At 38.2% G+C, this 72,089-nt stretch overlaps 4 protein-coding genes across 4 annotated transcripts in view; 3 read left to right on the top strand and 1 right to left on the bottom strand.

Annotated features, from left to right (window-relative positions):
• The window catches only part of pamr1a (peptidase domain containing associated with muscle regeneration 1a), a 21,280-nt gene extending 20,718 nt beyond the window's left edge, over positions 1 to 562 (top strand). The window contains exon 11 of the mRNA XM_085460317.1: positions 1 to 562. This exon is cut by the window's left edge and continues 1,197 nt beyond it. The gene's annotated coding sequence lies outside the window, so the exon portion shown is untranslated.
• A 10,772-nt stretch (positions 563 to 11,334) lies between these two features.
• slc1a2a (solute carrier family 1 member 2a) lies at positions 11,335 to 24,608 on the top strand. The gene is made up of 11 exons (XM_085453145.1): positions 11,335 to 11,351; positions 13,333 to 13,472; positions 15,214 to 15,366; positions 17,148 to 17,398; positions 17,494 to 17,602; positions 18,206 to 18,332; positions 19,233 to 19,466; positions 20,185 to 20,379; positions 20,817 to 20,951; positions 23,395 to 23,605; positions 24,513 to 24,608. The coding sequence occupies exons 2-11, from the start codon at positions 13,343 to 13,345 to the stop codon at positions 24,582 to 24,584; spliced, it is 1,617 nt and encodes a 538-aa protein (XP_085309271.1). The 5' UTR covers positions 11,335 to 11,351; positions 13,333 to 13,342; the 3' UTR covers positions 24,585 to 24,608.
• A 1,814-nt stretch (positions 24,609 to 26,422) lies between these two features.
• Positions 26,423 to 30,509, bottom strand: cd44a (CD44 molecule (IN blood group) a). Its single transcript, XM_085460305.1, has 5 exons — positions 30,316 to 30,509; positions 28,233 to 29,024; positions 28,077 to 28,139; positions 27,909 to 27,987; positions 26,423 to 27,819 (listed from the first exon to the last, which is right to left on the bottom strand). The coding sequence occupies exons 1-5, from the start codon at positions 30,386 to 30,388 to the stop codon at positions 27,642 to 27,644; spliced, it is 1,185 nt and encodes a 394-aa protein (XP_085316431.1). The 5' UTR covers positions 30,389 to 30,509; the 3' UTR covers positions 26,423 to 27,641.
• A 10,873-nt stretch (positions 30,510 to 41,382) lies between these two features.
• Positions 41,383 to 53,924, top strand: apip (APAF1 interacting protein). The gene is made up of 8 exons (XM_085460295.1): positions 41,383 to 41,466; positions 43,932 to 44,000; positions 45,239 to 45,339; positions 47,704 to 47,752; positions 47,846 to 47,963; positions 48,720 to 48,855; positions 50,907 to 51,074; positions 53,264 to 53,924. Exons 2-8 carry the CDS (start codon positions 43,935 to 43,937, stop codon positions 53,361 to 53,363), a joined length of 738 nt encoding a protein of 245 aa, XP_085316421.1. The 5' UTR covers positions 41,383 to 41,466; positions 43,932 to 43,934; the 3' UTR covers positions 53,364 to 53,924.
• Positions 53,925 to 72,089: the final 18,165 nt, after the last annotated feature.

Here is a 72,089-nt window from a genome sequence, read left to right as displayed (position 1 = left end):
TATCTCAAAGCTCATCCAGTGCTTTCTTGACTACTTTCACTTACTTTTCACATTTGGCAGTCCTCCCATCTTCATCTGGTCCAGAACATACCAAGTAGGCTGCTAACAAAAACTAACATCACTGTCTTCCAGTGAAATTCAAAATTCATTTTTATTTTTCATTAATTACAAACAAATATACAGTAATCCTGCTGAGACCCAATTCCACCTATCAGCCTCTCTGAATATGGGTCTTTTAACTGTTCCATGCTCTTATTTTATAACCATTGGCCACCACATTTTTAAGGTTGTAGCTGCATCTGCACACAGATTGAGCCTTCCTACCCTATCAAGGTGGCTGAATCTGTGTTTTGTTTGCTGATAACTCTTTTTTTTCTAGGTTTTTCTTAATCTTTCACCCAATATTCTTGGCTGTTTTTCACATCTAATGTGTGGAAGTGTGTGACAGGAAGGAGTGTATGATATATGCTCGTGTTTTTATACGTTTTGACACGTATGAGCACTTTTTCAAACACACTGCTCCAAAAATAAAGTTATTGTTATTGTTATTATCATTATTTTATTATTATTATTTTTATTGCACATTGTTTCAGTCATTATAAAGTACTTTAGAATTATTTCAATTGCAAATGAAATAGTTAGCCTATATTAACTTATCAGGAACAAACTGACTGGCAGCTAGGACTGGGCCATATCATACCGTTCACGGTAATACCAGTATAATGTTGGGCAACAATAAGAAAATAAAATATCACGATAGAATATGGGTAAAATGCGCAGGGCCTTTGTTTTCATATGCACATGGCAGAAAAAGCATGGTGATGACGGAGAACAAGAAGGGAGAAAGCGAATCGTTGAATGAAACAGATGAACCACAATTGGTTTGTAAAACTTCAGTGGTGTGGCACTGGTTTGGCTTTCGTCTGTCAGATAAACAACAAAGCACTATTTTTGGTAGAGCATGCTAGCGGGCCGTCGTTATTATTGTGTTTTTTGGAAAATACGGCACACTTAAAATCAATCCTTTGATTTTTCTGAAAATCGACAGTGCCCCCTATAATCCTGTGTGCCTTATGTATGAATTCTGGTTGTGTTTACTGACCTCGAAATAATTTTATGTCGTACACGGCGCACGAAAATCTGTCAAATGTTTTAGTACGACTTTGCTAAGCTAGGAACCCGCACCGCTTGATGGATTGTCGGAGCATTACGGCTATCGTAGGCAGGAGCCTCTGCGGAGTGATACGTACTGTGCTTCAACATAGTATTACCGTATTACGTGTGTATAACCTCTTTTTAAGTTTTGTGGATATTATACGTGGTTATGCTGAGGATATGTCGGCCAATTTCCACTGGAAATGCCTTTTGGTTAAACTGTCAGCAAGGAATTTGCATTTGCACTGTAAACTTTTTATATAACTTTAATGCACTTAAAAAACAGCTGCTTGTTTAAGTGAAAATACATTGATGGGTTTTTTTTGCACTAATAAAGTTGTGGAGTTGTAAAGTGTTTTGTCTAATTATATCGTCAGTTATATCGTTATTGCAAATTTTCAAATGTATATCGTGATAAATATTTTTGGTCATATCGCCCAGCTCCACTGGCAGGCATAAAAAATTGAATAATAGAATGATGTACTTGGGAGAAATGACAAAAGGCATACCTTCAGGCTGTGTTGATACCAGAGGCAGAGAGGGTTAAGATACTTTCTGATGTTTAAATAGTATTATTTGACTGTCACAGGTAAGAATATTGGCGCCTTTGGTTATAGTGTAGCGTATAATCATGCTATTGGCATTATCACTGACAAAAAAGAAATTGCTATTATTATTATTTTTTGTAATTCACAGATCATTTTAAGAAAATGTTTCTCTCGATCAAACTCTAGAGTCTGTCTCAAAACTCAAATGGACTTGACCGTCACAAATCAGGAGTTTGAAATAAGAGCTACTTCAATATGTCTCTCAAAGCAAAAGAGCCCAGTTACAATCTCCACCCTGTTGTTCGCTCTCTTCACCCAAGTAAAGTTTGACAAGTTACTGAATCTCTGCCAACTTAAGGCTCAATACCTCTGACCATCTTAAAGATGAGTGTAGCTGTGCAAATAGGCGTTTGTTTGCTTTTTTTTCGTAGCTGAAATTTAGTAACGTCATCATTATCAGTACTTGAAAATACACTGAGAAACAATTCCCTGAATTTGCACTTATTTACAATCTGTGCATGTGTCCAGATGCATGGAAGCACACTGTGTGCGCATGTATCTGTCACAGCACATACGCTATGAGCAGTGCCTGTGTGTCTGCAGCATGTTGGCATGTAAGGTTATGCATTCGTGAGTTTCTCTGCAAGACCGTCCAACATGTGCTGTCATTGAGAAACACACTGAGAGGATTTGCTAAACTTAGCTCTTACTCCTGAGACACAGACATCCGCTGTGCTCTCTACAGCTTTGTGCAGGACACCTTTCAGGCTGGCCAATTAAACAGTGAGCAGCACAGTAGTTGGTCTCTGCAACTTACAGGGAGAACTGCAAGAATTAAAGCAACTGCTGGCCGTCTTATTTATGGTTGCAGTTCTGATCTTGAGATACCAGAGAAAATGCAATATTCTTATTTATAATGCCTTAGACAGTAACGCATAAAAGAATCTACTGCTCATTCAGAAATTGTCAAGAAACCCACCCTACTCAACAACAAATATTGCAAATGCACTCATAGCCCCTTCTCTTATTATTTACATTTAACTGGAAACCTTGAGTTTTGCAATGTCACAGGTCTCCCAAGGTTTCCATTTTACTGTATGATGTCATGAGGCTAAAAATGGGTGGAAAGTCTGCTCTTCTGTTACTCTTTAAAAGAGAGAACACCACAGCCACACCTGAGAGGAGGTACTGACCTCTAATCTCAAATCCACAGCCCTCTGTGCGTGCATCAGTGCGCTCACTGTGCATGTGCAGGGTGTTTGTTTAGCTTGCTTGGATTTCCATACCTTAGAGTAGGTGGATCCCGCTGAAGCAGCTACCTTTTCTCCAAAGAATCTTGATGCTGCTTCAGTTTTAAAGAAATTTACAAGGAAGCTGAGCAGGAAAGGCGATAAATGTATCAAGGAGAAGACTTCCACAGGTGAGCACTTTACATCTAAGGATGAGGAGAGGTGAATAACAACACCCTCCTTTGTTTTACAGGAAATTTTCATAGGCATATAACTGGAAAGCAGGTTTGTGTACAAGTCACTACATATGGAGTCCACTCAAGGTCAGGAAAAGTTCTTTTTTGGTCACAGTGAGGTAAGCTGTCTGTAACTATTTGGCAAGAAAAATCTGCAAAATGTTTTTTTTTTTTAGTGCTGTGACAGAGTCCTAGGTATACTTTAAATGTAATGTTTGGTGCTTGGTTGTATTCCCACATCTGCTCTTAGGGCAATTGTTTGTTGTAGGTCAGCAGTGGATACTGACAAAGTGCCTAGCCAGTGAAAATCATCCATCCACAAAGACTTGAATTAAGCCACAAACAAATATCCTTTTAAAAGACAAAATGAATCACTTACATCTCACATCTGAAGAGAGGAACAAATCATAATGCATTTTATGTAGCTGACAGTTTCTTAGAGGAATGCAAAACTGCTTGCTTTTGGCCAACTGTGCATTATTAAAGATTTGTTGCTCTGTGCGATTGACTCCCACCACATTCTTCAACTGGAGACAGGGCTGCAAGGGGATGACGTTCAGAAGGATATCCCAAAGGGCTACACTGCAAATCCCACTTCTATTTTTAGTTTAATTTTTAAAAAGTGTTTTTTTAAATTCTTCTGTCAGGGAGTGTAAGCTAATAAGGGTGACGAAGCAGTAGTGGGCCCTGGTCAAAAGTGCTGTAGAATAGTCTGGTTTAAAATATTTATCAACTTTTTTTTTTTAGTATATTACCATTGGAGGGAGGGAAATGTGGCTGCTGCTGTTACAGCTTTAACTAAACTGTTCTTCATTCAGGTTAAGTTTAAGAAGTAGTGGTTTAGGTTTAAATGTGCCCTTTTTCTTCTGCACTCAAGGCCACAAAGTGTGTTTAAACATGATGCCAGGGGTTGCTCAACAAGCATCCAAATGTGATGAGTTTGGAGTCAGACCCATCTCACTATTGCCAAGACCTGGTTTACTGCACCAACGCCTACGCAGAATATGCTGAAATATCTTGGGCACATCTCTGAGATGCCAGTGCCTTTAACAAAGTGGCAGTATTTGATTAAATATGAAAATACGCTGAAATACATAAAAATCCTCCAACTGGTGCAACAGAAGACTTGGACGCAGTCATGCAAATACCTTAAATTCTGCACACAGTGCCCATTTATGTTGGGTCCTGGCAGACTGGAGCCTTCATATATGCAGCTTAAAATGTCCCCCTGTCCTGGGTTTGGTTTTATCCAGTTTCTTCTAGTTTTCTGGCATAGTTAAAAGACATGGAAGTCTGGCTGGCAGCTTTAAATTGTAAAGGTAGGTCTAAATGTGAGCATGAATGGCTGTCTGTCTCTATAAATCAGCCCTGTGACTGACTGCCAAACCTGTCCAGGGTGGCTTCAGTAGTTTCGATGGCTGTTATACATTAGTTTCTATTAGTTTTTAATATTCATTTGTTTTAGTATTATTAAAGGACTCTCTATTGGCTGGCAGCCCTTGTAAATGCCATGACATTTACAGGTAAAAGATCAAGCTGAAGATACAACTGTCAGGGATTTCCTGTCTGGGACTACATGTCCAAGCACATTCGAGCTGAAGCAGATTGCAAAACACTCTACATTATTAAAACCATTCAGAGTAGCGACTTCCTGTTTCTTAACGCTGTGTGTGAAATTTTCAAGAAAGATTTAAGTAGCCTTTGATACCAAGTAGTATTATTATAATCACTGAGAACTTCATCATCTTTTTCCTATAGGTGACGCTCAGCTACTGTATATTTAAACCTAACTAAAGTTCCACAGATGCAAAAGGATCAGAGCTTCATCTCTCATTTCTTTGCTACGATATGGGGATGCTTCGGATGAGCATCTGCAGAAGTTACTGACTTACTAAAAAACAATAGCAAAGAAAAGCGAGCTGGTTATGAAACAATAATCAGTTTTTAATCATTTCATAAATGGGTAGAATTACCTTCTCTACTCTACAATTAAATCAATACCTCCTCTAAGTCTTTCGCCTAGTTAAAATCTTTTTGGTGGCTTAAAATTCCAACTCTTCCATTTGTCTATTCAGGACCCCAGGCATAAGGGAAACTGTTAACCTTTAAAAGTGCAATTACTCTCAGTAGGCACAGAGAGTACAGGAAGGCTGAAAAGCACCAAGAGGAACTTTGACATGTGCCATACTATAATTTACAGATGCAAACACTCATTTTAGATTTTTTTCCCCAGTTTTCTATAAGTGAGCTTCAGTTGTGCAGTTGGTAGCAGATGTTGAAATGATTTTAAAAGACCAGATGCGATACTGAAAATGTCATCACTGTCTATAAAACACGTCACACCGGTGCAGCGTGGGAAGAGGTGTAAGTCATTTTCATCAGCTCCTAAATTCATGATGCCTCCTTATTAAAAAAAAAGCACAAAACAAAACCTGACACATGGTATGCTTATGATTTTGGAGCTAATGAATGGGTTGTTTATTATCAGTGCCAGTTGCATCTAGTGCCAGACTACACACTTTCAGCATCTGAATGCAAAGTGACAAAAAAAAAAAATATCAGTCTTCTTGTCCAACGCCTGGTAGAACAGGAAAGAAGCGCATGTGCATAATTTAGCTTTATTTTGCCTGAGTTTGTGCGATGAGGGAAAAGTGGACTTTGTGAAACGAGTCTGAGTAGAAACAGCATTTCCTCCTCTGCTTCTCATTCTGAAGTGGAGAGCATGATGGCAGAGCCAGTCAAGAGCCCCTTATCCGATCTGAAATGTTTTAATTGTACATCTCCTGCATAAGTAAGAGCAATTAACTCTCATAATCAGGAGCTGGAGTAAAGCCCTGGCTCGGATCCAACTGAAATCCTGCTCTTACGAGACACGTGTCATTAAAATCATCACTGAAATATGATCATCAGTCGTAGTGGTAAATCATGATTGCAATCCATACTTATGCAAAGCATGATGGGCTGCTGTTAGCCAGTGACAACACTCACTCTATATGACATTTAGCTTGTTGCAGTTTGAAGGCATATACATGTCTTTGTTAAAAAAAACAACAAATTATAAATAAATCATCAAGTCCATCAGTCATGACTTACAATTGAGGATGTTACAGTAGTAAACTATCATGAACTGATTTAAGTTATTATTTTTATTTATTTATTTATTTACAACACTTATTTTAAACAAGATGGATTTCTCAGATGTCATGTTTTGCGATATTAAGTGAACATTTTGCATAGACTATCTCTGGTTTGCTCTCTACACAGAATCTCTTGATAAAAGTATTTGCAGGATGTGAGCAGACGTGACTGATTGGCGGTGTCTATACACTAAAGTCTCGTGCTGCTGTTATATCTTTGAAGTGTCAAAGCTATTTTTCAGAACACCGTGGTGACTGTTTTGTGTGTGTTATTAGTTTGAAAATGCTCAGAATACAAATGAGTGGTCAAGGCAAAACCATACACAATAGTAAAGGAAAATTCAAAGGACAAATAAAAAACATAACTTACTTCATTACTTCTTCTTGGTGCATAAAAGAAATAAAGTGCTTTGATTTAGTATTCCTCTGACTCTCTGAATAGAACAGATTCTGCATATCTATCTCGGACATTGCAATGTGATTCAGTAAAAATGCCATCTGTCTCGATGAGACATTTAGTCTTTTGCTATTTGTACAGGACTTTATTTTCTTCCAAGAAGAAAAAAGAAAAAAAATCCTACTGAAATTACTCATTTTCACTTAATGTGTGTTTTGTAGAAATAAGCACTACAGTAAAGTTGTATTCCTTTGACCTTGTAGCATTTACAAAGAAAAAAAGAGGCAATTATTCCTCCTTTCTTAATTTGCTTAAAATATGTCCCGTAAATATGAGAACATACTAGCAGGGGTCCTATTATAAGTTGTGTAGCAATGACTTTGGTTTTAGTTAAAAGCATACTTTATTCGCATCCACCCATCCTCATCAGAGTCGCAGGGAGGCAGGAGCCTATCCCAGTTACTATAGGGTGAGAGGTGGGGTACACCCTGGACAGGTCACCAAGCTGACGCAGGGCTAACCCAGAAAGATAGACAGCCATTCACACCTATGGGCATGTTTAGAATCCTCGATTAAGCTAATGCCACTAACTGCATGTCTTTGGACTGTGGGAGTTAATTACTCAGAGAGGACCACGCAAACATGGGGAGAACATGCAAGCTCTACACAAAAACACCCTGGCCAGGTGGTGGAGTTGACCTCAGGACCTTCTTGCTTTGAGGCAACAGTGCTAATCGCTGCAACCACCAGCCACCGTGCTGCCACCATGCTTTATCCATAATACCCATTCAACCAAACTTTAAAAGTGATTGGGGTGAAAAATAAATAAATACAGACTGTTTGCTGATGTAATTGTCTACTTTTTGATCAGATCTGCTACTGTTAGCCTGACTGAACAGTGAAATTGGGATCCATGACAAAGTATATACCCATGATCTCACACTTCATCACTTGATGATGAACCAACTTGGTGTTCTGCTCGGACCTTAAACTTCAATTCACCACCTAAGCCTGCATGTTCCATGCAGACTCCAGAAAAAAACATAAAAAGAGCATTCATGCATCTTGTGTTACACATTTGCAACTGAATATAAATACTCCAAAGCTCATTGTGCCATTCGTTCTCTGGCCCATTAGCGACAACAACAATTACTGTTAAACCCTAACCCACAGTTCCTGGGCTTTGATTTATCCTCTTCAGTTATATGCACAATAGCTACCTGATTAACTAATGAACATTAAACCAATAAGGAAACCATTTGATAGTAATTCTCTTACAAGCTGTGCACACCATTCTATTGCTTTATTTTCATCAGATTAAAAGAAACAGCTGTTCTAAATTTTACGCACTTGATGTTATTGCTCATCAAACAATAAGTTGTTCAGTTAAACATTTATTCAATTATAAAATGGCCATTTGGTTTACTGAATTTGTCTTTAGATAGCTGAGGTCAGCACAAATATAGTTTGCACATCTGAATGCAAATAGTAGACACTTGGAATTGCTTGAATTTTAACGTGCATGTCATTAAATTGCAAAACCAAATATTACAATTAAAAATAAAATCAGACTTGTGGTTATTTGCGGTGAAATTCAGCGTCTGCACTGCAAACTGCAGTCAGGAGTGATTGCAAATGTAAGAATGGCTGGTATTTGTGTAGATTGGAAGGGGCAGTAGTAGTTGTGATAAGGGTGGGGCTTGGTGTTCTTAGCTTGCTCTTTTTTATAATTAGTGAGTGTTACTATTATTATTTTTCCTAAATCTGATAATATTACCATCTAGCTGTGGAATTCAAAGAAGATATCTTAATGATTTTATGAAATTTATTCTATGACAGCTTAAGACTTGCTCTCCAAGTGTGCCTGATCCATTTCGGTGTGTATGTGCACTGGATTAGGGCGGCTCAGGACAGATTAGTTAATTATAGACACCTGCAGTCTAAGCGTGGCTTGTGTTGTCAGGTGTTGCGGCATGAGGCGGGCTTGTTGCTGAGAGGAGAAAAAGGCGGGGCTAGGTCCGGAGTTGCACGAACAAATGCTTTGCCATGTGCTCTGACTCCATCTCTTCTCCTAGCTCATGCTCTGAGAGCAGCTCCGTAATTGGAATCCTCACTCTGTCTTATAACCAGCAACTCTGCAAACTGCGCGGAAAATAGGCCAACTTCTTAGAACAGCTATGTAGCCTTTGAATAAAAATCTCCTTTGATTCTCGCCAGTGTGACGACTATCAAAGTTGTTAAAATGCTCCTCTGATATCATGCACATCTCTGTAATCATCTTTTCCACCTAAAGTCAATCACTCCAACACTTTTGTTCTATCTTTCTTTTTAATTTGTTAAAATAAAGGCTGGAGTCCTGCTACCAATGAGTGCATGTAACATGTTCATGTCACCCTGTTAGACCAAAAGAACTTTCAGCAAGAGAACAATCAGACTGGGGCCAATCAATGTCGAAGCTGTGTTAAACACACGAGCTTCTGCAGATACCTCAAATAAACGCATAACCTGCTGCTGCTGTTGCTATGCTAAGTTTGCTTGATTTAAGCACGGTAGAATTAGAGAAACATTCAGTGTTATGTTATTGGATTATAACAGACATATATAGGGTTTAATTTACTTTGATTTACTTTTTCCTTCAACAAAGTCATACAATCATCTCAGTCTTGTTGTTTTTAAGCTGTGACTCCGACAGACGCTCCCTGCATGCTAAAACTGCCTTTAAAATTGACGAGAGACACAAAATCTTACTCAAACACGAGTGTTAATTTGTGTCTGATTAAATATTCCAAAATGAAAATAACACGAAAGCTGCAATCAGTTTTTCCGTTATGCTCTAATAAACCAGCGTTATTCTGCTAAATGACTTCTCCTTCAAGCTTTTTTGCTGACTAATTTGGAAGTTTTTGTTTACTCTAAACTTCTTGCTTAATATTAATTGAGAATTTGACATAAACCCTTCAATTAATTGAACAAATGTACTAATGAAGCATGCGATTAACATTCAAGCGAAATCATGTTACAAATAAATCAGTTTGCAACAAGCCATAAGGCAGTACTAATAAGCGGGCCACATTTGATTAGCCATTATTAAATGCAGCACCTGATATAAATACATAGCAGCATGAGCCATATGAAGCTGAAAATTTCAAGGGGAAAAGACGGTAGCAGCACTGCTTATGTAAAACGGCCATGCTTATGATTTTACCTAATCTCCACCAAAATGTACATTTACATTTAAAAAACTGGTTAATAGAGCTTGTGAAGTACTCCTATTATGAAAGGTGTCAGCCATGAAAAGCAGGCTTTGAATGATGAAATCTACAGTACTGTCATTATGAGTAAAATGGGTTGTACAGAATGGTATTTGTGCAGCCCCTGAATTTGAAAGTATTAATTATATACTCTCGAATAGACTTTGCATATTTGCATTGCCCCAAGGACTTATACATGCAACCTTTCTGTCTCAAATACAAAGTAAACAAAAACAAAAAAAACACGCAAAAATAGAAGGGACAAAATAAAGATGGCGACGAGGATTTCCACTCTCTGGCTAATCTTAGCAAGGTGACTCCACCCCTCCTGTCTGGGAGGCTTCTGTCAGACCTCCAGGTTAGTCACCTTTATGCACCTTCCTGCAGCTGAATGAACGGGCATCTGTGATTGTGGATGTACATCAATTGCTAAAGAGGAAGTCATTTGCAGAATTTTAAGCACTGAAGGTGCTTTTGTGTAAAGGGAGAAAAACATACTTTTGGGGGGCTTTGATTGGAGGATTTACCAATGCATGAGCCATGATTTTGTTAATTTTTTCACTGAAGTCAGTAGTTGTGTAGTGCCTCTCTACAAGTACAATTCCAACTTCAAGCAGCATACAAACCAACTGGTAAGCACAATTCGCAGGATGTAGTGATGTGGTGGTAGTTCATGAGATGAGTAACGGCAGTGAACGGTGTGTCTTCAAAATACTTTTTCATATGTTTTTTAGCAATTTTTGTGAAACTTTCCAAAGGATCATGCAACTTTATGCACAGGCTTGATGCATTATACAGTAAGTGCATTTAAGAAACAAAAGCTATAAGGACAATCTTTTGTCTGTTGTACAGCTACAGTAGACCTGCTGTCCTTGGTGATGTTTTAGTAGATAACGTTGTTTTTCATTGTTGCTGTTCTATTCTTCAGTTCGCTCTGAATCAACCTCACATTGAAGGGGTGTGTTTCTTTTAATGGTAAAAGCATAAAATTATTACCTAGCCTGCACTTTCCAGAAGACCTTTCACTTGTGAGGTCACTGTCCAACCCTGCTTACTCATTTTTCACATCCAATTATTTGTCCAGTGCTTTTGATTTTCTCCTTCTGCAGAAAAGAAGAAATTCGCTTTGAATACCAAACTATAAATTAAGTTAGCATTCACATGCATGCATAACAGTTTTAGGTAGGTAGTGGTGACACTTTGACTTTTCCTGGGAAGCCCTTGTCTGTTGCATAACTCAATCACTTGAATGCCTGAAGTGCTAAATTTATCCTCTTTAAAAGGCTTACATGTCATTAATGCCAGAGCACAGTGTATCAGACAGGCATGATTGACTTGGCAGTTGTTCTGTCCTTACCTTGCATGTTCCCTGCCCACTTACATGTCTTAGACAGAAGGGTTTTTTTTAAATAATGAATCATCAAATATGCTATTGATTTAGCAGATATACATATATGACACATTACTGAAGCTTTGTCTTTCCTGTTACCCGTGAATTTTCATCTGCAGGATATTTAAAATACTTTAACTAGTAGGTGAAAAGGGATTTTTCTAGAGTTTATTGTTTTAAAACATCATTCCAGTTGTTCGTGTCATCAAGGTCATGGTTGCCCAAATGACACAGGCACGCGCTGTTGCATAACTGTGTACGTCTGTGCTCTACAGGATTTAAAGGCTGTACAGCTGAGAGTTGATCTTTAAGTCAAAGAGGCTTTACTCCAGACCACAGCAAACCTGAGATACTTGTTGCTTCAGAGGCATCAAAAGGTAGTAAAATAAAGAAGTACATAGTCAGATGGATGAGCTCATTATCTGAAATTAACACAAAGCACCATGTCCAAGAAAATATCCTCAAAACTAAAAATGAATCAGTGAAGCAAATATATACATTTTGTATTTTTATACAATAGCTGCAGAAAACTCCAGCACTTAGCTAGCCACTTGCTCTTTTCTAGACTTGCTGACCACTCAAACACCTTTAAACCTCAAGTCAAAGTTACTCATATATTTAAACAGAGCATTGCTCTCTGTTTAAATTAAATATAGAGGTAGTATTTTACCCAGAATAGCATCACCATTTAACTCAGTATGTATGTCTTCCAACTGTGAAAGGAAACTAGAATATTCCCACACAGCCACAGGGAGCACATTCATACTCCACATAGAAAAGCTCCCGGAGACAAGAGACTGATCAGCAGAGGCGAACCAAGAAACATGTCAGAAGCATAGAAGCATCAATCCATCCAGCCATCTGTTCTCTTAACAGCTAGTATTTCAGCATACTCTCTATGGACAAAAATACTGGGTCACCCTTGGGCTTAGTCCTTGAATTCAGGTGTTTTGAGTCTTCTTGCTACCATGTGATGAAACCAACCCTCTTGCCATGTTGTCTGCCCTTACAAATTTTATAAAAGCATGAGTCATTTTAAAGAGCTCACTGAATTTGAGTGAGTTACCATAAGAGGATGCTACCATTGCAAACAGTCAGTTTGTGAAATTTCTTCCCTGCCAGATACTCTCTGTTAACTGTGAGTGGTCTTACTGCAAAGCAGGAGAACACACAGAGTGCGGAGTTACATAGTGGACAGTGAAGTCGCCACAGCTCTGGTGACTCATTGAATGCAGACTAATAAAACCTCCTGTGGTTTTAGCATCAGCACAAAAACCGTGCATCAGGTGCTTTCTGGTATGCGTTTCCATGACTGAGCAACTCCTGTGGGTGTAGTGTGTCGGTGACCCAGTGCTTTTGTCCAGAAGTGTAATATCAATTACAAGCACAATTTCTTCCTTATTTTGCCAGCTTTTCCTCGCAGATTTTGAACCTGCAACACACTGGGTTGTATTCATGTTACTTCTTCTAACTGCAACTTCCTTTGGCTGTTGAAACTTGAGTGTATACAGTAGATGGGCATGAGCCCCCTCTACGGTGTCAATCAGTTGCAATGAGGAGCAACTGGATATGGGGGGACAGTGAGATTCATAGAGCCCATCATCATCTGTGCTGACCGTTACTGCATTAGCAGTAGTTGCTAGTACAGTGACAACAGCATTATCTTTAAGTGGCTTTCAACTAACCTGCCCAAGGACATTTCGTGCCTTCTCATCTATTCACACACTACTGTTTTTATATATTTTCAGTATGTGAGATTGCATTAACACGTGCGGACATCGCACTTGAGTGTTCCTGCATTTCAGCTATAATTACAATTTATCTGAGTGCAATCTAAACATTGATTATGTGTTCTCTTAGCTACAAATCAATGCAGTTTTGTTTACTAAGCATTTGTTCTGCTTTACACTAAAAACATAGTAGTGTGGCGGAGATGTCATGATGGGTCTCAATTATTATTATAACATCTTCCTTCTTTACCTGTTCCAGTGCCAACAAAATGCAGAAGCAAGTTGAGGTCAGGATGGATGAGAGCCATCTGAGACCAGGGGTAGACCCACCTGAGAATCCATGTGGAACCCTCTGTGATAAGATTATGAAGAACATGGTTCTCACTCTCACCATCCTTGGTAAGTTATTTATTTACATTCATTCCTCCACGATATGCTTTTATTCATGGTTACATTTACACTGTGCAGTTTTAGGCTGTCCAAGACCTTTAGCTTACAGATGTGAAAAAACACTGTAACTGTCCCTATTGGATACATGCTTCATGGGTGATTTTAAAACAGAGTGAGAGAAATTGTGTTCTAGATGAACGGCAGGTTTCCAAGTGCAGATGGAAAAGTGCAGGTGTTGTCAGCAGGAGGGCAACGATAGAAATCTGCAATGAGGATTGAGTTTCCAGCAGTTGTTATAGCCTGTGAAGTGACCCTATAAATAAATAAATAAATAAATAAATAAATAAAAGCAAATAAAGCCTCACATCCTGTAAGGTATGATGCCAGGTTAATAAAATGTTATCAGATCTTTTTTTTTCCAGTCTGTTTTATTGGGCTCTTCTATGACAGGGAACTTATTAAAATACATATAGGTAGTGTAATCATCATGATGGTATTTACACAAACTTAGATTCATCTGGATCATCATGCAAGGTATGTCGACATACCAATCCATCACTGTGTGTCAACTGCCAAACGCTGCCCAGAGAGTACAGAAGGAACTTCTTCCTTCCATTTTTCTTATGAGACCAATGTTTTGGTGCGTGATGGAAGAATATTAAAAAAAAAAAAGCTATAGGATATTTCGACTGTCATAGCCATCACTGTTCTCCTCATGCTGCAAAAGCTTTGTGTTGTGTAAATGGAACTATCGTAAACTGTACTGTGCACTTTTTGAGAACAATCTGTAAAGGAAATTTTAGGCAAAAAGAAAATATTGAAAAACAACTAAACAAACAAGAGACGCCGCAAGCACGGTGCCATGTTAACGTCATTCACAGATATTTTCTGATTAGAAGTCCCCATTAAAGTACACAGAGTCTATTGACCTTCTTAGTACAAAATCCAACTAAACAAATCAATACCTTTCCTATTAAATAAATAAATACAATTCTATTCAATGGAACCTCCTGTTGTTGATCCCACATCTGATCAGCTGTTAGAGCAGATAAGAGGCAGGTGTTTCTCATCGTGTGCCCCGAGGTTACGCAGTCAGGGGAGAATGGCAACACCTGGCTCCGACCAGTGAAGCAGCTGCAGTTGACCTTTACTGCATTTCTAGAAGAAAATCACCTTTGGGGAAAAAGAGGGAAAAAAATCCCCTCCACTCAATGTAAAAAAAGCAGCCAATATTTTTTTCCCTTTTTAATTCTTGCTCTATCAGTGCTCTCACTGTGTGCTCCTGAGTGCCATTTAAATGCATAAATGTTCACAGCTTCTTTCTTGATGTTAAACTAGCAGGCAGCCATGACAGCCTAGGTTGTATTGCATTTAGACTGCCGTGCAAAACGCTAAAGTAGGAACTAACTTTGAAACGTAATTTCAGTGTATAAGAAGAATAGTTTACAAGCTTCAGTAACTTTTATGTCATCCTTTGGAGCTTTTTCCCCACAAACTTTTTACAGATGTACGGTAATTGGAAAAATATTTAGACTGAAGTCAAGGTGATAACATTTTTGGTGTCATTACTTTATTAGCTGCTGTAAGGTGAAAAATAAGCAACCTTATTAAGTCTGATTTTTCACACTTTGTCACACTTTATCACCTTTCTACAAGTAATACTATGACACAGTGACTGTGGGAGGACAGGTGATGTTAAACAAATGACTGGCTCTGTGTTTGATTTTTTCTTTTTTATTTGTTGTCTCAGGTGTGTTTCTGGGTTCCATCTCCGGAATGCTTCTGCGGCACATATCACCTCTCCCTCCTGATGTTATAATGATCATTGCTTTTCCTGGAGAGATCCTAATGAGGATGCTGAAGATGCTTATTTTGCCTCTTGTTGTTTCCAGTCTGGTCACAGGTGGGTGAGGCACAGTAACTCGAACATACGATGTTCTGCTGAATTTGCTGACAACTGTCGTGAAATGAGGTCAACGGTGCTACTTGTTACCTTGGAGTTGAGTCGCAACAGCAGAGATGTGAGAGTGGGTGTATTTTTTTTCCTGGTAAACTGGGGAAAAAATGATCTTAAAATTGCTTTTTTTACATTTTGGCAAAAGAAAAAAAAGAAGAAGAAGAAGAAAAAGGGGGGGGGGGGGGGGGGGGGAGCAGTGGGAGGAAAAAGAGCCACAGAACAGATTTTGTTGATTTCATACTGCACAAGTACACAGGTGTTACTGTTTTTCTACACTGGGATCTATTTTTAGTGAATGCATGAGCCACAGTCTGTTACTGTGCAAAGAAAAAAATAGAGCTGAAAGTCGCATTGGTGTGAAGCATAGAGACACAGTTACAGTAAGTTCCCTGTGAGCCAGGTGTTTTTTTAACAAGCTGAGCAGAATGACTGTAATATAGGATTGTGTTTGACCTTTTTATGGCTTATAGTTGTGTTATAGCTTTATATTTATTCATTTCAAAAATATCCGAGGTTACAACATGAGATATCAAATTACTTTTAAGAAAACTAAATATTGCTGACCAATATATTAGCAAATAATACTAGCAAACTGATACTGTATCAGTCTCTAGTTAAAAGATTCAGTTCTGTGGCACAATGTCTTTTTTTGTACACCCCATCATTATTTACAGCAGTTATGTTTCCCTAAGTTTTAGTTTTAGTTGCAAAATGTGTTCTCTCAGACTGATACGGTGCTTTTATTATGGCCACAGCTGCTTTAAACTAGCAATACCAATAAATCAAATGAGTTTTTATGTTTCTATAATGGTTAATCCATCAGTGTGTGCATGCTCTTAAATCCAAATTATATTTTTAATTATATAATCTAATAATTTGTTTGTTGATGTTAGTGTTTTAGTAAACATACAGAAAATAGTAAAGCACATGATTATTATCATTATTTTTTTTATATCAAGATGCATTTATTTACTTCCATTCCTAAAAAGCAAACTTTAGTTTTATTGGTTGAATGTTATGCTTGATAATGTCAGACTTCTCAGAGAAGTTTGGCTCAAATTCAGGTAGAAAAACACGAATTCAGTTTGTTGTTTGCCTAACAAATAGCAATATAATTATTACGTTTTAAATGTGTTTTTTTACAGATGTCTGAAATATTTGTGATTTCTTAGTTTTATGATACTTGGTTTAATAAATTTGTTAAGCACTGTAAGTTTGCTCATACTTAAATGGCAGTTTTACAGTAAGAACATTAACCCTTTATTCCTACACACCTCCTGATTTTGCCACCGCAGTCGCATCCATCAGTAAAAGGTTACTTAGTCCTCACCTTTATCTTATGATGAAAACATGTCATGCTAGATGGCACTCTTTACTGCACTCATTTAAACATCAATCATTGGCAAGTTCAGAGTTTGAGACTGTCACAGCGCAGCTGAGCTGTTCTAATGGCATTCTGTGACCTAACTCCTTGCTGGACTTCATACTTAATATTTCTAAATCACTTGATTTATTTCCCATCTGTATGTTATCCTAATGTATCTGAAAGTGGACTTTAGAGCTCACATGCCACATGCTGCTCTTATTGGAAGGACTTTAGCAATTTGGTTACAGTAGCCGATTAATTTAAACAGATTAATTTAATGACATCTTAGTGCCTATTTTGATTCATTATTGTCATTCTGAGTAAATATTATTATATCCTGTAAAACATACTTTGCCAACAGGACTAGCTGGTTTGGATGCCAAATCCAGTGGGCGACTAGGCACCAGGGCCATGGTGTACTATATGTCGACAACGGTGATTGCGGCTGTCCTAGGAGTGGTCCTGGTGCTGGTCATCCATCCCGGGAACCCCAAGCTTAGGGCCAATCTTGGACAGGGAAAGAAGAACGACGATGTGTCCAGTGTGGATGCTTTATTTGATCTCATCCGAAATCTTTTCCCAGAGAACTTAGTGCAGGCCTGTTTCCAGCAGGTAGGAGTTTCACAGATGGTCTTCGTCCACCGCAAAAATGTGATTCACATGTCAGTTCCTCCAACTGATTCTTGTTTTCTTTGCTTGCTGTCCAGATCCAGACAGTAACCACCAAAGTACCAGTACCCACTAACAGGACCAGAGCACCTCCGCAGTTCACAGTCAAAAGGTCACTTCAGTTCAAGAGTGGGATGAATGTCCTGGGTAGGTTTGAAAGCACGCCCAGTGCATAAATGGAATCACTTAGCAGGGTTACTGATGTAAAACAAAAGTTCTGTTTTAAAAAAAAGTTCCATCATCAAAGGGAAACATTCAGATAACACAAAGGCATCGATTGGCATCTGTGTCTGCAAACACAGATTTTTGAGCTCCTCACCAGGGGCGCCTAATGTAGGGTGTCTCCCTCTCCATTGTGCTCATGTTTATTAACATTATTACCAACTTAGGAAAGACTTATAACTTTACATTGGCTGAATTTTCTTTACACACTTTAATTTGTATTTAGTTTGCATTTCATTTCATTAATGCTATAACTAAATGCTCTAGTTGGTATTTTGAACATTCCCAACACCTAGGACAGCCTTTCATTCTGTACAGTACTTAAAATGAATGATTGGTTGCCTGTCACTTTAGATTTAGTCTACAATACATACAAATGTACTTTATATATTCTAAAATTAGGTATTGTACATAGCAGAATGTTGCTTTGCTGTCTAGTAATATGTCTGAATAATTCTTCCTCCGAGCAAGTAAAATGATTAACTTTCTATTAATTTATACTAAATTATCATATTCCGTGTCTTACAGGTTTAATTGGATTCTTTGTTGCTTTTGGAGTTATTATGGGGAAAATGGGCGAAAAGGCCAAGCTAATGTTGGAGTTTTTCAACGTACTCAATGAGATTGTTATGAAGCTCGTTGGTGCAATTATGTGGTAAGTTCAGTTCATCACAAGCACTGTTCCACACAAGGTTAAAACAGCTGCAGGCCCCAATTTTTAAAAGGTAGAAAAAAGCTATCAGAACTTAAAAGTACATGCCCCCCACCTGCAGTTCACCCCACTCCATTTTAAGCCCCTAACACTAAAACGCCACTCCCTGAAGGGATATTCCTAATGCATTTCAACAGGTTGCGTTGGTTTCCATAATAAGTATTTTTGCTCTTTAATACTTTCATTATCTGGATTGAAAAGCCCAGTGATTGGCCTAAAGCTTCTATTGTGGGGAACATTAAAGCTTGAAAAGAGACTCTCGAGTAAATACAGGAGCCTTGTACACTATCAAACCACTTGAATAACAACATGCTGCTAAATCAAAGCAAAACTGTGTTGCCTATTCCTAACAATTTATTCTCTTTTATATATATATATATATATATATATATATATATATATATATATATATATATATATATATATATATATATATATATATATATATATGTGTGTGTACAGCATGAAGCAACTTGTTGTAGGATCTAAGCTGAATGCTATATAGTCAAAGGAGCTTGCAAAGAAAAGCGTCTGGACTTCTTTAAGTTGCTTGAAGACGTTTCACCTCTCATCCGAGAAGCTTCTTCAGTTCTAAGGTCAAATGGTGGAGAGTCCCAGATATCTCACCAGACTCTCCACCATTTGACCTTAGAACTGAAGAAGCTTCTCGGATGAGAGGTGAAACGTCTTCAAGCAACTTAAAGAAGTCCAGACGCTTTTCTTTGCAAGCTCATTTGACTACAATGACCTGGATGACTGAGAACCTTCACAGACATGAATGCTATATATTATATTTTCCTGTGCCTGACATATTTGTAACCAAAATACACACTCTGTCTTCAGGTATTCCCCTGTTGGTATTGCTTGCCTCATCTGTGGAAAAATCATCTCTATTGCTGACTTGGAGGTGGTTGCAAGACAACTGGGAATGTACATGGTTACTGTGATAGTGGGCCTTATCATACATGGAGGAATTTTTCTTCCACTGATATATTTTATAATAGTAAAAGAAGACCCCTACAAGTTCTTCATGGGAATATTCCAGGCTTGGGTCACGGCACTGGGAACAGCGTCCAGGTATGGGGAATTTTGCATCTGTTTGTGTTGAACATTGTAGAATTCAGACTCCTTGACCCTCAGAGGACCACAGTATCCCTGTCTAGAAATCAGGCTTTGTTTTTCAATGTGATATATGCTTTTATAAATACTTTTATAAATACTCCATCACAGATGCTAAATAATCAGGGCAACCGTTTTTTTGGAGTGATAACTATGGAATTAGCTTGCTAGCAACACTTTCTCACTTTGCCTCCACATGGAATATCTCCATGTTTTATTAATGGCACCAGATACACGCTTCCCTCTACAGCGGTGAGCTCAGCTTTTTCCCAGTTCCTTCCAGCTCACCATTCCACAACCTTAGAAGAAAGAAGCCATGCAAGTTTGGAGTCACAGCTGTGGTTATTTCTATGATATTCTGTCTTAAATTCAAACAAGTTAAAGTTTTTGATTGTTTTCAAAAGTAAAACGCCTGAAAGACCTTATATGAATCAAATTACCATAGTTTGGAGTAAATTATTTTCATTTTGAATGGAAGAATGGTGCAATTAAATTTAAAAATCAATGGAATATAAAGAGTGATTCAGGCAAATTAATTCTCAACAGACAGTCTATTATTTGTTGCAGAGTTCTTTATTCCTACACGTTTATAGTGTCAAATTGGGTGCACAATTTCCAAGATGAATCTCATTCTCATGTCATATTAACAAGCTTCGTCTTGTTTTATTTGCCACAGTGCTGGTACCTTGCCTGTTACGTTCAGATGCTTAGAGGAAAACCTGGGCATTGACAAGAGAGTGACACGCTTTGTCCTCCCGGTGGGAGCTACAATCAATATGGATGGCACAGCACTTTATGAGGCTGTTGCTGCCATCTTCATCGCTCAGATGAATGGCATCAGCCTCGACTGGGGCCAGATTGTTACCGTAAGGTAAGCCTACAGTCCTCCTATCCATAGGACACAAGGAGTCCCTCTGTTCTTTGATTAGTATAAAAGCATTGTCAGTCATGCTGTAGCCTACACAGTCACCATTTCTCAACCCAAACTGGGGAGACAGGGGAGAACGTCCACACTCTTGTAAAAGCTTGTCCTATGGACATGGTGTCCAAATTACTAAAACACATTATTTCTTTTATTGCATTATCCCTCTTCACTTTACAGGAAAAGTCATTGTGTAGAATAAGGTTGTGGTTTAAATTTACTTAGACAGTGTACACTCTTACAGTTCCCAGTTTCAATACTTAGTTATCAAAATACTTTTGTCATCATAAAACCTTTTGTAGAGATAGTATAGGGTGTTAGCTGTGTACAGATAGTAAGGATGTGTGTGTATTAAAACCTTACACTTGAAAATTTCTCCTATTTAGCATGACAGCTACCTTGGCCAGTGTTGGAGCAGCTAGTATCCCGAGTGCTGGACTTGTGACCATGCTTCTGATCCTAACAGCAGTAGGGCTGCCCACTCAGGACATCAGCCTCCTGGTTGCTGTCGACTGGCTTCTGTGAGCGCCACATCAACACTGCTATCATGACAAAAGCATGCAGACATATTCTAACACCATTCAATGTTCTTACTTTTTAAATTTTATGTAAGCAGTTTTAGATGTTACAATAATAAGGACAAATCCTTCCCGCTATATATTATCACGTGTAGTCAAATAAGTAATCTTTTTTTTTTGTAAATTTCCCAAGCATATGTGCTAAAGTAATCATTTTATTTGTATGTACACATTTTTGCTAATATTAAAAGAGTAGAGTGCCTGTTTTACTGGCCTCTAACATGTGTAATCACTGTTATAACTGTGGTTGTTATGGTTTTAAGTTCTTTAATGAAAAACCATTTAATTGAGTCACACAGTGAAATATTTGTATTGTTTCAGAAAACACATAACCACAGTAAATGTCTAAAGTTCTAGCACCTACACATTTGCTCCATGAAAAAGTATTTTCCCCTTTCCTTAGATCTTTTTTGTTTGTTTGTTTGTTTGTTTGTTTGTTTGTTTGTTTGTTTGTTTGTTTGTTTGTTTGTTTGTTTGTTTGTTTGTTTGTTTGTTTTGGGGGGATTTGTCACACTTCAGCATTTCAAATCTTTAACAAATTTAAACAAAGATAACTGGAGTAAAAGTTTAGTTTTAAAATGATCTTTCATTTATTAAGAAGAAAAAAGCTATCCAAATCTACCTACCTACCTACCTAAACCTAATAACTGGCTTTGCCACCCTTGACAGCAAGAGTCTTTCACATTGCCTTGGAGGAATTTTGGCCCTCTCTTCCCTGTAGAATTATTTTAATTCAGCTATAGTGGATGGTTTTTGAGCATAAACCGCCTGTTTAAGATCATTTCAAAGCATCTAAATGCATCTAAAGAGTCCAGACTTTGACTAGGCCACTCCAGAGCCTTCATTTTGCATTCAGAGGTTGTTTTCTTTCTTTTTTTTTAGCTATTCAGAGGTGCTGCTCAAGGTAGCTTGAGCTTCAGGGCATGAACTGATGGACCATACGTTCTCCTCCTGTTTTTTCTGGTAGAGAGCAGAATTCATGGTTCAGTTATGACATGTTGTCCAGGTCCTGAAGCAACAAAGCTGCCCCAGGCCATCAAACTACCACCTCCACCACCATGTTTAACTGTTGGTATGATGCTCTCGTTATGAAATGCTGTGTTAGTTTTATATCAGATGCAATGGGATTCAAAGCTTCCAAAGACTTTCATCTCATCAGTCCACAGAATATTTTCTCTTAAGTCTCCATCAAGATGATTTTTATGTTGTCTTTGGTCAGCAGGCGTTTTTCGCCTTGGAACTCTCCCATGTATGGCATTTTTGCCTTTTTTTCACTGTTGCAACTTGAACTATGTCCTTAACTGAGGCATATGAAGACTGTAGTCCTTTAGCTGTTGCTCTGGGTTCTTTTATGACCTCCTGAGAGAGTGGTTGATGCACTCTTGGGGTAATTATGGTCAGCCCGCCACTCCTGGGAAGCTTCAGCACTGTTCCAAGTCTTCTCCATTTGTGGATAATGACTCTGACTGTGGTTTACTGAAGTCCCAAAGCCTTAGAGATGGCTTTGGAACTCTTGATAGGTGTCAGTGACTTTGTTTCTAAGTTGCTTCTTTATATCATGGCTTTTATTTATGAGCTTTCTTGATTTATCAGGAGTGGCAGGAATGAGGCCTCGGTTTGACTAGTGAAACTGAACCCTGCTTTACCAAAAATGTGGTTAATCACATTTAATTCATGATTTAGCAAGGGGAATTGTTATGTTTTCATAGAGGCCAAATTAGGTTTAGGTTTAGCTTTTTTCCCTTGATAAAATGAATCATCATTTAAAACTCCCTAAAAACAAAATAAAGTGATTTTATGTAAGGAATGGAGTATTTTAAGAATCTTGGAGTATTGTTCACAAGTGGTGGGAGAGAGGAGCAGAAATTTGACAAACTAATTGGTGCTGCTGTAACAGTCCATTGTTGTGAAGCGAGAGCTGAGCATAAAAGCAAAACTATAGATTTATCATTTGCTCTACGTCCCAACTTTCACCTGTGGTCACAAGCTCTGGATTGTCACAAACACTGAGATCACAAATACAAGTAAGGAAATGAGCTTTCTATGAAGGCTGGCTGGTTCAGTCATTCAGGAGGGGCTCGGAGTAGAGCTGCTACTCCTCGAGAATGAGCCAGCTGAGGTGATTTGAGCTGACAAGGATACCTCCTGGGCATCTCCTGGGTGAGGACCGAGGGAGGCACCAGGGTAGACCCAGGCCTGTATATGCCTCGGTGTTCCCCCAGAACTGAAGGAGGTAGCTGGGGAGAGGGAGATATGAGTGTCACTGCTTAGATTGCTGTCCCCACAACCTGGCCCCAAATAAGCAGTAGACAATTGATGGATGCATGCATGGATGGTGTTTTTATTCATCTAGTGCTTTTTTCTTTTTGTTTTTTTTAACATGTAGGGATCGTTTCCGTACCTCTGTTAATGTGGTTGGGGACTCCTATGGAGCAGGCATCGTGTACCACCTTTCCAAAGACGAGCTTGACTCCTTTGACGCCCAGCAGGTCCGGATGGACGACTTTGAGATGGCAAAGACACAATCGTTCTTTGAAAATAACACCAACCAGAATATGTACGCTCACCACAACTCAGTGTTGATAGACGACTGCAAGGTACATTTCACGTTAACGGACATAGAGACCTGTATGTAGCGCATCCTTCCCAGCTGTGTGTTTGTCTTTCTTTTTGTGTCTGTTACTCTTTTCTCTGTGGCTTCCTATGTTGGCATATTGGTGTCTGTGTGAATAGTAAAAGTCATTCTTGACTGAAAAATGTCATCTTTAAAGTGGTGAAAAGCTAAATAAATATTTTTTTTATATTTATTTATTCACCTGTTGATCATATGAAAAAGCAGTTTTTGTGATACCAGGTTTATCAAAATTTGTTCACTTCTACATCATACATTGTTCTTATTGTTTATAAAAACTGAATCAGTTTATTTTAAAGGCTCAACACTAATCTAATTCATTGTCTCGTACATGTGGCATATTTTTCTGTTTTATTTCATTTGCTTACTTAATTGGACATGTATTTATGGTAGCCCTGACCAAATTATTAGTTCTTACATTTTTAACCATATTTTCAAAGTGATTTTAGCCAGTGGTATACATAAAGACTGCTGTTTTTTCCATATCATCATCAATCATCCAAAGTGATGCATTCATTTAAGAAATGCCTGTTTCATGCCTCCTGTCTATACTGTAGCTAGATTTCTAAACAAACAACAGAAAAAAAAATTATTCACGTTCATTGCCTGTATAGTGATGAATATCATTATTGTAATTTGGTTGGGGAGAGAATCCATTAAATACATGGCCAACTCTGGAAAAATGACTTAATGTACTTGTCTATCACTGCATGACAACGTGTTTTTGTCTGTCGGGGACTAACTAAACTCAGCCCCAAGGTCAATGGCCAACATGTAATGAAGCAATGGTTTCTCTGCTCCCAACCACTGACAGTCTGTCAGTAACAGTGCCTTGGTCACAACAGTTAGTTGTTCTTGATAATTGCTTACAGGTCACCATGGGCAAAAATGGCAACACTGCAGAATTCTCTCTTGTTGAGGAAGACCCATGGAAATGCGGGTAAAGCAGATTCAGATGCCGCTGCACCTTACATGAGTATTACTTTTACCTTCTGCCGACACAACTGCAAAAATACAAGCGACGACAAAAAGCAATCATATTAAGAAGAAGACATAAAAGAAAAGAAAAGAAAAGAAAAGAAAAGAAAAGAAAAGAAAGCATTAAGGGGAGGTTAACAGGAGTCGGACAGATTTTGAAAATACCTTTATCCATCTGGGTAACTGAATGGATCAAATCTTCACCCTAGATCAGATCTTGTGTTTGTATAACTTCTGCACAAACTGTAATAAACTTCCATGCACTTGTAGAGACAACATTCAGTTGACAACACTCAGGGCCTTACTTGGTGCTGCTGCAAGCTACCTGTCCTGTCAACGCAAACAAATTCTTCTACTCTGTGCAACATGTCATGTTTCTTTTGTACCAAACCATTTTCTTTGTAGCTTAAAGGAGGGTGTGTGACTGATGGCCTTGCTGCTTAACTTATATACGAGGAGCATGTGATATAAAAGGCATCAGAATCTGACAGATTTTATTGCTGAATTGTTGATACCATCAGCAGTTTCACAATTTGTAAGCTTATGGCAAAGAAAAGAAAAGAAACCAAAGCAAAGAGTGTCTTGTTGTTGAATTGCAGAGAAAGGTCATGGCAGTTAAACCTTGAATCACCTTTGACTGTTCAGCTCATGGGATTATTCCCTGATGTCACACACAAGGTCAGAGCTGATAAGTGAAGATTAGGATTTAAAAGCAGAGAGCGTGGCCTCTAAATGTAGCAACACAAAGTACAGAATGTGTTGCTGAGAGTAAAGCTCAAATAGATTACATAAAGGGTGTCCTCCCAGTTATTTATCCATATGTTTGTTTCTTTGTTTTTTGTATGTATGTCCTTAATGTATGGATAACTGAGTTTCTGTTAATAATCAAAAGTCTGCTGTGTCCTAGAAATCATGTGTGTACGAGTGTGTTTCTGACAGAGAGTGGGGGAGATTAACGAAAAGAAAAGGAACAAAAAACTGGAGGTTTAATGAGAAGAAGTGGGGATGTCTCTCAAACTCTCAACAGACCAGTGCATTGTCCAGTGTTTTATTTCAAACCGTTTATTTCTTTACTATATGACAACCTTGCCTTGATGATGTCACCTGCAGAGTGCAGTTAGTATGATCATGATCACTGAAGCATTTCTGGATGAAAGCTAGTATGGATTGTCGCGCTAGAATAGAAAAGAGTAACAGAAGTTTTGTGAGTGAGGATGGCTGGGCCTTCTTCACAAGGTTTTGTAGCATCTACAAAACAGATTTAGATAGAAATAACAAGCTTGTAATTACACCTACAGTTAATTAGCTATGGTCACGTCTGTTTAGCAAGTGCACACTAAATTCTGCCTCCAGCACTCGCATAAATCTGACGCTGTAACAACAAGGTCATTGGATGTTGGCTCAGTATGTACATGTTTGTGAGTTTCACTCTGGTGTTCAAAACTAGATGAAACTGGGTTATTCATTTCTTTTTCATATAAGCAGAAGCTTATATAAATATATATATATAAATAAAAGTGCCTGCTTGCACTTTGTGTATATACTCTCTTTAGGTAAAAAGTGTACAAATCAAATGTATAGACTTGATATTTTTGTCATCATAATGGTTTTTGCTATTTAAAAAATTTATATAATGACCATAATGATATACAACTTTGCAGTTATGCTAGAACAATGCTAATTTATTTATTTAACGGGCCATTAGTTATCTCAATAGGTTGTGACCTTAGGGTTATTCATTAACAAAGAATCCATTACATGTGTTTGTTTTTAAGAAAGATTGCAAATTGTTTTCTGGGGAAAAAGTCCACTATTTGTCAGTGTGGGTACAAATTGTTATTGACCCACTGCATATTTGGTTGCTTAAGGGTTCTGAGCAAGCTTATGGGGGTTTTTCAGTATGTGAGAATATGGGTATCTCTAAAGGGAAAGACTGCAGTAAGCCAGTCATTTGTCACTGATTTTCTTTATGCTTCTCCATTTCTTTAATTTATTATTGGTCATTGTTTTAGTTGATGATATGTTATTAGTCAACTGGCCTACCATAGCAAGTGTTTTCTATAAAGATGTAAGACTTGTACCATCTTTAGATGATTAAACTCCTATTTTGTATCTTTGTTTGGGATTCTGTACACATGTCTGTCTGAGAATGCATTAAATATTTTCTTGTGTCTGACATTCATCATCATGCTAAGCTCTGACTGGCTAAATGGAAGTAAGAGTGAAGGGATTTGTGCTTCACCATCACATCACAAGAGCAAAAATATTCGTCTGAAAAATGGACCGAAAGTGTATAAATGTTTCAATGCATGTGTGTAAAGATTATTGTAAGCAAATAAATGTTTATTGATGAGCTACCATTGTGATTATTCCTCATAGGAGGCAGGATGCAGTACAGTATATGAATGTTCAGTAAGTGCATGTTACCACTGCTGAAGTGCTGTGCAGGCTCTCAAGAGGAACTAGACTCAGTGACCTGAGTACCATTCAGTACTCCAAGATTCCACAAAAAAAACAACAGAGCAGCTTAATATAAGTTACAGTCCACAACACAGTCTTCAATAAGATTATTACAGAAAATAGCTTTGTAACAAATGACACTTTTAACAAAAAAAAAAAAAAAAGGCCAGCTGGAAAAAAGGAAACCACGTGAATTACAAAGAAAAACTGGGAAAAAAACACTGTAGAGAGTTTAGCTCCATTTGAAATAAATGACATTACCACACTTTACCTGACCAACACATAATTTAAAAATTTAAAAAGAAAGAAAAAAAACGTAATAATGCAATAAATAGACTAATCAAAATTTACTGCAGCTATAAAGGTGTCATCAAAGTTTTTCAAAGTCAGTGGGGGAAAAAAGAAAAGACATATTGTTGTCATTCAGACAGGAATCAGAGGTGTGAGAGTCCAAAAAAATCCCCTTTTGCTCCGCAGTTTGGACAATTTTGTTCCTCTTTTAAATTATTGTGCTTGAAACACAGTCTCACGGTTCTGTTTTTCAGAGGGTTTGTTTCTGGATCTCAGTATGAGGGACCATTTTCTGGAACATCTTCCAGGGGAATGACAGTGTACTCCCCTGAATGTCCATTCTCCTTGGGTTTCTCATTAGGCAGGAAAGTCTCCATCTCTCGCTCCCTCTTCTGGTTCGAGAGGTTATTTGAAGCCACTGTCAGATTTGCCTGGTTTGGTCCATTCCACCTGCAACATAAAAAACATTAATTAAAATTCTGTGCTTTGAGAAGATCTACTCAGATATGTTGTTCGTTTCTCTGACATATGAGTCTTACTTGTGTCTGGTTGCGATGGCAACACAGAGTATTACAAGTGCTGCAACACCAACGATAAAGCCAAGGATGATGATCCAATCTGGTCATATGGGAGAGGTGTGTTATAAAGGTGGAATGAGTGTTATTCATGTATTAATTGTGCAGAAGTGTGGTTTTTGTCTGACTCACCAGGTGTAACGTGTCCTTTGTGTGTCGTTTCAGTGTTTGTCGTCTGCGTCTGTGTCTGTGGTGCTAATTGCACATAAAAATAGAATTGTAAACCCCTCCATATACACCACAACAATTTAACATACAGGTACTTATTGTTAATTACAAAATATTTACCTTTATTAATGTTCTCCCGATGCTGAAAATTTCGATTTTGTTTTGATAGTATTGATGATACAGTGCTAGTTTCTACACTCGAGCCAGATGTCATAGTGGTGCTTTTAGAAACCAGTTCAGACCCTGAACCAGAATCCGGGTTTGTTGTGATGTCACTGGTAGAGACAGTAGGATCAGTAGTTTGCGAGAAGACGTTGTTGTTTGAAGTGTTGATTGACTGGTCTTCACTTGTCACTGATGTTGTGGTGGTATGGCTAAAGAGGGAAGGTGAGGTATATCCTGAACCTCTCCCCTTTAACATGTAATGCTCTGTGAAGTCCGACGTCGGAGCATGCGTTGCTGTTGTGGTATCAAGTGCGATGGGTATTGTTGATTCGACAGCACTCCCCTCAAACATGTAACTGTCTGTGGAGTTAGAAGTCGGTGCATTTGTGGCATTCGTTGTTGTGGTATCGAGTGTGAAGGCGATCGGTGATTCGTCACTGTTCTCTCCTAAACCACTGCCATCATTCACGGCACTCTCTATGAATCCAGAGGTCTGAGCATTTGAAATACTCAGCGTTGTGGTTTCATGAGGTGAGATGGACGTTGTTAAGATGTCACTGATCTTTCCAGCAGCACTTCCTTCGGTCATATCTTCAGAGTTGTAAACCGGTGTCTGTGATGCTTGAACTGTGGCACTTATTTTGGGTGTTTCAGTTGTAAGCGTAGGCGATGGACCAACAATGAACCCCTCTGTCATGGCATCCTCAAGAAAGCCTGCATCAGGGTTGGCAGGGTTCTGGGTCACAGCTAGGACAAAGAAAAAGGAAAAAATCCATGTATCATCTTAAGTGTTTACCTACTGGCTCTGAAATGAGTAGGGAGGAAAGTTACCAAGCTTTGTTAAACACAAAAGGACCACACAGAGCTTATGTTGCTTCAGCCCAAAGTCTTGTGTTAGCTTGTTATGTGACCCGCTTTGATAAGGTGTGGTGAGAGACAGTAATAATTAACCTAGGTGACTATTCGTGTATTAGTGTGTTAACAAAAGAGAGACAGCTCCATCAAAGCATCAGTTTTAATACCACGCCAAATAAACCAGGCCAACATAACTGCTTTCTGTCTTTCAAAAAGTATTAAGCCATTGTTAGGATTTTGTGTCACAAAGGAAGGAAGTCACATATCTTCTGGTAAACCATTATAATCGCTGGTGAATAGAAAACATTTAAATTTTTATTTAATTGCTTCTTTTCTCAAATATTTCTATTTTAAGATACTTTATAAGTTAATTCATTCTTATATTTACCTGACATCTACAACTACTTGGTATTTTTCAAGTAGACCTTACATTAGCAGTATCTTGGAGCATGAATTGAGTTGTTAGCAGTTCTACTACCAAAGGTCCCCCTTAACCTTGTAGCCCATATTTAAAATGCTTTATGTTGTTAAATGCCACTTATACACTGATGGAATAGTGTAAGTAAACCAATGAAACTATGTATAGTTTAGATTTATACAGAAAGAAAGGAAGGATGAATGAAAGAAAGCGGCTCAGCTCAAATCACACATCTCCACTCTACATTTCTGCCCAGTCACATTCAGCTCTGGTGTTCCCTATGAGATTACATGTGTAACAGCTCTTCGCTGATCTTTGGTTTCAAGACAAATTCATTAATGCACCTCCTGGAACAGAACATTTCACAAAGACTTCTGTGTTTAATTGAGCTCTGCCAATGAGACCTGTGCACTAACAATGAAATGTGACTCGTTAAGGAAGTGCCATACTTCAAATATAAAGAGAAATTTAGGTAGTAGCAGGAGAGTGCTGACTCACGGGGTAAAGAGAAAGGCTCGACAGGAAGTGGTGAACTTTCAGTTGATATAAAGGAATTACTTTGTCTGAGACAGAACACCCTTTGCTCCTAAATCTTGCGATGGAATCTTTTTTATACAGCATCATTCATCATCAATTAATAAATAGCTTTGTTGTGGTTGTTTTTACAGTTTAACTATCAAAGACAAATCCACATTGAAATAAAAAAGCTGAAAATTCTGCTAAAAACAATTTACTACAATACTTATTAAAAAAAATACCACTTACTATTAACAGGTGTTGAATGAACAGCAGCAAGGAGTCCCAGAAGAACTCCCAAAAGAAGATTCCTCATCTTCATAATAGAGAAAGGTGCTAAAATCAAGGATTGGAAGTAACTAAGAGTCAGCTGGAACTATATTGCACAGTGAACTGATACTTTGAGCCAGATAAATCATGCCTTTGCCTTTTTATACAGCAGCAGGTCATAACAGCACAAAAGCTAGCGTCACAGAAACACACAAGAGCTCAGACACACCTTTTGACTCGCCTTCTTCCTTATCCACTTTCTCACGGTTTTTTTCTCCCTCAGGCACAGCACTCATGTCAAAATTACATCAATGTAAAGTTCCTGCTCAGGATTTTCCTTGCCTAGTGAAAGTTCTAACAAATGCGTTGCATGATGGGATTTGGTTATCATTTATTGCAGGGCTGTATCACATGAAGGCAAAACAAGAACATTTTTTAGTGTGTAGTAGTCCATGTGTTTCTGTTATGTTTCTGTGGTGTTTAACAGGGGCCAGAAAAAGTTGAAAGAAAGTGCTGCACAAACATATGCACCAAATGTCAAAACAGTATCAGTATCCTAATCTATAAACCTACTAAGATTATATAAGAAATGGAAAAATACAGTTTGCATGAAATACTTGCAAGGACCTGAGCCTGTCACTAAAGGGGTAGGTGCAATTTTTTTTTTTTAATTGACCTACATTTAAGTATGACATGTGGATTTTTTTTTAACAAGAAAGATACACACGGGAACTTATTCTGACACATTTGAATCTGTTAAAAGCCTAATAAAGTTAGCCATTGTTGCCTTTGTTTGAAAGGAGTGTATGAGTGTAAGATTACATCTCTCCATGTCTGGTAATGCAGGCTAGAAGCATGCAAGAGAAAAGAAAAACATACAAGGGATCATTACTGATTGCTCGGGTGTTATGTAATGCAATCCAACCAGCAGTTGAATAATAGGGAAACTCGGGTGAAACTCTGGGTACCATGTAAAAAAGCCTTCACAGAAATGGAAAAATCTGTTGATGACAGAAGAGAGGCTTGGAAACTGCTCAAGACTCAGTTAGACAAATGATACATTATGTGCAGTTCTACAGATGCATGAGACAACACATCATTTTTTATCACTGCTTTCTTATCATTCTATCTTCCATAACCATGTCACAGAAGAAGCCTGGCATTTTAACAAAACAAGGCAATACATTGTTGGCCTGGTTTCATAGTTTTAATATCCAATTTTTGACTTCACTAGGAAGATTTTTGTTACAATCTCAGCTGACTATCACCTTCCTGCAGGCAGTGTGTGCTGTATATAATAGCACTTGTGATATGCTGGTATCTGATGGAAATTGATGCATGCGTCACAGCAAGACTATTGCCTCAGGTGTTCTGGCGCATTCGTGAAGTTGTGACATTCGTCATGAATTACTCAGCGTGTGTGGGTGAGCTCTTGTCCAGACTTGTATTCCACACCCAGTAGAGGCTTGTTTCTGTTACTGTTAAGGATGGAATTTCACAATTTATTAGCTATGATGCACAGTAGGAAGAATCACCAGGCTAAAACACAAACCAGACGGTGCAAGTGATTCAATGATAATGAGGTACAATGCATGGAAGCCTTAGTCTTTCACATAGTTTGGTAGAACTATAGTCACGATTAAATTGTTCAGTTGAACTTTTAAGAGTATTTTGAGCTTTCAGATTATAGCTATGGTAAATGGACTGGTTCTTATATAGAGCTTTTCTACTCTATCAGAGCACTCAAAGCACTTTACCTCATTCAGCCACTCACACCAGCACTTTTTTCTATGCTCTTTCTATGTAAGGGCTTTCTGTCACACAAATATGTATCCATCTGAGTGCAACTTGAGGTTAGCATCTTGCCCAAGGATTCTGGAGAAGTTGAAGCAATGGCAAAATGTGGAAAACGAAGCACACCTATGAAAGCCAACTATGGGTTTCATCATCCTTAAGACAATATTAAAGGAGCCCTTAATATTGGGGTGGGGATACATGAATGGACAAACAGTAGCACACTTACAAAACAGCATGGCTTTTTTCAAGTGGCATATTCACTGGGTTTGTGCAGACCAATTAGCAACCATTCTTTGTTCCCTCTGCCTTACTGTTATCATGTTTCATACCATTGTTCCCCTCTTCAAAATCCCAAGGCATTCAAACCCAGTGACCTACACACTGCAACTGTCGAATTCATTTCCATAAGCATTTTTGTTTAATTGAAATGGAATGGAATTAGCACGGTGGCACGGTGGTTAGCACTGTTGCCGCACAGCAAGAAGGTCCTGAGTTCAATTCCACCATCAGGCCGGGGTCTTTCTGTGTGGAGTTTGCATGTTCTCCCCGTGTTTGCGTGGGTTCTCTCCGGGTACTCCGGCTTCCTCCCACCGTCCAAAGACATGCAGCTTGTGGGGATAGGTTAATTGATTAATCCAAATTGTCACTAGGTGTGAATGTGAGTGTGAATGGTTGTCTGTCCCTATGTGTTAGCCCTGCAACAGACTGGCGACCTGTCCAGGGTGTACCCCGCCTTTCCCCCTATGACAGCTGGGATAGGCTCCAGCGCCCCCCGCGACCCTGAAAAGGATAAGCGGAAGCAAATGGATGGATGAAATGGAATAACTATATTTACTGGATGTTTCTAAAACTTTTATGCATAAATAACTCTGCATGTAATTCCACTGTATAGACATGACCACACGCTTATACATAACTACTGATTGTATTTTAAATTAAAACCATGATTGCATGACTTTTATTTTAAGTCAGAGCTTTCAACGCTGTGTTTGGATTTAACATACCATGGTGGGAAACAAAGAACAATAATGCTCAATATGATCAACTGAAGAAGAGCTCTAAAAAACAAAACAAAGCAAAACAAAAAACCTAATAAATAAAAATGTACTTTGTGAATTTAAGATTTGTAAAATTTAAAAAAACTTTGCTTATGTGTACATGCTCATCAAAATAAAAAATACTGTTTAAAATGACCATGAGAAATAATTCTCCAGGCTTTCTGAAGGCGCTTCAAAGTTTTTCTTTGGACATTACTATTTCAGTCATTTTCTGTCCAGTCCTTTTACCATTTTTTTTGTTTTCAAGCCACTTAAGACTGATCTGTGAAATCCTTCATGCATAAAAAAGTTACCCAACTAAATGGATGAACAACTGTTGTTTCTACACATAACAGAAAGCCTAGCAAAGAACACATTTTAAACTTCACTTTATTAAAAGTAATCTTTCAAAAAATAATACTTTTCCTATTTTTTTCATTCGACTTTGATTTAATAGTTGATTTATGCACCAAAAAGTGTCATGGTCCCTGTGCCTCTCTGGCTTGCTCATGTTGGCCACAAGTTTGTTCTGTTTTTTCTCCTGCTTGCCTGGGTGGAGCTCATTGTGGGCTCTCACCCTTGGCCCACCCGCCAGCAGTGATTACTACACCTGTTGCTGATCAGGCAGCGTCCCTCTGGACTATTTAACGCTGCAGCACAGAGTAGTCGGTGCTGGAACGTTGAACCTCCCGTGTTTGTCTGCACTTGGATCCATCTGTTAGCCGGGACAGAAAGGAGATTTTCAATGGCCTATCATAGTCAGAGTATGAGTCTCTACAACTGTCTCTAAAAAATTTGAGGTAACTAGAGAAGCATATGACAAAAGAAAAAGTGTCAGGTCTAAAAACAATTTCTATACAGTAGATGCAAAAGTCATGTCCTTAGGGAAATGAAAACAGAACAATGTTTTCACTGGTTCTTCAGTTGATCCATCTACTGTTCACTGCAGCCTCATCAGAAAGTGGCCTCAGTGGAAGGGTGCTTTCAAAAAGCCATGGTGTGATGAATCCAAATGAGAAATTGTTGGCTCATATCATCTGCAGCATGTATCAGGGAGGTCGGGAATGAGGTACTACAGTGAATGTCTTCTCAGCTCTGTCATGGTTTGAGATCTTGTCAAAATTAATGGAATTCTGTACATAGAAAAATATGGGTTTTTTTAGCATGGCAATGGTCCCAAACACACATCCAATGCAGTAAAAGCATACCTCGATAGAAACACACACAGTGAAACAATATGAGCCATGGATTGGCTTCCCCAGAGCTCGGACCTCAACATTACTGAAGCAGTGTGGGAACATCTACCTAGAAGGGAACAAAAGGTAGCCAACATCAAAAGAAAAGCTTTGAATGTTCTTCAGAAAGCATGGAGAAATGACAAGAAAGCTTGCCTAAGAGAGTTCAGACTGTGCTGAAGAATAAAACTGATCACACCAAATATTGACTTTCAAGCTTCTGCTGCTGATGTCCGCTGGACACACTGCAGATCACCTTTTTCTGTGTTGTTTATATAACACTGGGCAGTGTCTCTGAGCCACCAGAGTGAACAGTTCCATGTGTCTCTCACAGATTGGCTGGTTCAAATTATTGTAGGTTTACAAGTATTGATCTACAGGTGTAGTTTTCACCTTACTGTCCAGTTTTCCGGTATTTCCAAGAATGTTTGCAAGTTTCACTAAAGCATTGCTCATAAAGAAATGATGGATTTCTCAAGACTTTTGCACAGTGCCGTATATTGAAGGCAATGATATTCTCCTCTTCCGTTTCACATTTCTCTTGCAACAAAAAAATCTTTTGCTTGTTCTAACCATTACTTCCTTGTTCAGCTCTGGACTGGAATTCTGTTATATGGGTTAATCTTCGCTGGAAAACAGATCAGACCTGCTAACAATTCTGAGGAAGTACACAGTTATGAGTTGTGACCCTATCTGGATGACATTCCAACCTCAGAGATGCCCCATATTGCCTGGAAGCAACAAGAAGGAAAGCAGTTTAACTGGAGGGCAGATAGAATGGGACTCTGCCAAATAATTTTCTTCCTTATCAACCAGCCAGTAGTTTTATTTAGGTAGGGACGTACAGAAATGTTTCAGAAAAAGGAACATGTATATAACCTGTTCTAAATTACTAAATGGTGTTTTTGTTTCTGTTTAGGCAGGCATTTTTATTTTTATTTTTTTGTGCTGAACATGCAATTGGCCGACTATGTGCTTCACTGAACATGTGATAAAACATTACCTGGCATGAAACAAAAAAATTGCAGGTAGGGTGCCGCTCCTTTAAGTTGTAAAGTAACATGGGAAAAGTCATCACATCATGGAAACTGCACAAACAAACAGCCAGTCCACTTTGTTACTGTCGGTACACCAAAAGGAATATTTGATTAACCCCTTAAGACCTACCATAGAACCAAGTCCGCCAGAGCTTATATTATATTTTTACATGTTGTAGAGCCATTTTTGGGAGCATTTCAAGTTGCTATACATCAATACAACCATTACAGCCTAAATTTTAATAATATGCATGCATTAAGTGCATAGTAATTACATAAATTGCAAAAAAGTGCAATAAACTACAAAAAAATTGAAAATCGTTTTTGTTTTTTAACATATATTTCTAGTTAGAGAAATTTAAGAGGCGTATCCCTCAAAACTGTAAATACAAAAAAGTTGCACAAACTAGTTTCCCACCACAGGAAATTTATTTTGAGTGTCTTCATAGTTTTATTTTTGAAATACACCAATTTCTATACACTGCAGGAAAAACGAAAATAAATATTATAGTGCAAATTTGCAAAAAAGCAGCATATGCATCAAAATAAACTATTTCCAGCAGTGCAATATGAGTCCTAAGCATCCCAGAAACGACACAGAAAGTCATAAAGTCAAACATAACTTTTAAAAACACCAGTATAGGCTCATGAGGCCTTGATGGTAAAAAACTACATTTCCGCGAAAATGACGTCACTTCCGGTTCCGGGCAGGTCATGGCGGACATGCGATAGTTCACGCTGATGGATGTAGGAAGTGTTATGAACAGCTGATCGGCTCGGCAAAGCGAGTTTCTGGAATATTATGTTTTTGTTGCTGCAAGCGCTTTTTATGCAGTTTTAGCAAAGCTATATGTGGAAGGAAACCGTGACCGAGGACAAGCTGATGGCATAAGATGTAAGTACAACTCCTCCGGTTTCATATGCAAAAAAATTTATTGCGCTAGCTCATGTGGTTGCAGTGCTACCGGGATTTAAAAATAGTTACGCAAAACGGAGCGTGCCCACTCTGACCGGTTTTAAAGGGTTAATAAATAAATAAAATCAAGAGACAGGCCCTTTAACAAACATACTATCTTATAGATCTTTAATATGACCTTTGACTTTGACATCTTCAGCCATTCCTCCTTCCCTTTTTTTTTCTTTTCTTGCATGTACTAAAGGTTTTAAATATCCCACAACATTTCAGTGTGATTCAAAAATGTTTCTTGTTGTAGCTTGGTTGCTGGTGTGCTCAGGATCATTATTCTGCTGAAAGCTCCAGTCAAATACTTTAAAAATATGGCCTCGCATTATCTTCAAGCTCTCTTTGATATGAGGCCTAATTTATAGATGAATCATTGACGGACCAGTACCTGAAACCACAGACATTACCCAGCAGAGCTGTATGTTAGAATGCAAATGTCAGACTCAGTTGGTTCAGACATTAAACGGTCTTTCCCCTCGCCAGCTCACAACTTCAAAGTCTGTGTGATGTCTAATTGAACCCATGTAAAAATAGTCCAGGTAATTGTTCATTTAGTGAATTCACAGCGAGCGAGTGGGCGTCATGTGTCTTGCCTCCTGCGGGTTCTATCCAGGCGTGTAAAGCAGACTATCTGTGAGCTGTGAGCTACATGTGAGAAAGGACAGCTGCTGACAAGATCCTCAACTGATTGTCCCAACATTGCCAGGAGTTTGTGTGAAATCAAAGAGACTCCAACTCATAGAATTTCTAACACCATGCTTCACAGTTGGTATGAGGTTTATTGGCAAACTGTGTTTTATTCTAATATTCTTTTTGCACTGCAAAGACTGCGGGGGCCATGCGTGATGAAATTTTCAGATTCTCATAACTTGGTGAGGGAGCCAAGTCTGGACAAATCTGAAGTTGTCTGCTCTTTTGCTGCTTTATTTATCTGCATTTGAAAGATATTTCGATCTTGGTGTAAAAAGCTTGTTTATTATGGTCTCACGTAGGAACCCTGTTTCCAAACCTCTGCTCCACTGGCTCAGGCTTTTTAAAATGCGGCAGAGATTTTTCCTCATGTTTTCTTAATCAGCAGAATTCCCTAAAAACTATTGAGGTGTTTTCATCATATGTATTTTCTTGTAAGAGATTATCATTTTTTCCCTTTAAAGACAGGACAGATTATGTTTTTAAGCAATGCTTTTCAGTAAAGCATACAAACACTATGGCTCTGTGGTGTAGTGGTTAACACATTTGCTTTACGAGTGAACGAGCCTTTGTTTGATTATGGACAGAGACCCAAACCTGGGAATTGGGAAAACAGCATCAGGAACATTTGGTGTAAAGTTTATGCCACTGTGATGACCCTTTTGGAAAAAGAACGAGTGAAAGTACTTCTTATAAAGAGACATGCTAATGATTAAATACATGTTGTGTATGATACTGTCTAAAACTCTGCTATTCGTGGCAAAGTCACACAAGAGTAAAAATAGGTGGCATCATCTTAATGATTGGTTTGCACTTTTTCACATCTGGCAACCACGTGGAAGTAGTGCAAGCAACCAATGGCTCAACCAAAGGTTGAGCATGCAATTCGCTCAGCCTCTGGGCAGCCACGTTTGCTCCCACCTGGCGGGAAGGAACCTGTCTCCAATCACGTTACAACGCTGGCTTACTGCACTCATCCTCAGAGAACTGGTGAGAGTTTGTAAATAATCAGATGGTGTAATCAGTCAACTCGTTTGTGACACATTTTTTTGCATTTTTTCACGCATCGCTGGTTGCATTGTGGTTATACTCCAACTTAAAAGCAACGCAAGCAATCACTTTTTGTGATTGAGTGATGATTTTATTAAAAATGACTTAAACTGTTTCCTTTGCTTCTCTGTTTATAATAGCATAACAACACTGCTCCAAAACCCAGAGGTGGATTATTAGAACATCTGTGCTTACTTTAATATAGGAACGGTAGGAGCATTTAATTGCATCATACTTCACAACTAGGCAACCAAATCTTAAATGACCATAAACAAAAAGTTAATTTTGTATATTAGTTTATTTCACCTTATGAAGAAGTACTGCTTTAAAGCAAACAAGCAATGAGTGCTTGTTCATATATGTCACAAAAGTCAAGTTGATCCATTGATTCTTTTTTTCTTTCACAGGCTTTCTGCTTTATTAAAAAATATAAATAAAAAATAAACCCTACTGGATAGTCTGACTTTACTGTTGCTTGGTCATATATAGGATTAGGTTAATGAAAATGAAAAGCTACTTATGCATAGAATACATTTCTATGCATAAGTAGCATAGCACAGTAATCATGTTTTTATCTTGTTTAACATGGAGGAATTATGCCAGCGTATAAACAATTCCCTCAGTCAAAAAAAAAGAAAAAGAAAAAAGATTATACTTGGTTATAATGTAAAATAAATTCCCAGAACAAGTTTTTTTTTATCTTATCATATTTACATGTTATCCTTTTGGTTTAATTAAGTTGGAATTCTGTTTTCCTTGTTGTTCAAATACATTTCTAGCTTGCTTGGCAATATTATATTATACTATAATATTATTGTTAGATATTTCGTTCCCATTAAAATACTGTGGCCACGAAAGTGACTGGAACACTACCAGTGATTTGGATAGGTAAGTGAATACTTTTGGCAATACAGTGTACATCTGTTCCTTATGACATAATACATGATCATATATCATCACTCCTATACTCCATGACAGTGAACTCTGTCACCACTGCTGGATAAAAAGATACTCACAGACATGGCATGTGTAGTTTTGCATTTTCAAGCTTCCCTATTGCCACCTTTTTTCCATGGTGATGGTTCTAAAATCCATCTGAATGAATATGGATCATATTTGACCCAGGAAAGTCTCAGTGTATAAATTTTGTATATTTTGGGTCAGTTTAGGAAAGATCATCAAATATCTAGCTAATGGCATTTAGAGCATTTATCTATGTATTTATTATTTGGCCATTTTTAGGTAACAGTTGCACAAATCCTACTGCTCCACTTACCTCAGCTAGAGGAAAACCCTCATTGATGTCTGACAGATTAAAAAGTGACCAATGTGGGAACTTTCACAGAGTGCCCACAGGGCTCTTTGAAGTCTCTCTTCCCCATACACAATAGGATTTTGAGTGAGTTCAACAAGATAGAAGGATGAACTGAGGGAGGAGTGCCTGTGTGGAAAGGCTTCAAGCCAACAGATAGCGTGTTCAGACTAGGCGCACAAATTCTTATGAAATAATCTGTAAGTTTCTGACTTCAGGTAAAACACAGGCACTGTTGTGCATTTAAGGGTAGCAGATGCTGTATAGTCTGAACAGGCAAACCATATAGCTGACAACGATGCTATAGGCAGGGGTAGGCAATTCCAGGCCTCGAGTGCTGGTGTCTTGCAGGTTTTAGATGATCATTTGATTCAGGTGTGTTGACCCAGGGTGATATCTAAAACCTGCAGGACACCCGCACTCGAGGCCTGGAGTTCAACACCCCTGCTATTGGTAATGAACAATAACAAAGTTATTACATAAAGCAGTACATGTCTCTTTCACTCCCTCTCCGTTGCGCTAAGAAAAAAACATGCTGTTATGAATACATTTTCTCTGAAAATCGCCTGGGTTGATGATACTGTGGGTTTATCGGAGAACAGTATAGATGGCAGGATTGCACATGAGAACCCCCACCTCTCAACAGTCTCCAAACAACAACAGCAACGACCAACAACATAAATCAAGTGTTCCCCACGTTTTGGCAGAAGATTTCTTTCAACATAACATCTAATGTTTGTGGATGCTGTCCTGACTTGCACTACATTTTCACAGCTCTGTAGGGCTGCACACTATTACAGATATACCTTGTTATGTAGTATAGTCTTTATACCAATATGTAATTTAAAAAAATTTGTTTCATTCTTGCACATCTTTGCTTAGTTGTTATCCATATTATCCATATATCCATATTATATATTATACTACATTATACACAGCATAGTATAGTAAAGATTCCGGTACAAATGTGCTGAATGAATTAAACTGCACTTTGATATTCTGGTGTGGACTAATAACTGTTATGTCGGTGCATTGGCATGGTTACTCTACTTTTTATGGGTTTAATTTAATGCCCCATTCCAAATGGGGTTCTCACCCCTTCCTACTACCACAAAAAGCTTACATTGGTAAGCAAAACAACCTATGATAGATATAGGACAATACTTGACAATGCATTGGATGCATACTAAATGTTATAGTCACAACTTTGTATATCAGTGTACAGTGATCCATTGAGAAATTTAACTCATTTATGAAAATTCTCTAGCCAGAAATAGTGAAATGTGTGATTTTTTTTGTTTTGACCTTACAGCAGTGTAATTTTTACACTTAAATTGACTTAAAAGTGTGTAATTTTTCTGTTGCAGCTGCCTACTTTATATTTATATATACAGGCATACTCAGTTCAGGGAATAAACTTAAATTAACATAAACCTTTGAAAAAACGTATACATGCTTAGCCACAATATCTTATTGGACGTTATTGCAATTTGTGAAGATTTTGTCTGTAACTAGACAGGGCTGCATTTTGATATGTGAAAAGCAAACGTGTCAGTCAAGAAAAAAGTGTCCATAAAGACATATTCCTTCAAATATTTGTTTCTTCCTATAGTTTTTATATACACACTATTTTGAAAAAAAGAAGTGCGCCCTAAATTAGTGAGTAACCATATATAGTAACTTCACTGGGCCTGATTTACAGCATAAAAATAAACAGTTTTGAAAAAAGTCGCACAAGTGAAGAAAAAAACAAGCCTAGAGTTAGAATTGACAATTTACATATACATTTCAACTAGTGCCCCATAAAGGGTTAATACTTTTTGTTTTGTTTTATTTTATTCCCCCCTGCTCGTATAACGCAGATGGCTCTGCGAAAATGTTTAAATGCCAAAGTTTATGAGCCATCACATCCGGTGTTGTGTATTTGCACGCGCGCTTGTGCACGTCGCGTATTGATGACGTCCGAACGCTGATATCGCACACAGACTGATTTAGCACCAAAAGTCCAGTAAGTGGGTGTATTTTACACTTTTATTTTACTGATCTTACAGAGTCGAGGTAAACGAGTCGTTGTTTTAACGTTTGACGACGAGACTTCACGCTTCGGGAACCATTTTTCGAAGCTATCGTCACTGCTACATGTTAGCCATAGCTATTAGCACAAATGGTACAACTGCAAACTTTTCGTGCAACCAGACTGAGCTCAGCCTCAGGAACTTAGTTGATGAACTCCCCTAATCCTCCCTTGTTTGAGATGAACGAGCATCTTCTCACACTGAATGCTGAGTTGTGAGCATTGCGATAACATATGTTTCCTCGAAGAAGAAGACTTTCATATGTGCTGTCACTTGTCAAAGTTAACATCAAAGCTATGTTTTGCACTGCAGCGCTGTCTAATTATTCCTGTCGGTGTAAACTGACTCGGATAAATCAGATTTTATTGTTTTCATCACAGTGTAGCAAATGGTATATGTTCGACTTGACAATATATATTATGTAGGTTAGCAAGCAGCCTGTATTTCATTGGAAACTGCAACACAAACCGAAAAGTCACCTGTGTAGTTGTGGTGCACAGGGTAATGCTTGAGGTGAAATGTAAAGTCCACGTATGTTCTTTAACTGCATTTATATTGACAGTATGTATGATTTTAGAAACTGAACTGAAAAGTACGCCGTGGTTATATATGCTCTATGCTCAGGGTTAAGTTTATTCTTCATTTTAGTTAGTTGTTATTTAGTTGTGTGAAGGGAACCTGCAAAGTAAGAATTTCATTGTTCTGCGTAACCACTTGTGTTTTGCGGTGTATATGACGATAAACGTCTTGAATATAATGGATTAGTTAATATTTGATGTGAAAATCTGCATATCAGAAATGAATGACAAGGCTGATAGAAAATATATTAAAGGTTTATCCTTTTGTGTTTTATTTTCCATAAATATATATGTATTTATTTATTTATTTCTCAAACTGGAATTGCACATTTACAACAACCTTTAAGTAATTGTACTGCCAGTGTTTGGCATGTGGCATAAAATAGGCTTTTCCCCTCTGTAATAGTAGACCGGTACGTAACTACCTGCTATGCAAGCCAAAAGTTTTACTGCACGTTGAATCGCAAATGCTAGAAACATGTATGTATATTATGTTATTTACCGCTATGTCTTTCTTTCAGTGCAGTTAGAATCTCAGATAAGCCATAAAACAAAGCTCCTCGTTGTGCAGTGTGGAATGAGTTTGTTACAGTCTTTAATAGGAATCTGTGTGTTTTTTGTGGTATTTCAATAATGTGATATAGAAGAATGTTTGAATAAACAAGCACCTCATTATGTAAAAGTCCCCTATGGAGGAAAAAAACAAACAAATCCCTATCCCTTATATATTTACTTGAAATAAAGGTTTATTATTTATCTCTTTCTTGAATGTCTGTGACATAAATTTACCTTTCCATGTGAAAATGTAGGAAGCAAAGACAGAAAGCAACTTTTGGCCATTTTAATTTTTAATTTTTTTAATTTTTTTTTTTAATTAAAAATTTAAAAAAAAAGGAAAAAAAAATACAGGACAGATGGACTTTTAGTGCTGTACTGCAGAATAAAGGAAACAGTTAACTGTAATTAGTGTGATCCACACTGCGAAATTCATCCAACATTCAACTTCAGCCATTTCTGGATAGCTGTAGCTTGCAGACATCAGTTACAGTTAGGTTATGCAACTATGTTAAACCAGTGTGTTAATTTGTTTTAGTTGGGTGTTAATATTTAGCAAAAGATTTGCTAAGAAGTTCCTTTAAAAAAAAAAAAATCATCCATTAAAAGTAAAGGCAGTCACAAATAAAACAAACCGTTCACGCAGTGCTTAATGCCCGTGCAGACGGTGTGACCATGGGAAGCTGTAAATATGAAAGACTGTCTGTCATGGTCTGCTTTGCTGATTGCTTTTCATTTCCTCATTGACGATGTGTCTCCAAATAAAAGAAACTCCTTCGCACTTCATCGTCAAACTAATGATAGTGCTTTCTATTTATTAATGCCAGTGCCATGCTGCTCTCACTCGCCTGTGCTGAAATGCAATATAAATCATTGTATTTGGTTCTGAATCTAGTGAGGCATGGAAAATTTATGTCTTAATGAAAGAAAAGAGCCTAAATGCTTGCATAATAGGAAAATACATTTAACAATGTGTTTTCAAGGGATTTCAAGCTGGAGCATAACCTTTTACATGTTACTCAGCATCTAAGATTGATCAAAGGAAACCACATGTCAGTTCTTGGAAACTGACATGTGGGAGAATAAAGAATAAGGGAAATTAGTCCAACTGTAATTCTTTCTTCTTCCTCCTTGATCCTTTTCCCTTTTGACCTTAAATCACTTCGCTCTTCCTCCTTCCACCAAATAAAGTGTTACCGATTACGTTGCCCAGTTTCTGTTGACATTATGACACATCTTTTAAATGCCGTTAACTGTTTTGACAGGAGATGTCGTCTTTTTGCGGCACCGGCGATGACTTTCAAGATGCAGGTCAAGAGACCACTGAAAAGCAGGCAAGTGTAGTGCGTGACATGAGAGATTTTTATTTATTTATGTTAAGGTATTTGTATAAACTGAAGTCTTCTAAATGCCTTTCTTAAGCGAGATGGTGATTAAAAACTTGTGAGAATTTGAAAACTGTTACAGTAAAATGCAAAAGACAGGAAGTTAATGCTGCTAAAAATTATAAAATAAAATAATAAACATTTTAATTGAAGTTAATTATTTTGATGCACTTTGTGTTATCCTTGCTAATACAACAGTCACACCTTGGAGCTTAGGATGTATTAACTGAATTAGTTTGAAAAATGACTCACCCACGGGCTAATAAAAGGAGTTGATTGTGTCGGTTTTCTAGGTGTTGCACTGTGTGTTTTAGTAGCTACAATTCCAGAGTACAAGAGACTTGGCAGCAGATTTAGAATCAAGTTTCAGTCACATTTATATTTCTGCATCACTCACTGAATTCCAGTGACAATGCAGAGAGTAGTTTGTTGGTTGTAACTTTACAGCTGAGCTTCATGCGTGATGTTAGTGAGGTAGACGGCTTAATGATGTGCGCGTTTAAAATCTATTGGCCCAGCTGAGGGTTCGAAGGGTGCTGTAGTTAAAAGAATCGGTGAAAACGTTTGTCTTCGTAAACTAAATCTATATAATGTACATTATGGATATATAAAATGCTGTAAGCCTGATTTTTATGTCATTTTTCTAATAAGGTTAATGTATGAACTGCCATGATTGATATGGTTGTAAAGCTGTCAAAAAAGAGGACTTTCATTTTTGGTCTTTATATGCAAATAATTTCCTATGAACTGTTGCTATGGCAATTTGAAGTACTGCTTACAGACATAAATTCCACTGTTAATGTAGTTGCCACATTACTAAACCTTGATTTGCTACAATAAAAAGTGATTGTATCTTGGTATAACATTAAAAGCAAATAGGCTACTGGTAGTTGTAATTTAATTGGTATTTATTTATTCTTTTGTGCCAGGGAAACAAAGCTTCATATTGAGGTGGGGAAAAAAGTATCTGGCTCTTAACCACCCTATCTGTGAATATCTAGTTAATTTTATCTTTATGTGCAAATACCGTTCAATTTTAAGTATCAGCAGACACTGAAGTTCGCCGTGTAAATGTTGTAGCGTTCAAAGTTTAAAATGCAGTGCATGAGTTTTTACTTTTCTTGACACTGGCTGACGCAACGTGTTCAACTGTTGTTACTCAAGTTACACTTTTGCGTCTGTTACAGGACAAGGACCATCCACGTGTCCTCATTCCTGAGTTATGTCGGCTCTTCTACCAGCTGGGATGGGTGACTGGGACGGGTGGAGGGATAAGTCTGAAACAAGGGTTCGTATGTAAATTTTTAATTTTTTTTCAACTTACAATGCAGAGCATTGTGAAATATTGGAAATGTTGAGGCTTATCCTCTGTTGCTCATCTGTGAAGGATATTTCCTGTTAAAATTACTGATTGGCACACTGTTAATACGAATGTCTTTGGAAACGCCGAAGATGCCAAAAAATATTTTTTGTTGGTGGATGTGTGTGCATGGCAGTGATTCAGGATTCGGTGAGGCTAATAGGGAGTTTGTTATATTAGTTTTGACAGTGTGTGTGAATCTAGGTTAAAAGCAGAAGGCCGTAGTTTTGCTGTAATGAAACAGAATTCAAACCGAAGGCTTTGACAGGTTATTACAAGCATCTTTGAACTATGTTGTCTTGGAAGGCAGCTACAAAGAAAGCACCTCCCATTAGCAAATCTCTTTGAAGAGTGGAATGGCAGACATTTATTTAAGCCAGCAAGGTAACTTGATGAAACTTCCAGTGAAGCCAGATAACCATTCAGCCACAGCTTCATGCACACTGGCAACTCTAAAATGATTTGAGGGAGAGTTTTCCATCTTGTTGAATGATTATACCTTTAGATTCAAATAGAAAATGAGCAGTTGTAAGCTCCACTTTGGATCATTCCTCAAAAAGCCTGCAGTTTGACAGAATAACTATCTTTCAGTTTGACTTTTTTTTTTTTTTTTAAACATCATACCCCGCCCCCCCCCCCCCCCCCCCCCCCCCGCCCGCCCGCCAAAAAAAATAGGACACATTTGACGCAGGCTTGTGTCATTACAGATGGAGTATGCCGTGGTAATTTACGGCCATGACATTTATCACCTCAGTGCATTTTGTGATGATAAAAAGAAAATATCACCAAACAACACAAATCATATGTATTGGACCTAATGTTGAATCGATCAGGCAGCCAGAATACATTATGCAGTAGTGTTGTTTTACACAAAAGTGTGTTGTTGTTCGGGTTTTTTTTGTTTGCTGTAAGCGCAGGGCTGAATTTTAAGCTCTTCTGCCTTTTTCTCCTGCCCCCCACCCTCCTCTTCACAGCTGCTTTGGTTTGACTCAGAAATGACTCACAGCCTGAGGCAGCCTCACCGAAACTTGCACTCAAAATCAATAAGCTACTCCTCTATCTGGAAATGTTTGTTGCTAGATAAAGACGGGAACAATGGTTCCATCTACTAGACTCTATTGGGAAATGTCAAGGCACAAAACATTTAAGCAAAAAGAAAGGTTGTTTCAGAGATTTTGAGGGAATCAGCTGAGTTTCTCTATTTAACACTGCCACTTGCATTTGTTTGCATTTCACTCCAGGCTTTGTTCCATCAGGTCTTGTGAACAAGGCTATAGAATACCAGGTTTTCTAACAAAGAGAATGCTGTATTAGGGAAATGTCACATGATATTTACACACATAACAGTTGTGATATTTACACTGCAGTTCAAAGACGGTTCCAAGTAAATGGAAAGGCAGAGCAATAAAGTGCTCCAGCTGAACGGCCAAACTCTGAGCCAACTTTGTGTTTAACTGGTGGAAAAAGAAAAAAGTGAAATTGGATTGCAAAAGTCTTGAACCACCCCTTTTCATATTTTTTGTCCTTGGATATAGTTTGATTCCAAGAGACAGACTTTCTTGTACGTCTTGGAAATCATTTGTTCCAATTTCTTTAGGTGAATCTACAAAAGATGGTACAATATAAAGTGATTTTGCACCAGTGACGTGATTTCTTAAAAAAGCTATTAAGTGAAAACGTATGTCCACATGGTGCGCAGTGTCATTTAAAAAATTTGAGTAAACTGGACAAGTAAAGGACAAAAGAAGCAGCTGGCTTAAAAATGCAAGCAGATGATATTCAGCAGATAAACATTTTTTTTGAGTCATGTCCTTAGGAAATAGGAAAAGCAAAGACTTGATGCAGGAACTTGGAGATGCCTCTAGCCCTCAGTTGGTCCATGTAGTGTTTGCAGAAGACTCGTCAGAAATGGTTCTTAAGAAAGGGAAAGGGTGGAGAAAAAAAGGCTGTGGTATACAGGAAGTGGACTAAAAATGCATGGGGACAGCTACAGCATTGTCTTCTGCCATCTGTAAAACACAGTGGAGGCTGTGTCTTGGTTCAGGGCTGCATTTGAGCCAGTGGTGTTGGAGATTGTGCCAAAATTGATGGAATTATGAACATGGAAAAGTAACGTCAAATTTTGAGCCGCCATGCAATACCTTCTAAATTTAAGTTACTAGTTTTTTTTTTTCTGACGTGGAAACCCTTAGTTTCTCATGGAGTTATGAAGAAATAACTTCTAGGTTCACATCAGAAGGATGTACTACGTTATCCTCATGATATTAACTGTATTTGCTGTAAAACTTACAGAGACCAGATCTACATTGCACCATCAGGTGTTCAGAAAGAGAGAATCCAGGTGAGGAGACTGTAAGTGGTGTGAAACTTTGTTCTGCCCAATAGAGAGCAGATTGATGTGAGTGATCAACAGTTTTGAAACTCTGTTCTTCAGCCAGAAGATATGTTTGTTTGTGACATGGAGGAGAGGGACATCAGCTGTCCTCCTGCCTGGAAGACATTGAAGAAGAGCCAGTGCACACCACTTTTTATGAACGCCTATACTATGAGAGGTTAGTTGCTCTTTGCACAATGCTTACCACCCACGTTAGCCACTATTTGCATACACCAATTAAAAAAAGAAAAAGATCTGTAAGTGATCTTTTAAATGAAGCAGTTCTTTTAGTCTGAGTGATGATTTAGTACAGCACACAGAAAAAAGAAAAGACTTCTTTAATTACAGATGTTTTCTAATTTAAAAAGCTAAATGAAATGTGGGAGTGGTGCATGCTCCTGATTCATGTACTAAATGCTGTGATTATGTTCACTTAAGTGGGTACACCGTTTTGTCATGGAAACAAAATTCAATTGTAGAAAACCATAAACTCTCAAGAAGTTTGTTCTGTTTTTATTTATTTTAAGTCAAGTTTCCTTTTGTTTGTTTGTTTTTATACCCAGAAAGGTTTCTCTTTTAGAGATTAAATGTGAATTGACGAGCACAAGATTGTCTACAAAATAAATGTCTTCCATATGGAACAGATTTTTTTAGCAAGCAGACAAGCTCAGACTCATGAAAGCAGTATTTAATAAAGGAATTGTAATACGAAGCCAACCTTTAATGAAATAGCCTACCCTATAATAACTTTAAAAGAGATCCACAACATAAAACTATTACAGTTTAAGTTGTAACTTAAGCATAGTTTAACTTGAGGTCATTGTTAGGGGAAGGGTACAACTTTTTATTTTATTTTAAATTATCGTTTGCGAAAGACTGTACCAATAGACAACACTCACACATCAAAATCTCCTCTTCCTTTGCTAAAATACAGGGGCACAGGCAGTTATACACACCCACTCGAAGGCTGCTGTCATGGCAACGCTGCTCTATCCTGGCAAAGAGTTCAGGATAACACACCAGGAGATGATCAAGGGGATTCGTAAGGGCACCTCAGGCACAAACTATCGGTATGTAATCAAGCAGCAAGGATTAGTGAAGTCCAACGAGCTTCTAAGCATTTATTTATTTATTTATTTTCTCATGGTGTAACAAAGTTGTTATGCAAATATGGTCACGGAAAAGGAGTAGAAACACAAACTTGAATGAAGTGGTTGACACTAGATATGTTAAACTTGAGGCTACGTATAGACCAGGGGTCAGCAACCTTGAACACCCAAAGAGCCATTTGGACCCGGTTTCTATGCAAAGGAAAACACTGGGAGCTGCAAATACTTTTTGACATCTAAAATGAAGATAACACTGTATGTATTGTTTTTTACCTTTATGCTTTTTGTGAACAACTAAAGTGTGTTGCTTATGAAATCCATGAAGTGCTACAGAGAAAATTACATTTTATTTATGTAACGAACACATTTTGAACTCTTAAAGAAATATAACAAAAAGGAAAGACACCGAGCTGAACTAAAATGATCCAGCAAACAAAAACTGCTGTGAGCCGCCACCCTTATATCGGAATAAAGCACTATGCTACTATGCAACGGGGCGATCGTGGCTCAAGAGTTGGCAGTTCGTCTTGTAATCAGAAGGTTGCCGGTTGGAGCCCCGGCTCCGACAGTCTCGGTCGTTGGGCAAGACACTTGGGCAAGACACTTCACCCGTTGCTTACTGGTGGTGGTCAGAGGGCCCGGTGGCGCCAGTGTCCGGCAGCCTCGCCTCTGTCAGTGCGCTGTGGCTACAGTGTAGTTTGCATCACCAGTGTGTGAATGGGTGGATGACTGAATGTGTAAAGCGCTTTGGGGTCTTTAGGGACTAGTAAAGCGCTATACAAATACAGGCCATTTACTAAAAAATGAAAAATAAATATTTGTAAAATTCTGCATAAATATTATTTACTTATATTTATTTTACCTGGTAAATGTGTGTGGCGGGGCGTGGTCTGCAGTGCATAATTGGCCAACCTGGGGTTGAAAGTCTCTGTAAATGCATGGCGTTTCAGCGTGTATACCGGCTTCCGCGAGTGTGACACTTATTTTGAGCGACGAAAAATAATAAAATATAATTTTATTTTTATATTTCAAAATCACAATAATCTTCCAATTTAGAACTACAAGTTTAAAAAGAACTAACACAAAAAATACACTTCAGCTAAGTACTTGTAATTTATTTTCCCAAACCACGCGGAGCCGCAATAGAAGGACTGAAGAGTCGCAGGTTGCCGACCCCTGGTATAGACTATTTATTTTTATGTTATCCAACGTATCCCAAACAAACTCATGAGCTGAGAACAATTACGGTAAATGAAGTGGAAACCTGTCCAACGAGAATGATTAAGTCGAGGCAGGGTTTTGGCACAAGCTCGTGTACTTTCAATCTGGCAGTAGAAATTTCCAGCATTTGCCTAGTAGTTCAGCGAGCTTTCCGTGGAAACATGTTTGGTTTATTGTTTTGGTCGGGGTTAAGAAAAGCATAACCGCAGTATGTGCTGAAGAGGGTTTTTTTTTTTTTTTTTTTTTTTTAATATGTTGGCTATTTATACATCATCATCTTGCCCATGTTTATTGCCATCTCTTTCCCAATAACCCTGATGTTGGTCAGGAAACCTTTTATGCAGTGTTCATTGTTATGTACTGATAGCTATCTAACCACACAGCTGAATGAATGAAGGAAATTTTGGCACCATGGTTAAACCCTGTTGAAATAGGGTGGCAGCAGATTATATTAAATGATGAACTGTTTAGCTTTTAACATGCTGCACAGGTCTGAGGTTGTTTTGTTTAATCAGCAGTCTAAAACCTGGTTATAAAATGCAAATAAGAGAAACAGCAACTCCTCACAGGGTTCATGCTCAACTATTTTAAGTTCAAAGCTTGATTTACCCTCACTGTGTTGCCTCCTTTTGATTGCCACCCAATCAAAGATTCTGGCAAGCTGATGGCAGCGTCAGCCTCCGAGAACAAGCATATAGAGCATGTATCTGACTGTACTCTGGTGGGAAAAGGGTGAAAAGGAACAACTTTAGCAGTTATCAGCCTTTGTGTCATTTGTCATGTTTACACAGGTATGATGACTTCCTGGTTGTGCCGATTATTGAAAATACACCAGAGGAGAAGGACTTGAAAGACCGGATGGCTCGGGCAATGGAAGAATACCCAGATTCATGTGCAGTTCTTGTCCGCAGGCATGGTGTCTATGTGTGGGGCGAGTCGTGGGAAAAAGCGAAGACTATGTGAGCATTTATTTCACTGCACTATTCCACTTGTTGCTATAAACATGATAAGATATGCAAAACAAGACTTTTGATGAAGTTTTTGACATTTCTAGTATAGTTTGTCAAACTTTCCGTAGAAGGTGAATTGTTAAGATTTGGAGTTTCCATTAGGGTTGTCTTTCACCATGAAATTTTAAGTTGTTGTAAGTCATACATACGTTGTCCAATCAGTCCAAAACCTCTTGTGGTTAATGAAAAGATAGCCCGAACATATCTACATATCACTAATGAGCAGTGTTGGGTAAGTTACTTTAAATTAGTAACTTAGTTACATTACTAGTTCTATCAAAAGTAACTCAGTTACTTCAAGTTACTCGTTACTTTCAGAGTAACTAGTTACTAGGGAAAGTAACTTTGGTTTAACTCAGAATTCTCTTGTTAATGTGTTGCTTCCGTAACTGGATACCCAGCAAGATTGCCAGTCTTCTAGCTTGCTTACTTGCCACAAGTGCACTGTGCCACCTACCAGTAGAAAGGAAAAAATAATGTGCACATTTCCACGAGAGAAATCCCACGCCTGATTCTATCCTAGCCATTCTATCCTCGCTTTTTACATGCAACACAAAAAACTGCAGTCGTGGTGCTTTCGATTGTACTCAGAACTCGGAAATTCTGCCTTCTGAATAGGAAGATGTAGGTAACACCAGACTGCAGATGAGCTGCATACAGAGCTGGACTGGGACAAAAAAAATCGTCCCGGGCATTTTGACTAGAGACCGGCCTGCCATTATAGGAAAAATCATAAAGCCTTTGAATGAAAACAAACACTGTTGTGACTGTGATGTACACTGTTCTGATGGTATATATGTATCAATCTATCAATCGTTTGTTGTAAGACTCAGATAATTATTTTTTTAAAAGTGAGACATTTTAAATGAGAATAAGAAAGTATTTCCTTGTGCCCCCCTTTCCCTTTTAATGCCCTACATGGACCCCTGCCAACACTTTGCTAGACCCGCCCCTGCACAGTTACCAGCTTACTCAGAAGAGCCTTCAGATCTAGATGATGCTTTATGATGAAAAATTTGCATTTTCATTTAACGCCATGCCCCGGCATCATGAAGAATGGCTTTGAAAAAGGAAATATTTTTGAAACCACTGCCTCAATATAACAGGAAGTTCACTACTTTGAATTTAACAGGTTTTTGCCATTTTCAGACCACAGTCACAAAGGCAACCCTCTGCCAACCTCTGGTTGCTAACGAAAAATGTGTACTCCCAAGTGGTTGCTGGCTTTCATCAGGTGAAATCTGTCTCAAAGATTGGTTTCTGATTATTTTAGAAGTCCTGCAGTCGGCTATAGTTTGCATGCAAGACACTGACTTTTTTCTGAGTACAAGGGAATGTTTTCCAAATTGATGGAGCATGATGGACTTTCACTTTCAAGGTGAACGTTCTCGGTTTCCAGTTCATCACATTTTTCAACAGTTTCAATACTGCTTGGCAAGCTGTTTGTTTGCCGACAAGTTGGCATATTCCAACCAATCTAGTGGTGACCATAGCCACATGCTAGTGTCCAAACCTCCCCTTTGATCACTGTTCCCAACAACCAGTATGCAACCAGCTGGGTGATGAACACTTTTCCCTCCTGACTGGTTGCCAAATGGTTGCTGACCATTCTCTAGGCCTGTGTGACAGAATAAACACAATAACACCCCATTTTGATTGAATCTTATATACTTGTTCTTTGGTTAGTTTAATCTAAAAGCTTTTGTTATGCTAACTTGTAAAAATTTCGAGGTTTTGTTGCAGGGCATGTCTGTGGCAGCATGGCAAATTTTGTCAATGTCAATATTCACTGATATAGTTTCACCTGTTCTCAACAGGAATTTGGCATTATGTGATAAACATTATCAGAGATACAAATGTTCATTGTTTGTTCTACATTTGATATACAGTAAAATATAAATAGCGGGTGCTCTAAAACGCCACCTAGTGGTTACATGACGTGATAAGCAACTAATTTGTACAACACCCACTTAGACTCCAGGACTTAAGACTTTTACCTGACTGCACAAATCCCCTCTACTAAAGTGCAAAGGTCAGACCATCTCTGCTTATGGCTTTATTTATTTATTTTGTGTCATAATCTTGCAAAAGCATATTAGTTTTAATAATTTCTGTTGCATCTTTCCTGTGTTTTCCAGGTGCGAATGCTACGACTACCTGTTTGACGTTGCAGTCCAGATGAAGCAATGTGGACTGGACCCCTCAGCCCTTCCAATGGAAGAAAAAGGAATAGTTTGATATTTGATGGTGCTTTTCAAAGAGACATTTGTGGCAGAAAGGTTAGTGGAGTTCAATCAGGAGAGCAGATTGTAATCATTTGCCTTTCATGCCAGCCTGCTTCAAATTTGTTGAAATTTGATGGTAAGGGTAGATTCAGGGTTGAAGGAGATTGAATGCCTGCGATCTGGAAGAATCTGAAGGAACACTGTGAAGCACTGTGGGACAACTCATGAGTGAGCAGCTGTCAAATCAATGTCCTTAGGTTCAAATGTTTCTCTATTCAAGTCTGACTGGACTGAAATCAAGGTCTCGGTGTATGCCAGGCATGAACATCACGCTGCATTTCACTGACTGCTTCAATCGATTTAGAAAAGAAAAAAAAAAGCCAATAAAATGTGTAATTGTGTAAAATAAGTGTAGGTTTTCTGTTTCTTAAGTTTTCGGCTATAGTTAAATAAAATCCAGTTTTCCTTTCTAAAACACGATCTTTCTCATGTTAATTTTTCAATGCAAGCCCAGGGAGACACCTGACGTTCTGTATATGTAAATAAAGCACATCTTTAACCTATAAAAAATACAGCATAGACAGAAATGGCTGCTCATTTTTCTCAAACACTGTTTACCAAAAGTGACCACATGTTGGATGAAAGAACTCTTTCTGTACCCGTGGACGTTGTTTCGCTCTCACACCACCATTCCAGGAACAGGCATGTGCATTTGTGTGCAGGCATCTCACGGCGTCTGCGGATCCTCGCACAGCATGACTTCAGTCGTCGGCATACTCATTTCTCATGAAAGCCAGAGCTGTTGTTCTTTTAACAAGCTCCCTCTGCTGCCACTATCCCATTGTTTCCACCGCTACACTCATTCAAAACAGAACACTGTCAAATGTGCCGCAGGCTTATTTAAAATTGGTGAAAACAAGAAATGTACAGAAAACATAAACAAAAATATTCTTTTGTGTTGCACCAACGCTGCCAAGACATCCCCCCCCCCCCCCCCCCCAAACTGATTAATGAGGATCTCTGGTAAGCTCATTTGCAAAAGAAACCGAACACCAGCCTGTAACACAGAAAATGACATTCTGAAGCTCACAATGTCAGAGACACAATGTCTCAACGGAAATGAGTTCTCTGATTTTTACTTCTTTCTTTCTATGCAGCTGCTGTTCAGTGATTTTTATCTATAAAAAAATAAAAATAAAAAATCATTCGCATTTAAAAACTCAAAAGTATAAAGCAATGTGAAAGTTGGACTGAAATCTGACAATATCATTTTGATAGACTCAGACTGCTCATCCTAATATTATGTATATTATAATTCCCAATATTCATTCCATTATGCATTCCTATTAATATTTATCGCCTGTCAGTCTGAAAAGTTCAGCAGCAACAGACGCATTAAGAATAGAATATGAAGAAAGACTCAGATGATATTAGAGCTCAGGGGGTTGCTGTGGCACATTAAACCACTCTGAAGTGGGGCTGAGTGGGTACAGACACCTGACTCACAAATACAAAGTTAAACACATACAGGTTTATTTTTGATGGTGAAGAGGGATTAGGATGAAGTATGAACTTGTCCCCGAGAGATCAGGAGCAGAGAACTACTGGTATTGTAAGTGACCAGGATGATCTTGTACTCTAATACGTATTGGGAGGAAAGGCCATTTAGGTTTAATAAAATGCAAAGGCAAGGTATTTTTAAAAAAAATAATTGGATTGCAAACATTTTACGTTCTGTTATCAAATCATGGCATCTCTTCTGAAGAAGACCTCTGTCCCAAAGCGAGTATTTGTTTTAGTATTTAATAATTTACCTTTTAAGTGTCTATAAAGTGTATTAAAAGGCCTTAAATAGCAAAAGTACTGGAGTGTCATCAGCTCCATTTTCAAGGATGTAATTGAAGGGTGAAGATGAGGGCTTATTGGATCTTGGTGCTACTGTGCTGTTTGAAGCCTTTTTTGTGTGTGTTTCTCTTGAATCTTGGCCTAAAATGACATTACATTACAAAAAAGTTTGCAATAACTGTTGAGGAACCACTTTTATACAAAGACCGGCTTTTGAGGGGTACTGGCTCTAAATGGCTGAAGGCACAAACCCTTGAAACCTTTAAGCTTTCAATCAAACAAGCTCAGATAATTGATTGTTTTTGCTCACTGGTTCAGTTTGAATTCCCTCAAAAAGTTTATTGGTGGCCAAGCAGCATAGCTGTGTAGGTACCCCATTCTTTTCTGAAGTCTCTTAACACCTCTAGATCCAAGTGCTATAGTGTAAGCATAGTATAGCAAAGGGTCAAAGTCATTGGTCAAATTCTTTTCAATCTTTGCTAAAATTGGGATAGATTATCTTCAGATTAAGCTTCACACAGGTTATCGTATTGATTGTTGATTCATCACAGCCAGCCGGTACAGTCAACTGCTCCTGAGGCAATATCTCACTTGTGGCATTTAACATTTTTGACATCAAAATGCACATCATAACTGCTGATGGTTTTTTTCTTTAAACAAGCATTTAGAGGTCTCAGTGGTGAAATATTCAATTTCATTTTCCATGGGTCTTTTTTTTTCCCCCTTAATTTTCACCATAAGATTTTCTGACAAAGTGTCACAATCTTGGAGCTTATTTTTTCTATCCACCCAACTAGCTATCTTGTCCTTATCCAGTTCAGGGTCATTGGACGACTGGAGCCTAGCCCATGTGTAGCCTGGCCATTCTCTGGCATCAACAAGACATTTTCTGTCTGAGAACCGCCGCTCACTGGACATTTTCTCTCTCTAACCATTCTCTGTAAACCCAAGAGATGGTTGCATGGGGAAAAACCCAGTAGATCAGCAGTTTCTGAAATACCCAGACCAGCCTGTCTGGCGCAAACAACCATCCCTCTTTCAAAGTCATGCAGACAATGTTTCTTCCTCTATTCTGATGCTCGATTTGAACTTGTCTTGATTGTCTTGTGCATGTCTGTATACCATGAGTTGCTGCAGTGTGATTTGCTAATTAGATATTTGCATCAACGAGTAGTTGAACAGGTGTCTCTAAAGGGGCTCATGACTGTAGCCGAATGGTCTAGAAATCACATCATTCGACTCCTTTTCTCATTTATCAGTATAACCGCTAGCAGTCCTGCTCAAGAACACACAAGTTGTTACACAGGCCATCTCCTTATGTTTTGCCCAGCTTTTTCTATCAGATGAAGGATGTTTAATAGGTCAAGTGCTGTAGAGGTGCCACTCGACCCATAATTATTTTTTTTTTCCTCATTGATTAAAGTGTAATTGAGTTTATGATTTTTAGCTTCAGTAAAAGCTTCATGACACACCAAATGGTCACCTGAATTTACATTATTGACGTTCAGTACTGTAACCCTACATGGCACATAGTCACTCAACACTTGAATATCACTCATTTAGATCAGGGTATGATATAAGTATACTCTATGAAATACCTCTTCAGTATTTTGACATTCTTTGACTCCTCTCTTCTTGACATTCTGCATTTATTTGGTCATTTTCCAAATACAGACAATTAAGATCATTGTTTTCACGCCTGAGACTGTTAGGCTTATGTTTCATGTTTACTCCTATGCATGCTGTCAGTCCTAAATTACTAAATCAAATTTAAAGCTTATGCTGATTTTTCTACCACTACTTGTTAAAAACCATTAAAATGAACAAAGGTAATAGGTTGAATATTGAGCCATAGTCATTACTGGTATGTTAAATCTAGAGACAAAAAAAATCCCAAATGGATCTTAATGATCCATCACTGTTTAATTTCAAGGAGTCATTACTTGTAATTCAGTAATTACTGAGTGCAAACATGAACTGTGCTCACAGACAATTAAATGTTTTGGTGTAGGATTTTAGGCGTTCATTTCTAGCACCTAACAGAAAAAAAGGACTCGAGGCAAAGTGCTGTAGCTTATTCAGGTTGGCACTGAAAATAAACCCTTTCTATCAGGTTAGTTTATATGGCATTGATGATCAGTAAATTAACTCGGGGAGCTGGCTAAATAAGCTTGGTGAGCCATGTATAAATCAAGTTAAGTGGCTGTAGCTGATGTGAGCTGCAGCTCTAAAAACAAAAGAATATTTGAACCAGTGTGTGCTGTGGTTTCAAGCTATATTTTGAAGGGGCGGGTGTCGGGTGAACTGTCGGTTTATTTTTCCTTATGTCCTCTGCGAGTGGTAATGGTTTGATGTCTGCCAAATGCCAATGTGAATCAGTTTCCTCAGCAAAGTTATCAGACCAGCAGCAGCTCTTGCTCTGGGCCCTCTTCTTCTCTTAATCCTTTCACTCAGGCCTCACTTTGGGTTTTTTTTGTTTTGTTTTGTTTTTTTGCCTGCTCTGACTTTGCCGATATAAACGTAATAAACTTCTTGTGCTTTGAAAAAAAAACAAAAAAACCCCCAAAAACCTGTTTGCATCCACAAATGCAATTATTTTCTCTAAACTTTAGATATGCTAATGCTTTAGAGAATGTGCTTTAAATCCAATCATTTGTCTATTTGTAGAATGCTTGCACAGGGAAAAGGGTGTGTGTGTTCTCTGCTTTATGAATACTTTACTGTGTTGTAGTGGGTTTGGTTTTCAAATGTCTTTCAGGGGGAATAGAGAACATAAGAGCAGCAAGCCTGGACCTGAAGCTTAGGAGAAAACTGGGTGATGCAACAAGACAATGAACCAAAGCACACAAGTAAATCAATGGCAGGATGGTTGGAAAAATTTTCAACCCAGCTGAGATGCTATAGCATGACTTAACAAGGGCTGTTTAATCAAGACATCCCAGAAATATGATGATGAAATAAAACATTTTTGCAGGGAAGAATACTCTGAAATTTCTCTTCACCCTATGTTCAAGTTGCATAAGAAGCAACAGGAAATGTCTGATGAAGGCTGTTGCTAATACAGGAGTTAAGCAGTTTATTTTTTTCTTCTTCCTCTCATTATTTATTTATTTATTTTGTATTTACACATAAAAAAGTACTGTTTGACTGAGTTAGATCACATTTTAGGCAGAATCATTAGAGAAATCAAAGCAAAACAGCTTCAGCTAGCCAGGCAGAGCCAGTGGTGTGTGCAGTCTGAGCTTGGCATTATCAAAGATTACCAAAAACAGTAGGGAATATTTAATATAAAGTTACATAATCTCCCAAAAGCCTGGACCTCTTTTTCCTGTCTTTCTTTTTATTTGCTACTTGGTTGGGTTAAAGTACAAAACTACATTGTGCTTGTTGGGTTAATTGGTGACTGCATGGCAACTTGCTAATTGTGTCTAGAATGCAGAACGACATATTGCCATATTTTACCCACACAGCCGATATTTATGAGGAAGAAGCAACTGTGAAATGGTTGGTGGAAACAATTAAAATAGTCGATATCCGATTTAAAATTTCAATGCAGTATACTTCCACTAAAAAAAGATTTCTATTGAGTCATAAAAGTCTATACAATATCCACCAACTGTTTTTATACAGTATAATTTTATATTTGAGCTTACACTTTCATTTAACAAGTAAAAGATCCCTGGTTCAGTCCTGGGAGGAGACGAATCCCTTTTTGGTTGCGGCAGGAAGGGCATCCAGTCTAAAACCTGCCAATTCATACATACAGGCTAATCCACTGTGGCAACCCCTTGTGAATAAGTTGGGGGGTTTTTTTGTGGGGGGGGGGGCGTTTTTTGCAGCTAGAGAAGATAGCTGCACGTCTGTGCGGACTTCATTATAACTTTGGCTTTGAGAACACTGCTTTGACTCTTGTTTTGTTTTCTCTTCAGTTAAGGTTCTTTTCCCCGAGGCTCTGAAAACCTCAAACGGGAAAGATTGGACTAGAAATATCATCAATAAAAATACTGAATTTATTATAACTTCCATGTGCTAATAGAAATCCATAGCTGCCTTTTATTTTTATTACATACAGCAACACCTGTCCCTTATTTCATGGATAATTAGAATGTGCCTAAACAGGGGGAAGAAATGAGCACAGATTACGAGTCACACTTATCATTAATTGATAATGTTATTACGAAATGCCAAAGCCCTATTGGCAGGTCATGGACAGCACAAATTCATCAACTGGATTTTTTCAGGGTCCAAAGCATCAACCTGTTCTATTCTAAATCTAAGCTGGAAATATACATTTGAACAAAGAAAAGCCCATAAATAATACTGCTAAATGCAGCTTGTGCTTTGTTCCAGAAGCAGCTCATGAAGAAAAAAAAAAAGTGCTAATCTCATAAAGTGCTTGCTATATAAAACTGCAAGCTGGTTTATAATGTAAATCTGACAGGGCATTATACCAGGTCCATCTTATTGACTTTATGAAGACCCTAAAGCCAAAGTTATGATGTTGAATTCTCCTTGAAAGTGCTGAGGCACACTGCACAATATGTCTTACCTACATTATTATCATTAATTCAATTAATGCATCCTCTCCCATCTCTTTTACAAGAGTAGCAATGTTCCTCTGCAGTTTACTCTTTCCCTGTACTGATCAGCATGTTTAATAAATGCACATAGAATTACAGAGTAAAAGACAGCCAAACACTTCGGGTCAAGTCTTGTCTTGACTTGCAAGTCAAACAATAGCCTTAGTCCTTTGTTTTGTTTTGTTTTCTGGAATATATACATGTTGTCAGAAAAAAGAAAATCAGGTGGTTGGTGCTGATTGAAAAAAGAAGCACGTTAAAGCCCCAAATACTATGCTTCAGTACATTCATGAATTACCTAACAGTTTGTTTGTGTGTCTGTGGTTTGGGGTGTGTATTGCAACATGTGTTGTCTATATGATCAAGTTAGTTTGATAGCAGAGGCAGCAAATTCACAATGCCCTCACTCTCTGTCAGGGACACATGTTTTAGCAAATACACCGTTGTTGACAAGAGATTCAGCAGTAGCAACCATGACTGGAGTGGGTCTTTCCGCCAGCTATAATAATATAATATAGTAGTTGGGGTCAGATGCAGCAACAAAACTCTAGCACAAACCTGTCGCCCATTAAGCAAAGATGCTCTAACTCTTTAACCCTGGGTACTTGGCTTTCCAAAGTTATGAAAGTGGTTGACCTATTGGACTATTTCTGCTACCTTATGTTATAGAGCTGATTTGCTTTGGAGCAGGTTATGTTCGAGTCAAGACACAAAAGTACCTCTTCCTGGCTAATCAGGTGTCTGGAACACAGCGTCACCATTCCAGAGTGATTCTTCAGACCTTGGATACAGAACCAAGCAAGTCTGTAGTTTTTATAAACCCTTCACCTGTCTCTGAGCATGAATGACAAATACAAGCTATTGGCAGATGGTGACTTAATTCTTCACATTTATTTTTTTCTGCTGGCTCCAAGCAGTTTTCAGGCTATTCCACTGTAGTTTTGCTGTATAGCAATATCATTCTAAAAAAAAACCCTTGTGACCTATTTGGGGAGGTTTGAAATTTGCAAGTCAGCAAGTTACTGGTTTTAAATATGGTTCTTTTTTTGTTGTTCTTTACTCGGTCTAAGACAGTTTATTATCACCAGGGTTGCAGTTGAAAGAAGGCGGGTGGAAATGTCTTACAACACATTTATTTAAAGACATTCACAGCTGTAATTACAGTTGGAGCCATGGCCATCAATAAATAGACTTTGAAGAAAGTGCTGTTTAAATAGTGTTTCTTACTATTCGAAGGACTTTACACAACAAGCAGTCATCTTAGTTTTCAAATTTTATGCTTTGCTCTTTGCTTGTAAAAATCTGCTGTTCTGCTGCATCTAGATTTTTCTATGTTTGCTATCATAAACGGCAAACACTGCTTCTTTGTCACCATAGCTAGATTGGGAAACCACGGTTGATAACCACCTTTGTGTAACTGCTTAACATGCTGCTACTTGGTTCAGTGAAGAAAGACAAGGAAAGGATACCCTATGTGTACTGAAAAGCATGGCCCCACTTGCCTGTTGAATTTTCTAAAATAAATTATCACAGTGCATTAGTTGATTTTTAGCATAGTACAGAATAGCAGAATGCAGAATTGCATAGAACAGCTACTATTCAAGCTATACTTGCATACTGTACCTTAATTATTATTTTCTTGCATTCTGCCACTCCGTGTATTTAGTGTACACTACACAACAAATGCTGGCTATGTCCTTGTTGAATAAACTGCCATTTCAAAATGAGGGATTAAATTTAATAACCAAGTGTATTGTATGAACACTGGGAATCCTCCTCCTGACTCATTTAGCTTCCTGGGCATGTGCGTCATTTGCCTCCCCCTCATCACCTCCCCCAATTGAAGCTCAAGGTTCTGTCATGCAAACTACTTTTTGCCAAATCAAATTTGAATGGATTGGAGGGATGACAACCATTCCCAGTGAATGGATTTGCAAGGGACTCAGATCCTTCTTGGCGCACATCCCTGCTTCAAGAAGCAGCCACAAGACAGAGTGCCTATGCAGCTGCCGCCACACATCTCAGCTATCACTAGTGAAATATTCTGTATTCCCGCAGTGTATTTCATACATAATGTGATTGGATACATCCAGCGGAGATTTGGCAGGCTTGCCTCTAATCTTGTTATTTCCACATCTGGGTTAAATGAGCTGCAAGCCAAGTAGATGTTGGATGATACATTGTTTTACACATATTTTATTATCAAAGCAAAACTGGGTTTATCTGACATCTGAGGAATGGAGATTGTTTTCTCTGGTGAAATGATTGGGATGTCTTACATTATTACATTACTTCTTACATTGAACCTTAAAGGTAAAATGCTGTGTCCTTGTATATAGTCGTGGAAGAGCTGCAGACTAGCACATCTGTTCTTTGCAAATTCCTGATGTTTAAACCTTTCTGTTGGAGATGGGGCATTAAACGAACGAGCTATCAACTTGGGTCCGGTTCCACATCATTTCAGTCTCCGAATTCTTTTAATTGATCCCCGATGAAAAATAAAATATTTTTTCCTGAATTTCCAAAGATTTCTCCAAATTGAGTTTATATCAGCATTTTTAAAAATACTGAAAAATTCTGTCGTATGCTGTGATATGGCTTTATTTTTCCAATTTAATTGTTTTGTTTTTATTCAGTAACTTAGATAAATTTCCAGACTGCAAAATTGTGCAACAAAATAACTAGTAAGTAGGGGCAGGCAGACGAATGGGGCAATATACAAAAGCACAGACATGCTTACCTTTTTTTAAATTTATTTTTTAAACAGTACTTCTTTTGTTTAGAATGTGAATGTGTCAGTGTTCCATGGGAAGGGTGTAAAAAGGTCAAGATTGATCATTTTCACAATGACGCTGAAGATGAGTAAAGGTCAAGTGATGACGAATAAAAACAAAAATCCTGTCAGCAAAGGCATTGTCAGCGTCATTTGCTCTGACTTAAAAGTCTCTGCCTCTGCTTTAACAGAAGAACTGCTTCAATAGAAATGCTTTTCTAGTTTTCACTCAGTCACGTATACAGTACTGTGCAAGAGTTGCGCCACCCGTCATTTCTTTATATTTTGCTAGGAAAAAGGGAAATGGACATTTATACCAATTTATTGAAACGTGCAAACATTAATGGAAATACAGCATTTGTACAAATCTAACAAGCTTGAAAGTCAATATTTGATGTGACCACCTTTATTCCTCAACACAGCCTGAACTCTCTTATGCAAGCATTCTTATCATTTCTTTAAGTAGTCTTCATGAATAGCTCTCCAGCTAGCATTCAAAGTTCTTTTTTGGATGTCTGTCTCAAGATGATCCCACGCTGCTTTAATAATATTGAGGTCCAGGCTCTGGGGAGACCAATCCATGACTGATAGCGTCTAGAGACTGTTGGGACCCTAGAGAAAAATTGATAAGAAGCCCTTTCAACCAATTTTCATCACCGTGTGTTATAAGTACTCTGACAGCGCCACAAACTGCATCAGCAGTCTTATAAAACAAGAAGTAAACCATTATTCTAGAAATACCAGATACTATGTTTATTATTTTAGTAACATTGGCCAAGACAAGACAAGAACTGATTGATTATGAAGTGTTAATACTAACAACACAGCACTAACAAGCTGACTGCCAGTGTCCAGACTTTGACTTCAGTAGCACCCGCTCAACCCACACAAATCCTAGATATCAGATTTAAGCACTGTAGGCTTTTGTAAGCTAAGATAACTAAAGTTGAATTAAAGTAAGTAAAAGAAATGATCCTATGTTAGTTGAAGTTACATTATTCAACTGTCTGTCATCCAGATAGTTTAGCAGCATTTAGTCTTTTAGCATTAAAATGAATTGCTGTTATTTGCACCACTCACCACTGTCTCATTTTTGAATCATTTTCTTATTTTATTTTTTTTCTTCCTCTTTTAGATGAATAACTAAATTTTGGTTGAGGGGCTTTCATTGCTGTGATTAGGTTTGTTTAAACAGAATGTGCATTGCCACTGATGTAGCTTGAAGTTTGTCAGCCTTCTGAGGCTTCCCACTGGCCTTGGGAGCCCAAACTGTTGCCTGACTTGCCTGGCGGCATGTGGGAATCCCGGTGTTACAGTGTTTTTTTTTCTATCCAAGTATCCTTTTACTGCATTGGCAGCGTGTTTGGGATCATTACCATGCTGAAAAATGACACCTTTTCCAATAAGACACTTTCAAGAAGGTACTGCATGGTGAATCAAAGTCTGATAGTATTTTTCTGCTTTCATATTTCTATTCATTTTGACTTTTCCTCAACAATGTTGGCTGAAATGCCACACCAATTCATGCCAGAGCTAAGATATAATTTCAAATTTAATCTTTGCTAAGTTGCCTGTTATGTGTAGACACTGGTTCATCCCTCAAATTAGGTTCCTTTTTGTCCTTGAATTATTCACAGGTCAGTGTTAAATGGCTTAACAAGAAACAATTCCTCTGAAAATGGTCAGGTACAAGATCTCGGCTAAAAAACAAGCCAATGTCCAAAGAAAACTTTTGAAAGACCTTCAAAGAACTATTGTTTCAAGACCCAAAAAAAGCTCAGGAAAATCCACCTGGAAGCAAAATAATAAAATAAAAAATTTAAATGAGGTGTGGCTCAAGACTTTTGTAGAGTACTCTAGCCCCACAAACATTCTCACTTTTCCATTAATATTACATGGTGTATTTCCAATAATTTCTTTTTCAGTTAAATTCATGTTGTCACGCTTAAGTATGCAATGTATTAGCAAGTGTTTCTCATGGTCCAAGTCGAAATTATAGATTACACTGTTGTTATTGCTTGTTAAGTTGAAATTGTAAATGCTACAATTTTAAAAGTATGTGCAGAAATTATTTTGAAAACCTGAACAAATGTTACAAATATGCATTGTGCATGTTTTTGCGAAAAAAAATGTGATAGTCTGCCATTTCCTATGTAACTAGAAAGTTACTTCATTGCTTGTGCCATTATTTGTTAATTTAAAACAAAAAAAGTTTCAGTTTTGTTTTTTTTACAGTGTTGCCTTAAATCAATGTGCCTCAGCAATGTACCAAATTCCCCCTCAAATTTATTGAAATGTGGTAATTAAAGGGTTTTTTTTGAGAGAGATTAAAAAACAGAAACTAACAAACAGCTGTAAAGCATAAACAACTCAACTGCTTCTGAAGTTTGTGCTTTTGTGAAAGCCAGCACAGTCCAGTTGTGCACTGCTGGTGCGTTTAGATTTAAGCAAACTGACAGCTCTACTACTGCGCACAATATTGCAGCAATATGTTTGCCTTGCTTAACTGTCAGATGCAGGTCCCATATGCATGTGGCTGCCTCACATTGTTTACTTATTTTTCTTCTTCTTTTCTTCCTGGCTGACTCCAGTGCATCCGTTTTATAAAGTGTAGCTGCTGGAGGTGCCCTAAATGGGAGACTGGGAAGATGATGATTTTTTGTTGCCCTCTGCTGGTTCCTTGTTGTTGCTAATTGCTTATGGGATGGTATTTATAACGATGCTGTAATCTATTTCAGTTCAGTTTAAAAACGAATAGAAGAAAACTATTTCTTGCATTATCACAAGCACTGCAGTGGATTTTTTTTTTCTATTTTATAAAATGCCCCCTTTTATATTCAACTAGGCTGAAATTGATATCCTCTGAGCTGTTACCATAAAGCTGCTTTCTCTGTAGTGTCATCACGAGACACATTGAGGCAGACTAGTTTAAGTCTCCGGCCTCCAGAGGTGTGCTTATAAGATGCCTGAAGAATCATTTCATATATGAAAGTGAACATGAGAGGCATTAGACACTTTAATGCAAATGCCATTTAATGTATTGAATTTAATGTTCATACTGAGGTTAGACCATTTATGCTGGGGGAAAAAAACACCACTCAGCCTGCATGATTGGACCATTGCACCACCTGCACCATTGGGATTTCCAAACCAGTAAGTGTGGACAGGAATAAAATATTAATACCTAAGTGCTGAAATATCTTGATGGGAAATATATGTATTATCCTTGTTGCTAATATCCTTGTTGTTGGCTGTTTTATGTTAATGATAGCTAGTGATTCCCCATAGTTATCTATTAAACAATTGATTTCTCAACAGCAAATGTTACTGCATGCCAGATCGATGTTTTGTTAATCACATAGCTGCTGTTAATGTGAAAGAAGGCACTACTGACCAAATGAAACCAATGTGGAAATGCCAAAACTGCAGGTCCTCAAATGTGCACTTTAGATTGAAAGCAAGTAAGTCCCCAAAGACCTGTGTTTGCAAATGCTTTGCAACAAAAACCTGATTCAGTTCTTTATTGCATAGCCTCCTCTGGGATTGGGGGCTATACACTGTGGGATGGGTTTGGTTGCTCTGAGTGACACCAGGGCGCTGATACAGACTGCTATAGTTGCTCACTTCAGCTGAGTCACCTAACTGAACCTCTCAGCTGTAATTGTAGTGTCTGTACATTCTTTTCAAAGTATTTTCAAAGCAGTTATCTGGCAATATTATGGCCTCCTGTCCTGTTAAGTATGCTAGCACATCTTCCAAGACATCTGTGACTGAAATTCTAGTTATGTTTTATCCTTACATAAACTAAATTACGCATGCAGTCTGCCTTTGCAAGTATTTGTGAAAGAGTCAGTCGTTTCAAAGAGCTCACTGAATTCAGTGGAGGTAATAGTAAATAAACTGATCTTTTGCAATAAGTAAGTTTGTGAAATTTCCTCCCATCTGGATATTAGACAGTCATTGACAAAAATGGTATTATGGCAAAGTCCTGTCTCGGCCACAAAGTGCCAGACAATGTAAAGTTACAAACTGGGTTTACCAACAGGTTCCAAAGCTCCTTTGGCATTAACATCAGCACAAAAAGTGTGCCCTGGGAACTTCATGGCATAGGTTTCTATGGCTGAGGAGCTTCTGTAGGCAGTGGTGGCTCCAGTGTCTGTTGGAGCTCTAGACAAAAATTCACAGAAAGCTCTTCCAACTAGTATTCATCATCATTATTTTATAAATAATTTGACACCAAAAAAAAACCCCAAACTGCACATTCATCTAGGTCAGGTCTCGGCCAGCAAGGCTGGACACACTAGGTTGCTCTGCTAGCTAAGTTAATTAATGTTAAATGTCAAAGTAAACAAAGGAAATCATGTGTTGCTAGTAGTAATTGCATTATTCAAGTGTTTCTCTCACACAGTTAAAGCTAGACAAGCAGCATTTAGTTATCTGCACCACTCTTGATTGGCTTTTCCCCCCTTCTCTTCTTCTTGGTTCTTTTTTCCCACTCTCAGAAGGATATATATTCGCTCTTCATTTGCACTGAGTGGCTTTTGTTGTCAGTAGATTTGTTCAAACAGAATCATGCACACCATTTGCAGCAGGAGTGGGTGGAGTTAGGTGGGGTTGTCTCCTCCCTGCGATCACTCCAAAGTTAACACATTGCATGGCTTGTCAGCCCTCGGTCACATCTGTATGTGCCTCAGCACTTTTGTCCATATAGAGTATATTAGCACGTTTTAGCCGTTACAGCCGTTCCTTCATGACTTATCTTTAACAACTATATTAACTGGGGTGTTTATTACTAATATAACCTTTAGGGTTAAATGTATTTTTTAAAAAACCCAAAAAAACAGTGAGCTTCAAATATCTTTTAGTCCACCTGAAAACTGAAAAAGGAAACTTAGCTGTCAAAGCAGATGTGCCCATAATGATAAATATTTCTCAATAAAGTGTTTATATTAAAGGAAAAACAAAACAAACAATCAATTGTTATGATATGAAAATATGGCAGCAATATTTTTTTGTACCGAGCCTACTGTAAAGTTGGTCATTTTCACACAGTTGGCGAAAGTAAACTTTATAATGAAGGTTTCATGAAAATGTGCGAAAACGTCCCACGACACGCAAGTGTAAAACCTCTCTCAGAGTTTCAAAGGTAGGATATAAATGGGTGGAGGAAAATCCATGGTTTCAGGACAGACACGCACAAAACCCGTGTAAGACTGCAGAGATTGTTCAGTGTTATGTACTATTTAACCTTTTTCAGATCAGCCTGGGTAATTAAAGAAAATAAAGTCACCATGTAAAAGACAGCCAGTGAGAGCAGATATTTCGTATGAAAGAGCGCAGAGGTGTAGGACATCATTTACACCTTTAATGAAAGAAAGCAGAGGCTTTATTTTCTTACACTTCAAGTTTTCACAGATTTGCGGCCATTCTCTTCATCCTCTTTCTAAATATTTCATTGTGTAGTGAAAGAATCATATCATCTTGAACACTGTGCTGAATATGTACAAAGCACCTCTGGAAACACGCCTCACTTACACAAAGCTTCCACGTGCCCAGTTAAAACAGATCCTGGCTGAAATCTGCATTTCCGCAATTTGTTTTGAAATTTCTTGGCGACTGTGATACCGCAGATGTGCCATGGGCTCGCAGCAAAGCCGCACTTGCTATAACAATGACTTGTTGTCGCCATTTAGTTTGCAAATATATGCAAATCTTTTTGACAGTTTACATTTGTGTAATTTCTCAGCAAAAAGAGAGGCCCACTTTGTTGTATTTTGGACAGCATTGTGCGCTCTATTTTCTCCCACATCAACTTGGCACGCTGAAGCTCCTACTCAGCACCGGCACACAGTGTCTGGCAGATACGTGCGTCTAGCTCACATTTCTGTGAGCGTCCTTGCCAGTTGTACTGTCTAGGGCCACAGTCGCACGTTCGACGGATCGGGGCCCTTCGCTATCCAAGCTCCCGGCAAGAGAGTCTGCCTTCAAGCAGCAGATCACACTCCATGCATGTTTTTATTTATTTCACTTAGATTTTTTTTCAGTAAACTCTTGAATTAATGAGTGTGCAGGAGGATTCATCATTAAAGCTTGTTTGTGTCAAGCATTCTATAATAGTGACGTTGGCTTGAGACCAGCTCTTCAAAGAGCACGAACATTTGCTTTACATACCACTTCTTCATCTGCTGAATCCATATCGCAATGCATCTTGGCAAGTGATGGTAAAATATCTTGAAATATATATGCTTATCATTGGCACCAGAGCAGAAATGGAAAAATAGATGACTTGGGCATCCGAATTTTCACTGAACCTGTGTACAAACAACAACAAAAAAGCACTGCCTTTAATGCTTCGTATTAACTCATCACTTTAGATAAACCTTCAAATGTGCAACTAACATCACAGAAAATAGAAATTGACAGATTTTGTTAAAGAGCAAGAGCCATTCAGAGGAGTGTTGTTCCCTGTAGGTAAATGTTAATAAAAAAAGGAGAAAGAAAGCTCTCAAGCCTAGAAAACCTAAAGGTCTGCAGCTTTGCTTGAATAACACAAGACCAGGGCTGAACGCTACAAACGGCAGAGAAGCTGAGGTAATAATTTAGACGTGCCGCCAGAAGACAGGTCTTACTGAGCTCTTAGGAAACCATGACGGCACCTCATCCGTCATCTGTCATCCTCCCTTCAGCCCATCTCCTGGGCCCGGCTGGAGAGCATCCTCCGTCTCTCCTTGCCCACATAGACAAGACACGCACACCCTCAAATATGATGGATGAGGCGAACGAACACACAAGCCTTACTCTTTCAACAGAGCATGACTCCATTTACACCTACACCATTACCAGTGAGCGCTCTCTGGCTGGTGGATCCCAGCGTTGTCCTTATCCTGACCAGCCTTGTGAACAAATTCAGACAGATGTAGGGCACACTCGGCTCCATTTTTACTCTTATTCTGTGACTCTAATCTTAGCCCCTGCCATTCTAATTGCAAGTGGATGCATCGGTATCAAAGAGCTGGTGCCATTAAGTGGGAAAAACATGTATTAGCATATTAAAATGTTGCTTCCGGCATCAAAATAAAAAATAAGTTTGAAAAAGCTAAAAATAGTGGCTCACTGTGGGATCCTGGGTTTTGACTGTAATAGGTCATGAAAGCATCTTTTAAAGTGTGTTTCCTAATCTTTGCCTGATTCTGTGTATTTCACCTGAGTTTAAGCCAATGACTGTCAAATTATTCTTTTTTGATCTTTTGCTCAAAGTTTTAAAGATGCCAGACTTTAATTTGATACTTTTGAGCTACTTTAACTTAATGTCCTCCTCACCATTGAGACTGTCAGACTTTTGTGAGGCAGACATGTTGTGAATCAGTCTTCCCATCTCACTTAATTTTAAATATTTTTGTGCAGCTGGCAGCTGTAATGATCTCACTCTTTTAAGAAGCCGTGAGATGCACAGTGCTTTCACAATTATTATTTTTTTGGAGTCTTTGTGATTGCCCACCTGTCACAGACAGGTTTGCTTCACTTTTCCTTTTCCTGAAAACTGCAGATTGTTAAGTGACTTGCAAATCATTCTACTTCGAGTGTTTAATTGCCGTGCCTGTGCTTCTCGTGGCCTTACTGAACTAAAGAGTTCATTTAGTGAGAACAGAGAAAAAATACTTATTTGAATCTAAAACAGCTGTAGTATTTTTATGTTGTGCTTTATAACCAAATCCAGTCATTGCTAACGTGCAAAAAGAAAACAATCATGGGTCTTTGCTCCTGTACTATGTTGTGTGCATTTGTTGTTGATTTACTTTTTATCTAATGCCTTGTGTTGCTTCAGTCTGAGAACAAACTGGGCGATAAAGGGGAACATCTTTCCTTTGTATATATCCTCCATACTGTCTTGTGGAAAATGACTGAGGAATGAATCATTTGTTGCCATCTGGAGCAAATTAAACAATTTCATGGTGTTCTATTTAGTGCAGTATAACAAAATCATACTTTTTGCTGCATTATGTATCATTGAGGTTTTTTGGGGGTGGTCATTTTTCTCTCTCTCTCTCTCTCTCTATCGCAAATGGTTTGTACCCCTCGAGAACATATGAATCATAGCAACCATGACAGCAATGTCACTGTATTTATAGCACAGGTGGTTTGAGGGGAATCTCATGTCCTCAAATTATTAAACACTGCCAAATCTGTGGGTTTATTAATCCACAAGCAAAAGAGACACCGTTGCACTGAGACTGTGTGTCATCAACAGAAGGCACTAAAACCAAAATAGCACCAAGTCAACAGCACACACAGGGCTAATCGAGGAGCTACCAACATCATGGTAGGCCGTGTCCAAGTGCAGACAAACTATAAGTGAAGCAGTGCAATAAAAAAAAAAAAAAGAAATAAAAACTGTAGTCACCTGTTTATTTATTTATTGCCAGTATCGAATGACTAGTGCAATTTAATGAATAATGGATATCAATGGTTTTTTAAAATCAGTGTTGTCAAATGAGTAAAACACACGTTTGACTACGACTGAGTGAAAAGAGACGTCTCCCTTCCAAGACAACATGTAAATACTGAACTGAGACCTCCAGCGTGGCCGTGAAGAGACTTCTAAAGCTTTAACGTACTCAACAGTTTCCCCAGGTTTATGTGCTGCTGATTTTAAGATATCTGTGCTGATTATATCTGCTAGAAGCGGGAACAGCGGGAGTAATGTGCTGTGACGTGAATGAGGACTGTCAGGTGGTGCAGTTATGTAATGTTGACTCTTGGTTAATTCTTCAGGTATTCCAGTAAAGCTCCATGTGCCTATAAAAAAACACCTTATTTACCAATGAGAGTCATTTCAGTCACATAATAACAACCGAGGCTTGAAAGGCTGCTATAAAAGCTCTGAAAATGTAAAGCGCTCTGCTCTCGCTAAAATATACTTTTATATACTCAAAATCTGTCAGTACACAGCAGTAACCGGACTGATTAAGTCCTCCCAATTCATGTGTGTACCCATTTTACCTCCTACCCATAATGTGATGTCATAATTCCTTCCCATGCTTTCTAATAATCCATTGTGCATATTTTTGTTACCTCCTGAGTGAGTTAAACTAATCCCCCAAATTTGCTTTATTAATTCGAAGCTGGAGGGTCGTGGTTATTTAATTTGAAGATCTGCCTTTCCCTTTCTCTCATGTCAGGAATACACAGAGGTTAGCTCTAAAGACATCTGTGGTTCTAGTCTCTTTGTCTCGCACAACGCAGACTCCCCTGGTTACATAATACTCATAAAAATGCAAAATCAGTCTTACAGGGATCAATTAAAATTCACCTGACCTCATTAATAACAAATTTTTTATGTTTATTTATTTGGCTTGGAAGGAATATAAAAAACATACGATTTTAGCATTTTACTGTCATAGATTCGAGTAATTTGTGATACAATTTCTTGTTTTCTTAACTGCTGCCCCCCTGTTTATTCACATATTTACTCCTTTAATATTATTTATTTATTTGTTTTTGCTGATCCTGCTTCTATCGATTGGCTGCACTCTGTTGCGGC

Source organism: Copadichromis virginalis, linkage group LG1 (assembly GCF_057382275.1).
Source record: "Copadichromis virginalis isolate Kocher_CV1m ecotype Utaka linkage group LG1, C_Virginalis_male_GT1.1, whole genome shotgun sequence".
NCBI lineage: Eukaryota > Metazoa > Chordata > Actinopteri > Cichliformes > Cichlidae > Copadichromis > Copadichromis virginalis.
Note: the sequence above shows the minus strand (reverse complement) of the source record. Positions and strands in the feature narration are given on the sequence as shown.

Coding starts and splice junctions, on each gene's coding strand:
- slc1a2a (XM_085453145.1), top strand. CDS start 13,343: ATGCAGAAGCAAGTTGAGGTCAGGATGGATGAGAGCCATCTGAGACCA. Junction 20,380..20,816: donor GGCCAGATTGTTACCGTAAG/GTAAGCCTACAG, acceptor TCTCCTATTTAG/CATGACAGCTACCTTGGCCA. Junction 23,606..24,512: donor TGTTGATAGACGACTGCAAG/GTACATTTCACG, acceptor AATTGCTTACAG/GTCACCATGGGCAAAAATGG.
- cd44a (XM_085460305.1), bottom strand. CDS start 30,388: ATGAAGATGAGGAATCTTCTTTTGGGAGTTCTTCTGGGACTCCTTGCT. Junction 29,025..30,315: donor TCATTCAACACCTGTTAATA/GTAAGTGGTATT, acceptor TCTTTGTCCTAG/CTGTGACCCAGAACCCTGCC. Junction 27,988..28,076: donor CAAAGGACACGTTACACCTG/GTGAGTCAGACA, acceptor CCATATGACCAG/ATTGGATCATCATCCTTGGC.
- apip (XM_085460295.1), top strand. CDS start 43,935: ATGTCGTCTTTTTGCGGCACCGGCGATGACTTTCAAGATGCAGGTCAA. Junction 47,753..47,845: donor TTCAGAAAGAGAGAATCCAG/GTGAGGAGACTG, acceptor TCTGTTCTTCAG/CCAGAAGATATGTTTGTTTG. Junction 48,856..50,906: donor ACCTCAGGCACAAACTATCG/GTATGTAATCAA, acceptor ATGTTTACACAG/GTATGATGACTTCCTGGTTG.